Raw genomic sequence first — 72,089 nt, 5'->3', positions numbered from 1 at the left:
AGTCACTCTAGTATGCAGATTTTAAGTCCTTTGGTATAAGCTAATTTTTTCTTTGGCTGTGAAGAAGTTTTTTGTTTGAAACTATCCAATTTATTTATTCTTAATTTTACTTCTTGCACTTTAGGAGTCTTGTTGGAGAACTGGGTTCCTAAGCTGACATGATGAAGATTTGGGTCTACATATTCTTCTAATAGGAGCAGGGTCCTTGATCCACTTTGAATTTTGTGCAGGGTGAGAGACAGGGGTTCAATTTCATCTGGTACATATGGATTTCCAGTTTTCCCAGCACCATTTGTTGAAGAGGCTATCTTTTCTCCAATGTATGTTTACAGCACCTTTGAATAGTATGAGATAACTGCAGATGTATATTATCTTGAATGATAATGATTGTCTCTCGCATCTGCTAAGAATAAGAGCAATTTAATGTTATCTGTAGCATTCTTGTATGCATGGTAAATTTGGGGGAATGTTGGCCATACAGGAACAAAGTAAGCTAAGCTAATGATGTCAGTGCTTCTGTAGCCTAGCTTATAAAACCCCTCTCTTTGTGGTAACTGGCATGGATCAGAGCACTATGGAAATAGAAGTGCTTATCTAGTCAGCCTCCACTGGACAGAATGTCCTGAGGAATAGGCGGTTCTGTCTTTTGACAAGACCTACATGCATCATGAGCAAAGAAGCTGCACCTGTGCAACTGGTAGCCACTGAACGCTGTGGTGAAGCACCTGTCCAGACCATTGCCTCTGGACTTTCCCCATAAGCATTTTTTGGATTAGCCTAATCAGTTATCCCTCACCTTCAGGTGCCTTCACTGACCTCTCACAATGTATCTTTCTACTCAAGCATAACTAGGCTGTGGATGTTACAATAATGTCTAATTTCAGTGTGTGTGCATCCCAACAGGTAAAAACTCAACAAAGCATGTGTTATAATTGGGCTGCAAGATACCCACCAATTGTGCACTTGTCTAATTTCCTTCCAAATTATATTTGGGTTGATCTGTGTGACCAAATCACTGCAGTAGAAATGGTAGTATGGCATTTCTGAGGCTAGATCATAAAGATAAATTTCTTTCTTTCCTTCCTTCCTTCCTTCCTTCCTTCCTTCCTTCCTTCCTTCCTTCCTTCCTTCCTTCTTTCTTTCTTTCTTTCTTTCTTTCTTTCTTTCTTTCTTTCTTTCATTTGGTTGCCCATGATCAGTATCATGAACAGCCCTGTTGAAAGCACCATGTGTTAAGGAACTTAAGCCTGTTATGGACAGCCTGCAAGGATTGAAGTCTATTTCCAACAGCCATGCAATGGAGACTTCTTTGCAAGTATGTTCTCTACCACTAATCAAGCTTTCAGACAAGTTTACCCCAACTAAAGATGGCAACCTTATGATAAACTTTGAGCCATTTTAACCTTCTAAGCTGTTTGAAGATTCCTAACCCTCAGAAACTATTTGATATAACTGTTTATTCTTTTAAGCTGTTAAGTATTAGATTCATGTGTTATATAACAATAGGTAACAAATAATTATTTTGGTAACTGAAAGGGAGGTATTGTCATAAAGGGGAAAAAAAATCAACATTTTGTAGTGCTTTGACTTGACAGTAAAGAAAGCTATAGGGACTAGAAAGTCTGGAGGTTTCTGGTGAGTGCCTATAGAGAAATGAAAATATGTTACTAGAAACCAAAAGAAGTTGCTTTCTCTTTTAGTGCAGAAAACTTATCACTGCTGTTGTCATTCGTATTGTGGAAGGTAGAAAATGTGCTTAATGAATTGAGAGAACTCTCTAAAGTTATTGCTGGTCAGATTGTTGAAGATACTGCCTGGTTTCTTCCTACTAGTTATGATGTTAGAAGATAGGTATTGCAGTGGAAGGATTTTAAAAGTAAAGGGACCCAGAGCTTGTGGGTTTTGAGATATGACCTCTTCAAATGTCAAAAAAATTAATTTATTTTTTAAATTAATTTTTTAATTTATATATGATAGTGGAATGCATTACAATTCTTATTGCACATACAGAGCACTATTTTTCATATCTCTGGTTCCATAGAAAGTATATTCACACCAATTTGTGTCTTCATACATGTACTTTGGATAATAATGTCCATCACATTCCACCATCATTTCTAACCCCATAACCCCTCACTTCCTCTCCCACCCCTCTGCCCTATCTAGAATTCATCTATTCCTCCCATGCTCCCCCTCCCTATCAGCCTCCTTATATCAAAGAAAACATTCGGCATTGGCTAACTTCACTCAGCATTATCTTCTCCAACTCCATCCATTTACCTGCAAATGCCATGATTTTATTACCTTTTATTGCTGAGTTGTATTCCATTGTCTATAAATGCCACATTTTTTATCCATTCATCTATTGAAGGGCATCTAGGTTGGTTCTACAGTTTAACTATTGTGAATTATGCTGCTATACACATTGATGTGGCTTTGTCCCTGTAGTATGCTTTTTTTAAGTCCTTTGTGTATAGACCCAGGAGAGGGATAGCTGGGTCAAATGGTGGTTTTACTCCCAATTTTCCAAGAAATATCCATACTGATTTCCATATTGGCTGCACCAATTTGCAGCCCCACCAGCAGTGTATGAGTGTACTTTTCCCCCCACATTTTCGCCAACACTTATTGTTGTTTGTCTTCATAGTAACTACCATTCTGACTGGAGTGAGATGAAATCTTAGTGTAGTTTTGATTTGCATTTCTCTAACTGCTAGTGATGAAGAACATTTTTTTCATGTGTTTGTTAATTGATTATACATCATCTTCTGAGAAGTGTCTGTTCAGGTCCTTGGCCCATTTGTTGATTGGGTTATTTGTTTTTTAGGTGCTTAGCTTTTTGAGTTCTATATAATACCCTATAGATTAGTGCTCTATCTGATGCATGAGGGGTAAAGATTTGCTCCTAAGATGTAGGCTCTCTATTCACCTCACAGATTGTTTCTTTTGCTGAGAAGAAACTTTTTAGTTTGAGTTCATTCCATTTATTGATTCTTGATTTTAATTCTTGTGCTATAGGAGTCTTATTAAGGAAGCTGGGGCCTAATCCCACATGATGGAGATTAGGCCCTACTTTTTCTTCTATTAGACACAGGGTCTCTGGTTTTATTCTTAAGTCCTTGATCCATTTTGAGTTGAGTTTTGTACATGGTGAGAGATAGGGGTTTAATTTCATTCTGTTGCATATGGATTTCCAGTTTTCCCAGCACCATTTGTTGAAGAGGCTATCTTTTTAGCACCTTTGTCTAATATAAGATATTTTTAATTTTGTGGGTTAGTCTCTGTGACCTCTATTTCATACCATTGGTCTACCAGTCTGTTTTGGTGCCAATACCATGCTGTTTTTGTTACTATCGCTCTGTAATATAGTTTAAGGTCTGGCATAGTGATGCCGCCTGCTTCACTCTTCCTGCTAAGGATTGCTTTATCTATTCTGGGTATCTTATTTTTCCAGATGAATTTCATGACTGCTTTTTCTGCTTCTATGAGGAATGTCATTTGATCAGAATTGCATTAAATCTGTATATTGCTTTTGGTAGTCATTTTGATAATATTAATTCTGCCTATCCAAGAGCAAGGTAGGTATTTCCATCTTCTAAAGTCTTTTTTTTAAGAAGATGGAAAAAATTAATTTCTCAAAATTATGAAATACATTCTGAGTAAAGATCAAACCTAGGGTGCTCTTGGAGAAGCATGGGGTTTAATTTTAAAATTTACCACTAATGTCACAGAAAAAGCAATGGTGGTGTCTAACTCAGCCAGACAGAGGATTTATAAATGGTGTACTTTATAGATTGTCATGGTTAAACCATAGGGCTTGGAGGAAGCTTTACCGAATTGACCCTCAGATATCTCAGTTGAAGCTCCAGGGAAAGAAATTCAAAGATATTTATTTGTGTGGTTTCTGTGAATGGAGTGAATGCCAACAATAGAAGATCCTAAAATATTTTAAACATAATTATATCACTGAAATACAAGCATGAATACCTTGGACTGAAAGACACAAAGACAGAAAAACGAATTGCATATTACATACATGCATGCATACCTACATGTAGACACATTTTTGGTCTCCAAACATTTGCAAACAGCAAACACTAAGAAAAATATGAAGTCATAATAAATTTTTCATTAAAAATTAAGGCTAATTCAGAAAACAGAACCAAGTGTCTATATGGTGGAGCCAAGAATTATGGAGAGTTGTTATGGAGCAAAGAAGACTGAGTCCTAATCAGGTCAGTCCCAACATTTGCTATGGTAGATTTAGAATCACTATACATCAGTTACTTACTTTCTTTTTTTTTTTAAGTTTTATTGTTTTGCTTGCAAAGGAGAAACACAGGGGACTCCTGTCCCAAAGGTTGTGATTCTGCCCATCCACAAGATCAGGGGGCTTTTATTTTATTTTTTTTTAATATCTATTTTTTAGTGTAGATGGACACAATGCCTTTATTCTACTTTATTTATTTTATGTGGTGCTGAGGATCAAACCCAGGGCCTCGCATGTGCTAGGCAAGTGTTCTACCACTGAGCCACAATCCCAGCCCCATCAGTGACTTCTTTTGTGTCTCTTGTTTCTCTTTCCCTTTGGCACAAGAATATCTATAGAGTTTATTATTTTATATGTTGGGTAAATAGGGGTAAAAAATCTATTATTATTAGTTTAACAGATCTTCAGAGTGAGAGGAATTATACTCAGGACACCACATTGAAGGAAATATAATTGATGAATTTCACTCATTACTCATTACTTATTCACTCATTAAGGTCCAGTATTTTGTCAGGACTTAAGCTGATAGTGTAATGAGATTGGGAAGGGGCCCATGAGAGGTGCGAATTTTGTATGTTGGAAGAACATAAATTATTTGAGGTCAAAATTTGGACTCATACATAGCTTCTTAGATAGTACGTGTTATGATTTAGATCTTTGATGTCCACTGAGAAAACTCATGTTAGGCAATGAACTAATGTTCAGAAGTAAAATGATTAGATTATGAAGCTGCAACCTCAATGGTGGCTTAATTCATTTGAGTGGTTTATAATTTGGATTCTTCGTTGGTTAACTGTAGGCAGATGGGACATGGATGAAGGAATAGGTCACTGAGGACTATATCTCTCCATGGCCCCTTTTCTTTTTTATTTACTATGGTTTCTGACTGCACTGAGCTAAGCAGCTTTTCTCTGCCATAACTTTCCACCGTGATGTTTTGCCTCACCTCAGGCCCAGAGAATCATGGACTACACCTGTGAAACCATGAGTCCCAAAGAAACTTTCCTTCCTCTAAGTTGTTCTTGTAGATATTTTGGTCACAGTAATGCAAAGATGACTAACATAGTACTACTGACCCCTTCCTCTTGGAATTCAGATATTTTGAAATGATCAACCACATTGTGTTAGGATTGGTCAGTGTGATAAATAGATAAATGAGACAGCTGTCATAGTATGTCACTTCTGAGGATTGGCTGTGTAAGAGTGTGTCTTTTACCTTTCTCTTTTTCAGATTACTGTGTTCGGGAGAAGCCAGATACCATGTTAGGAGCAAAACTTCAGAGAAGTTCATGTTGCAAAGAACAGTGGCCTCCTATGAATATATAGTGAGGAACAGCCATGCACACGAGCCTTCTTCAGTCTCCTTAGCCAATGTTACCTCTTGAGATAACTACAACTCACACTAACTGCAACCTCATGAGAAATTTAGAGCCTGAGCCTCAGAAACTGTATGATATAAGGAACTACAATGGTGCAGTCTGTACATGACACTTATGAGAAACTGTGTAATGCAAAAATTGTGGTTTTAAGTGGATAAATTTGAATCTAATTTGTTATTAGATTCACTTTGGTAGAAATATCTCAAGGGATTTTCTACAAAGTAAAATGGTTTAAATACACACACACACACACACACACACACACACACACACACATACACACAGAATATATACTTTTCTAGCTAAGCAAGTATCCATAATTTTATAAACTTAAAATGAAGGTAATTCTCTATTACCAATGTATAGTACCCTAGTCAATAGCCTACACTTCACTAAGTGGAGGGTACTTAAGAGCCCAGTAGTAAGCTAGGATTATATCTCCTCCTCTAAGTTTTTATTGTTATAAATTCTACGAAATAAAAAGCAAATTATTCTGTGAAATTTAGGTTTTCCAAAGTTCTCAATAATATTATATAATCCAAAAATATCATCTGTTTTCCTTGAAAATATTCTTCCACGAGCCTCTACTCACCATCTGTTATTGGACTGGTATCCCCACTGTACCTGCTCCACAAATAATTGCATAGACTATTTTTTGTATTGATCTCTTTATCTACGCCAAATATTTCTTTGATCACAGTTTTCCTCTTTCTATATTTTTAATTGAGAGAGGACATACAGAAGGTATATCTATCTTAAATTTGCATTTAATTGTTTTAATTATGTTCACACTTGTATACAATGAAGAGAAAATAGTTTTGAATTTATGCAGTAAATAACACTGTGACTGTTACATAAAACAGAAATGACAGGAAATGAGAGGAGAAATAATAACATTAGTAAGAGGTGACTTCAGCATATCACTGGCAATATGAGGCCTAAAATATTGAAAAAAATGTCATTTTAAAGGTCTAAATAATAATATTCACTACTATATAATGATAATAGAGAATATACCTTCATTGTAAGTATATAAAATTATGGATACTTGCTTACCTAGAAAAGTATGTATTCTGTGTGTATGTGTGTGTGTGTGTGTGTGTGTGTGTACTAAAACCAACATTTTATTTTGTAGAAAATCCCTTGGGGTATTTCTACCAAAGTGAGGAAAGTGGCATGCCTGCCACTCCTCATTAATGTTGTCCTGGAAGGTTCAGCCAATTAACCAAGCTAGAAAAAATAGATAGGAGGATAAAAATGGAAAACAAACAAAAAAACTCTGTATTTGGACATTACATGATAATGTATTCACATAATCTCAATGCATCAAAGGTAAACCTAACTCTGATATTAATAATTTAGTAAGTTAGCAGGTCAATTTAATGAAATTAAGCTAGTGAAATTAGTATACAAAAATAAATAATATTTATTTACACAAACATTAACCAATTAGAAGACATAATGGATAAAATGCTTTACTTACAATAATAAGAAACAAGATAAAATATGTAAAAATTAACTTAAGACTATATGAAACTATTATAAAAAATTTAAAATTGTCCCAAAAGATGGAAAAATGGGTTTAAGAAGATAAAGCCATTTGTATTTTGTTAGGACCTCTTTTTAGCTAATTTATAAATTTGAAGTATTCCCAATAAAAATCCAGTGATGAATTTGATAGAACTGGACAAATTGACACAAATTCATGTAAAAAAAAATATAAGCACAAAGAATAAGTAGACTAAAAGAGTATAGCCAAAAGAAATAATTTAGATTGACTAATTATTAAAATATACCTTGCCCAACATGGTGGCACATACCTATAATCCCAGTGGCTTGGGAGACTGAGGCAGGAGAATCCTGAGTTTAAAGCCAGCCTCAGCAACTTAGTGAGGCCCTAAGCAACTCAGTGAGATTCTGTGTCCAAATAAAATATAAAAAAATGGTTGGGATGTGACTCAGTAGTTAAGCACCCCTGGATTCAATCCTTTTTACCAATAAACAAACAAATAAATAAGCCTCAAAACGTTAAATTAAAACAGTCTGGGTGCTAATGGCACAAAACTAAGAGACAGACCAAAGGAATAAAATTAAAATGACAGAAATAGTATCAATCACATACATAAATTTAGATTACAATGAAGCTGTTGCTTTCAAATCATGGCTTTTTTATGGATGTCATTGTTTAGACAATTGAATGGCCATTGATAGAAGGTTAAAATTAGATATATTCCTCACTCCATTTATATAAGAATAAACTCCAAATAAATCATAGATCTATACATAAAAAATTTAAAACTATGTAAGTATTAAAAAAAAGAAATGTATTTTTATGACCTAGGAAGAAGCTATTAAAAACAGATGCAATATACATACAGCTTGAAAACTATGTTTACTTTATCTTAATTTTCATGGCAAAAAGTAAATAAATAAAATTTTAAAACTTCAAAAGCAAAGTGAAAGTACATGACAAACTTGAAAACAAAGATAACCTCAAAACTAACATATATGCCACAGATAAAAGGGGAAATTTTCCATTTCTAACATACAAAAACTTCTTAAATTTTTGAAAAAGAAGAATAAAAATTCTCTAAAAAAAATGGATAGACAATATTTCAATTCACAAATTATATTAATGACCTTTGCTGGAAGTGTTGCTCAGTGGTAGAGAAATTGCCTATTATGCACAAGGCCCTGGATTTGATCCCCAGAGTTACAAAAAACAAAACCAAACATCCCTTAAACTTAAAAATAAAAATATTCAACTGAAATCATCATAAAATAAAAGGAACTAAAATACAAAGAAATTCAATTTCTCATCAGTCAAGAAAAATATTCAAGAGCTTGGCAACATGCTGATAGGAAAGCTAAATGTTATGCCCCAAGAAGGGAATTTTTGCTTTCTCTCACCTCTCTTGCTCTCACACACAAATCACTCATAACAAATTTATTTTATATTAAAATATTTTTTACTCCTTTAATCATTGTATAATCATATGGCATGGAAACATGTACATTCACACACACACACACCACTTCCAGTTCTTTAACTTTGACAGTCAGGAAAAAGTTATAAAGGTACTCTAGAGAAGCCCAACACCTTTTGAAATCTGATACATTTTCAAAGATTTGGAATTTATTTTTCATATATTTGTGATCTTTGAATCATAGTACCAGTACACATCAAGGAAAGAAAACTTCAGACTAATATCCCCCATGAACATAGACGCAAAAATTCTTAATAAAATACTGGCAAAAGGTAAAAAGAAAAAAAAACATATTAAAAAGATAGTTCACCATGATCAAATGGGGTTCATTCCAGAGATTCAAGATTGTCTTAACATACAAAAATCAGTAAAAATAATTCATCATCTGGGGCTAGGATGTGGCTCAAGCTGTATTGCGCTCGCCTGGCGTGCGTGCGGCCCGGGTTCGATCCTCAGCACCACATACAAACAAAGATGTTGTGTCCGCCGAAAACTAATAAATAAGTATTAAAAAAAAATTTAAAAAAAAAAATAATAATTCATCACATCAATAGATTTAAAGACCAGAACCACACAATTATCTCAATAGATGCAGAAAAGGCATCTGACAAAATTCAATATCCAGTCATGATCAAAACACTAGAAAAACTAGGGATAGTAGTAACATACCTCAACATTGTAAAAGATATATATGCTAAACCCAAGGCCAACATCATTCTAAATGAAGAAAAATTGAAAGCATTGCCTTTAAAAACTGGAAAAGACAAGGATGCTCTCCTATTCAACATAGTCCTTGAAACCCTAACCAGAGCAATTAGACAAAAAAAAAAGAAAGAAATTAAAGGGATATAGGAAAAAAGAGCTCAAACTATCCATATCTTCCAACATGATCTTATTTTTAGAAGACCCACAAAAAACTTCACCAAAAAGCTTCTTGAACTCATAAGTGAATTCAGCAAAGTAGCAAGATATGAAATTAACACCCATAAATCAATTACATTCCTGTACACCAATGACAAATCAGCTGAAAGAGAAATCAGGAAAACTATTTCGCTCACAATAGCTTCAAAAAAAAAAAAAATCTAACAAAATATGTGAAAGACCTCTACAGTGAAAATTGCAGAACACTAAAGAAATTGAAGAAGATATTAAAAAATGGAAAGACCTCCCATATACTTGGATAGGCAGAATTAACATTATCAAAATGGCCACACTACCAAAAGTGCTATACAGATTTAATGTCCTTTCCATTAAAAATTCCAATGATATTCTTCAAAGAAATAGAAAAAGAAGCCATGAAACTTATTTGGAAAAATAAGAGGTCCAGAATAGCCAAAACAATCCTTAGTGAGAAAATTAATGCAGAAAGCATCACAATACCAGACCTTAAATTATACTACAGAACCATAGTAACAAAAACAGCATGGTATTGGCACAAAAATAGAATTGAAGACTTGAAGATTGATGGAACACAATAGAAAAGACAGAGGCATACCCACATAAATACAGTTATCTCTTATTGGAAAGAGGCACCATAAACATACATTGTAGAAAGTATACCTTCTTCAACAAACGGTGCTGAGAAAACTAGAAATTCATATATAGTAGATTAAAATGAACCCCTATATCTCTCCCTGTACAAAACTCAACTCAAATTGGATCAAGGACCTTGGAATTAGATCAAAGACCTTGAAACTACTAGAAGAAAAGGTAGGCCCAAATCTTCATCATTTTGGTTCAGGAATAGACTTCTTCAACAAGACTCCTAAAGCACAATTTAAAAAAATCAAGAATCAATAGATGGGATGGAATCAAACTGAAAAGGTTTTTAACAACAAAGAAAACAATCAGAAATATAAACAGAGAGCCTACAGAATGGGAGAAAATCTTTACCACCTGCATCTCAGAGCATTAATCTCCAGGATACATGTGGAACTCAGAATACTTAACATTGAAAATAAAAACAACAAATAATTAATAAATAGGCAAAAGAGCTGAACAGGTACCTCACAGAAAAATAAATACAATCTAATGATAAATATATTAAAAATGTTCAGTATCTCTAGCAATTAGAGAAATTCAAATAAAACTACTCTAAGATTTCACCTCACCCCTGTCAAAATGGCAATCATTAAGAATACAGGAAGCAATAAATGTTGGCAAGGATGTGGGGGAAAAGGTACACTCATACATTGCTGGTGTGACTGCAAATTGGTGCAACCATTCTGGAAAGCAGTATGGAGATTCCTTAGAAAACTTGAAATGAAACCACCATTTGACTCAGTTATCCCACTCCTCAGCTTATACCAAAGGACTTAAAAAATAACATACTACTTTAAATTAAAACAGTCTGATGCAGCCACATCAATGTTCATAGCAGTTCAATTCACAAAAGCAGAACTATGAAATCAACATAGGTGCCCTTCAACAGATAAATGGATAAAGAAAATATGGCACATATACATAATGGAATATTACTCAGCCACAATGAAGTATGAAATTCTGCCATTTTCCAGTAAATGGATGAAACTGCAGAATATCATGCTAAGTGAAATAAGCCAATCCCTAAAACCAAAGGTCAAATGTTCTCTCTGATATGTGGATGCTAACCCATAACAGGGGAGGTTAGGAATGGGAAGTATAGAAGTTTATTGGATTAGTCATAGGGTAGTAAAGGGAGGGGAGGGAGGATGCGAATAGGAAATACAGTAGAATGAATCAGACATAACTTTCTTATGCTTATATATGAATACATGACCAGTGTAACTCCACATCATGAACAACCACAAGAAAGGGATCAAAATTGGAATGGGTTGCACTCCATGTATGTTTAATATGCCAACAAACACACTACTGTCATGTATATTTAAAAACAACAAATAAAATAAATGAGTTTTCAAGTTTTCACTATCCTAAAATTTAGTTTCTAGTTTTTCAGCCATTCTAGATGAGCCAATATATCTTAAAAACAGAAACAGAGCACATAACACTCTAAGACCATGAACAAGAACAACCAAAACAAGATCTTGATGCCACAATGAAATTTAATTGTTAAGGGAATAATATAAGGAAATAAGAACTTTCTCTAACCAATTAATTCAGGATTCTCAAAAAGTAATGTAAAAATAAATGTACAAATAACTCAAATATTATCAAACTTTTTAAATTTTTATTTTATTTTAATATGATATGATGGAATGTTTTGGCTCATACATGCAACATATCATGTTCAAATTAGTTCAAACACATCCTTGTCTTGGGACATGTTTCTTGTGTGTGTGTGTGTGTGTGTGTGTGTGTATGAAATTTCAAAATTCTTTTTTTCCATATTTTTGTTGAATAAGAACAGTGTTGTTATCTACATTTACTCCACTGTACAATACTACACAAGAACTTCTTACTCCTGTTTAGCTGTAACTTAGTACCAACTGATTGCCCTTTTCCCAGCCTCACCCTCCTTCCATTTTCCCAGCCCTCTGATCACCACCATTCCACTCTCAACTTCTAAGAGATCAACTGTTGTACATTCCACATGTGAGTAAGATTATGTAATATTTGTCCTGGCTTATTTCACTTAACATAATGATCTCCAGTTTCATCCACGTTGTCACAAATGAAAGGATTTCATTCTTTCTCTGCCTGAATAGTATTTCATGTGCCATATTTTCTCCACCCATTCATCAGTTGGTGACCAGTTAGATTGTTTCCATTTCTTAGTTACTGTGAATACTGCTGCAATGAACATGGAAATGCAGAAGCCTCCATGACATACAGATTTCCTTTCCTCTGGAATTATTTACCCAGTAGTGGGACGGTTGGATTATATAAGTGTTGCGACCCCTTGCCCGCAAGGAAGACGCAACTCAGGAATCTTCTCTCAGCAGTTTATTCAGGTCCCTTGATATTTCTTATTCTTTCTTCTTCTCTCCTTCCCGGATGCCCTCCCAGCCTTAATAAAGCATCCCAAGCCCCAATGCAAAGCTGCCGCGTGGAACTTTCTCACAGGGTGGTGAAAAATCATGTGCCAACTCTCTCAGATAAGGAGTTGTTTGTCACATACCACAGCGGAGCCAGCGCCATCTCGTAATGGCGACCATAGTCTGCAGAAACGCCAGAAGCGGCTCACCACATATAAGTAGTTATACTTTTAATTTTTAAGGAAGCTCCATAATGTTTTCTATCATGTTTGTGATATTTACTTCATTTTTATTAATTTTTAAATTTCTTTTAATTAGTTATACATGACAGTAAAATGCATTTATGCACTTTAATATATCATACATAGATGGGATATAACTTCTTATTTTTCTGAGTGCACATGTTGCAGACTCATATTGGTCGTGTAATCACATATATACATAAAGTAATAATGTCTGTTTTATTCTACTATCTTTCCTATCCTCACATCCCCTCCCCTCCATTCACTTCACTGCCCTCTACCTAATCTATTCTTCTCTAGTGCCCCCCACCTTATTATGAATTAGCATTCACATATTAGAGAAAACTTTCGGTCTTTAGTATTTGGGGATTGGCTTATTTCACTTACCATGATATTTTACAACTCCATCCATTTACTGGCAAATTACAAAATTTCACTCTTCTGTAAAGCTGATATTCCATTGAGAATATATACCACATTTTCTTTATCCATTCATCTATTGGAGGACACCTAGTTTGTTTCCATGGTTTAGCTATTATGAATTGAGCTGCTATAAACATTGACATGACTATATTACTGTATTATGCTGATTTTAAGTCCTTTGGGTATAAGATGAGGAGTGGGATAACTGGGTCAAATGGTGGTTCTATTCGCAGTTTTCTGAGGAATCTCCATACTACTTTCCATAGTGGTTGCACGAATTTGCAGTCCCACCAGCAAAGTATGAATGTACTTTTTCCCTACATCCTCGCCAACATTTATTGTTTCCTGTATTCTTGATGATTGCCATTCTGACTGGAGTGAGATGAAATCTTAGAGTAGTTTTGATTTGCATTTCTCTAATTGCTAGAGATATTAAACACTTTTTTACGTTTGTTTATTAATTGTATTTCTTCTTCTGTGAAGTGTCTGTTCAGTTCCTTAGCCCATTTTTTTTTTTTTGGTGTTAAGTTTTCTTTTTATGTAGTTCTTTATATATCCTAGAGATTAATGCTTTATTGGAGGTGCATGTGGTAAAGATTTTCTCCCAATCTGTTGGCCCTTTCCTCATGTTATTGATTGTTTCCTTTGTTGAGAAGAAGCTTTTTAATTTGAATCCCTCTCATTTATTTATTCTTGATTTTACTTCTTGCATTTTAGGAGTCTGTTAAGGAAGTCAGATCCTAGCTGACATGGTGAAGATTTGGGCCTATTTTTCTTTTATTGGGTGGAGGGTCTCTGTTCTAGCACCTAAGTCTTTGGTCCACATTGAGTTGGTTTTTATGCAGGGTGAGAGATAGAGGTTTAATTTCATTTTGCTACCTATGGATTTCCAGTTTTGCCAAAACCATTTGTTGAATAGGCTATATTTTCTCCAGTGAATGTTTTTGGCACCTTTGTCTAGGATGACATAACCGTGTTTATGTGGGTTTGTCTCTGTGTTCTCTATTCTGTACCATTGGTCTGCTGGGAGCCATTAGCCAAGTAGGTATGGCAATTTCCTTGCCAGCGTACCCCATGTTGCTGACATGTTGCAGCGACATTGAATGTAGGTGACCTTGCTCAAGGACCAAGGCAGATTAGGGTGTTCCCGGTTTTAAGATAATCGTGTTTAGGGCGTTCCCAGTTTAGGTTCCAGGTTTAAGGTTTAAGATTATTCCTGCTGGGAATAGGGCGTATCCTGCTGCCTGAGTTCCCCTTGAGTTCTCACGGGATTCAGACAGTATATTTTGGGAGACAGAAGCCCAGTGGAGGTGGATTTGGGCAGAGAACGTGGATTTCCCCAGAACGTGATTGTAGACGGCTGGTGTGAGTTCGGGAATAAAGAGTTGCTGTTTGAATCTACAAGCTGTGTGGTGGCTCGTGATTTTGTGCCCAGCCAGACTGCGGCATTTGGTGGCCCGTACGGGGAACTTCTGAAGCCTGGAGGTAAGTGAAATTGCTCGCCCCTGAGGAAGAGCGAAAGAATGGGTGACCAATTCAAAAAACAATGTGTTATTGTTTTGATTTATTTTGTTTTTGTTTCGAGCTGCCTGTTCTTAGAACTTTCTCAGGCAAACTGGGGAAAATGGTTGACTCAAGATTTGAAGTTGTTCGCCTCCGAGGAAGATAAATTGTTAGAGGAAGGAGGCGCCCCAGTGAGACCAAGAACAGTTAAGGCATATGTTGATACAATACAAAAATGTAGCCCATGGCTTTTTAAAGACGAGTTATTAAGTATATCAATGGGACCATCATGGTATCCTATAGAAGGATTTTTCTTCAAGAAAGAGATGGCTAGTTCTGTTTACTACAATTGTCTAAGATTTGGTTTTTACAGACATCTGATTAATTTACAAAGCTAAAGTGTTAAAATATCAACCACTAAATATGAAATCAAGTACTCTTTACTTATTAAGTTCCATAAGGTAATATATTTAAACATTATGTGTGTTTTCATAAATTGGTAAATGGAAAAAGGTTTAATATTGGTTTGGTCTGTGTCTTTGCTGAAACAAGGTTACTAAGAGTTCAGATTCTATCAGGTGTAATTTATATACAAAGAGTAGAAAAATTTTCAGTTGGGTTTCAATTATAGTATCATAGTATCATAAAAAACATGAAAGTCTTTCATCTTATTAAAGTGGAGTAATTTGTCTAAATCAGAAATTTTATAAGAGTTGTTTCAAAATGTAAATTTATAAAAAGGGTTAACAGTTAAAAAAGAGATAAAAAGATTCAAGATGTGGAAATATATTTTAATATAAAAGGTTAAAGGAAAAAGAAATGTTTCTAGATGAGATAATCTGTGTGGTAAAGTAAAAAGTTGTAAAATGCCATTTAAAAAGATTTTGAGGAAACTATACATACTTTAAAAGCTTGAGAAAGGAAGAAAGAAGAAAAAGGTATTTGTACATGGCAGATTGAGACAAAGCTTCTCAATGGAGTTTCAAAAAAAAAAAGCCTTTGGTTGAAGGGCAGCCATGTAAACTAACATTAAAGAGATATAAACAGAATCTAAGCCTCGTTTAAAAGAGTGAAGTTGTAGGTGGTGAAAAAGTACATTTAAAAGTACAGTATAAATGATAATTGGAAGGCTTTAAAAGGTTAAATTGAAGGTGGTTAAAATGCCTTCATGACGGAGGAAAGATTGCATCATTCAAAGCCTAGTTAATCGTAAAGACATTACTTAAAAAAAAAATGGGAAGATAATAGGATAAAATATACTTAGATAAAGAAGATTAAAAATTTGAAGTGAAAAACTTTAAAGAAAGAAGTATAGAAAGTTAAAAAGAAAAAAGATAAAAAAGATATAGGAAGATAGAAAAGATGTAGGAAGACAAGAATTTTAAACCCACAAAATAGGAAAAAAAAAAAACAACTAGGAGGAAAATAAGCAACTAAGGGTAAAAATACAAACCTTAGGGAAAAAAAACTAGAAGATAGAAATAAGATAGAAAATGGTTGAAAATGTCAAGTAAGGTATTACACAGATAAAAAATACAAAAAGCTAAGACAACTATTAGATACAGACATATACTTATTAAAGCAAAAAGAGGGAATTGGAAGGGGGTATATATCCCCCAAAGATAAACTTAAAATAACCCTTTTTACTCTAAACTTTTTAAATTTGGATTCACAAGGACTTAGTGCTGTGGAAAGGCATATGTATCCAAAAAATGTACATAAGCCTAAGGTACTTTGGAAAGATATTCTAACAGGACAATGGAAAGGTCCTGACCCAGTGATTGTCTGGAGTCGGGGTTTTGTTTGTGTGTTTCCACAGGAAGAACAGCAGCTGATTTGGATTCCAGAGAGATTAACTAAACAATTTCTACAGATCGAAAAGAAGATGATTTGACTCGAATCCATAACAGCTGATATCCAGAACTCCAGCTTGGCCATTCTTACATCTGCGACAGTGATTAACTAGTGATGCAATTTTTATTTCCTTGCCAGAGCACCCCATGTTAATTGTGGTAGTGCTGACATATCTTTGCTGATGGTGTCACCAGTGATACAATTTTTTCCCAAGGAGCCGTCAATTGGCTTGGTGTCGTGGCATTTCTGTATCCTCCTCCCTTCTGCTAGTGATGGTCTAAAATTTGGGGGCCAATGGCTATATGCTGGACCGGTAGTCAGTGACGGGTATGATCCAATTGCAGTGGTATCAACCTAAGACAGGAGGCTGACGCCTAAAGGTCAGTTTTCCGATGACGGGTAAGAACCATATGTTGAATTGGACAACCTACCAGGCACGGTCCTTAAGCCACATTAACCTCACTCCCCCAGTGGCACCAAGGCCAAATTTGGGGGCCAACAGAGGTGAGGCAAAGAACCTCACCCCCCCCCCACTGGTGCATAGACCTATCCACAAGTATGGCTGTATGCTGGACCGGTAGTCAGTGACGGGTATGATTCAATTGCAGTGGTATCAACCTAAGACAGGAGGCTGACGCCTAAAGGTCAGTTTTCCGATGACGGGTAAGAACCATATGTTGAATTGGACAACCTACCAGGCACGGTCCTTAAGCCACATTGCTTGTTGTTTAATTAATCAGAAGGGGGGAGATGCTGGGAGCCATTAGCCAAGTAGGTATGGCAATTTCCTTGCCAGCGTACCCCATGTTGCTGACATGTTGCAGCGACATTGAATGTAGGTGACCTTGCTCAAGGACCAAGGCAGATTAGGGTGTTCCCGGTTTTAAGATAATCGTGTTTAGGGCGTTCCCAGTTTAGGTTCCAGGTTTAAGGTTTAAGATTATTCCTGCTGGGAATAGGGCGTATCCTGCTGCCTGAGTTCCCCTTGAGTTCTCACGGGATTCAGACAGTATATTTTGGGAGACAGAAGCCCAGTGGAGGTGGATTTGGGCAGAGAACGTGGATTTGGGCAGAGAACGTGGATTTCCCCAGAACGTGATTGTAGACGGCTGATGTGAGTTCGGGAATAAAGAGTTGCTGTTTGAATCTACAAGCTGTGTGGTGGCTCGTGATTGTGTGCCCAGCCAGACTGCGGCATTGGTCCACAAGTGTATTTTGGTGCCAATACTATGCCATTTTTGTTACTATGGCTCTGTAGTATAGTTTAAGTTCTGGTATTGTGATGCCTCCTGCTTCACTTTTCTTGCTAAGAATTGCTTTAGCTATTCTGAGTCTCTCATTTTTCCAAATAAATTTTATGATTGCTTTTTCTGTTTCTATAAAGAAACAGGATTTTAATAGGAATCACATTAAATTTTAATAGGAATCGCATTAAATTTGTATAGCACTTTTGGCAGTATAGCCATTTTGACAATATTACTTCTGCCTATCCAGGAGTATAGAAGATCTTTCCGTCTTCTGAGGTTTTCTTCAATTTCTTTTTTTTTAGTGTTCTATAGTTTTTTTCATTCTAGACGTCTTTTACTTCTGTTGCTTGATTGATTCCCAGGTTTGTTTGTTTGTTTTTTTTTTTTTTTAGGCTATTATAAATGGAATAGTTTTCCTAATTTCTCTTTCAGTGGATTCATCACTGATGTATAGTAATGTGTTTGATTTATGGGTGTTGATTTTATATCCTGCTACTTGGCTGAATTCATTTATTAGTCCTAGAAGTTTTCTGGTGAAATTTTTTGGATCTTCTAGATGTAGAATCATGTCATTAGCAAATAGTGACAGTTTGAGTTCTTCTTTACCTATTTGTACACCTTTCATTTCTTTCTTTTATCTAATTTATCTGGCTATAGTTTCAAGGGTGATGTTGAATAGAAGTGGTGAAAGAGGACATCCTTGTCTTCTTCCAGTTTTTAGAGGAAATGCTTTCAATTTTTTCTCCATTTAGAATGATTTTGGCCTTGGGTTTAGCATATATAATTTTTACAATGTTGAAGTATATTTCTACTTTCCCTAATTTTTCTAGTGTTTTGAACATCAAGGTGTGCTGTATTTTGTCAATTTTTTTTTCTTCATCTATTGAGATGATCATATGATTCTTGTTTGTAAGTCTATTAATATGATGAATTACATTTATTAATTTCCATATGTTGAACCAACCCTGAATAACTGGGATGAACCCCACTTGATCATGGTGCACTTTAATATATTTTGTATGCAATTTGCCAGAATTTTATTGAGAATTTTTGCATCTATGTTCATCAGGGATATTGGTCTGAAGTTTTCTTTTCTTGATGTGTATTTGTCTTATTTTGGTATTAAGGTGAAACTAGCTTTATAGAATAAGTTTGGAAGGGTTCCCTACTTTTCTATTTCATGGTACACTTTGAGGAGTATTGGTATTAATTCTTCTTTAAAAGTCTTGTAGAACTTTGCAAAGAATTCATCTAATCTTGGGCTTTTCTTAGTTGGTAGACTTCTGATGGCATTTTCTATTCCATTACTGGAAATTGATCTGTTTAAATTGTGTATGACCACTTCATTAAGTTTGAGTAGGTCATGTCTCTAGAAATTTGTTGATGTCTTTGATATTTTCTATTTTGTTGGAATACAAATTTTCATAATAGTTTCTAATTATCTGCTTTATTTCAGATGTGTCTTTTGTGATATATTCTTCTTCATCTTGTATTTTAGTAATTTGCATTTTCTCTCTTTTTCTCTTTGTTAGCATGGCCAGGGGTTTGTCTATTTTATTTACTTTTTCAAAGAACCAAATTTTTGTTTTGTCAATTTTTTTAAATTGTTTATTTTGTTTTGATTTCATTTCTGATTTTAATTATTTCCTGTCTTCTACTGCTTTTAGTGCTGATTTGTTCTTCTTTTCTAGGAATTTGAGATGTAGTGTTAGGTAATTTATTTGTTGACTTTTTATTCTTTGAATGAATGCACTCAATGCAATAAACTTTCCCTTAGTACTGCCTTTAGTGCCCCAGAGATTTTAATATGTTTTATTTGTGTTCTCATTTACCTCTAAGAATTTTTTATTTCATCCTTGATTTTTCTAGTATCAATTCATCATTCAATATGCATTATTTAGTTTTCATTTGTTACAGTAGCTTATATTTTTTATTTTATTATTGATTTCTTATTTTATTCCATTGTGGTGTGATATAATATGGGGTATTATCTTTTTTTTTTTTTTTTTTTTGCATTTACTAAGAGTTGCTTTGTGGCATAAGATATGGTCTGTTTTGGAAAAGGAACCATGTGCTGCCAAGAAGAAAATACATTTGCTCATTGATGGATGAAATATTATATATATGTTTCCCCTATACATAATTTAATTAAATTAATAATTTAACTGTTAAATTATTATTATTATTATTAGTTAAATTATTGATTGTCTTATTTAGTTCTATAGTTTTCTTATTTAGTTTTTGTTTGGAAGATCTATCCAGTAGTGAAAGAGGTATGTTAAACTCACCCAATATTATTGTGTTGTGGTCTATTTGACTCTTGAAATTGAAGCAGGTTTGTTTGACATACATAGATGCTCTATTGTTTGGAGAATAAATATTTAAAATTGTTATGTCCTGCTTAAATATACTTCCCTTAAGAAGTATGAAATGTCCTTCATTGTCTCTTCTGATTAACTTTGGTTTGAAGTCTTTATCTGAGATGAGAATGGAACTTCTCTTGTTTACCCAATCCATATGAGTGATAAGTTTTTTCCCATCCTTTCACTTTCAGTCTGTGGATGTCTTTGCCCATGATATAAGTCTCTTGAAGACAGCATATTGCTGAGTCTTGCTTTTTGATCCAATCTGCCATTCTATGTCCTTTGATGAGTTTAGGCCATTAACATTCAAGATTATTATTGAGATATGATTTGTATTCCCTGGTCACTTTGATTTATTTCTTGTTTTTTATTTGTCTTAGTTTTCCCTGGTCACTTTGATTTATTTCTTGTTTTTTATTTGTCTTAGTTTCTCATTTGGTTGAATGTTCCTTTAGTGTAGATCCTTCCTTTGCTGGTTTTCACTTTATTTTTTCACTTCATCCTCATGGAATATTCTGTTGAAAATGCTCTGTAGTGTAGGCTTACTATGTGTTAATTCTTTTAATTTTTGTTTATCATGGAAGGTTTTAATTTCATCTTCAAATCTGAAACTTATAATTTTGCTGGATATAAAATTCTTGGTTGGCATCCATTCTCTTTCAGAGCTTGAAATATATTTTTCCAGGACCTCCTAACTTTGAGAGTCTGGGTTGAGAAATCAGTTGAGATCTGAATTGGTTTTCTCCTATACATAATTTAATTTTTTTTCTCTTACAGCCTTTAAGATTTTACCTTTATTCCATGTGTTAGTCATTCTCATTATAATGTGTCTTGGTGTGGGTCTGCTGTAATTTTGTACACTTGGGATCCTGTAAGCCTCTTGTATTTGATTTTCCATTCCATTCTTTAGGTTTGGGAAATTTTCTGCTATTATATCATTGAAAAAAAAAAATGTGCATTTCTTTGGTTTGTATCTCTGCTCCTTCATCTATTCTGATAACTCTTAAGTTTGGTATTTTCATGTTATTCCATAATTCTTGGATGTTCTGTTCATGGTTTCTTAACTTCTTCTCTGCATAAGCAACTCTACTTTCAAGAGTATATATTTTGACTTCATTATCTAAGGTTCTGTCTTCCAAGTGGTCTTGTCTGTTGGTGATGATTTCTATTGAATTTATACTTTGGTTTACTGATTCCTTCATTTTGAGGATTTTTGCTTTTTTTTTCCCCCATGATCTCTAACTCTTTATTGAAGTGGTTTTTCACTTCCTATATTTTTTTCTTTGACTTCACTCCTTATACTATCCTTTACTTCACATATAAATTTAACTATGTACAATCTGAACTTCTTCTTGGATATTTCTTCCACTGTGTTATCAGTGGCCTCTGTTGTTATAGCATCTTGGTTTATTTGAGGTGCTTTATTTCCTTGTTTTTTTTTTTCATATTGCTATTATGTTTTCCTATTTAGAAGTATGAATCTAAGGCAGAATAAATTCTACCTATAGTGTCCCTGATGGTTTCCAACGCTTTGCCTTTAATGGTGAGACCAATATCAACAACACCTAGTGTACATAATATAGCCTTAAATCTAATAGCTCCCACTAAGGCTTCTACTGCTTTCTCCATTAAACCAAAAGGATGAGTTTAATAACTATCTATGGTAAAAGCAGAAAATTTGTTAAAATGGTTTATAATTTCAAATGGTGGATGAGAGAACAGAGGTAGTGTAGTATGTGATAATATACTACCAAATATGGTAGAGATATTAGTAAATTGAAAAATAAAATAAATCTTCCTGGAAAGTCGAACTGTCTTTGTCAGTATTCAACAGTTTCTCAGCCTTATGACTGATGTCTCTCAGGATCACCAAACCCAGATCAACCCTCGCAAACCCAGTCTTTATCCACCAATCTGGGCTTCAAACCTCAGGCTCAGCCATACTGTACTCCCAAGATCTCAATGCTGCTCCTACTTGCAGAGAGAACACTAGGGATACACTCATGCAAAAGAGCAACCCTGAGATGCAACAGCAAGACAAGGGCCACCAGCACTCTCAGCAGGAAGACACCAGGCTCCTCCAAGCCTGCAGGTCCCGCTGGGGTCCCCAGACAGAGGCTCTTGTGGTGGCAAATCTGCTGGCACCTGGGCCCCAGGCCCTGGCTGGTGTTCCAAAACGTATGCAGTCACATGCAACCAAACCTGGAGCCTCCCCCAAAGCACTCCTCTAGGCATTGGTAACAGCGGTAGTCATTGGCAGCAGGCAGCAGGTCATTAGCAGTGGTTGCTGCAGCAGCAGTTGAAACTGCAGCTGTCCAGGCAATGCCACCAGGCCATCTCCGGGGTTCAGCAGCAGTATCGGCTTCAGTTGCATCTGGGTAAACAGTGTCTTCTGTGGCAGCAGAACCCAGAAAGAAGACCACCAGGCAACCTTAGGCTGGCAGCAGGGGAATCAGAGACAGAGCAATGGTGATATCAGTGCAGGCGGCAGTTGATTGACAGGAGACTTCCAGTTCAGCAGCAGTGACCATGGAGGTAGCATGGGAAGTAGTGTTGGAGGTAACCAAGGCCGTGCCCAGAGAAGAGACTGCAGCAGAGGCACCTCAGGGCCTGTAATATTTATTTTTAGTTAAGAAGAATGCATAAATTACCAGTGGTTTTATTGACTTTTTGCTGGTCTATTGGATTGCCAAGACACAATTTTTCAATCTTTATAAATTTTTTATATCCTGAATTTTTCATATTTAATATTATATATTAAAATATACTTGTACATTAAATCTATATCTCCCTTATGATTAATAGTGATGACATGTTTGGGGGCATTTGGGTATGTAATGCCTGTTAGATCTTTGGCAATTATTAACTTTTTAAATATGTATGTGTGTGTGTGTGTGTGTGTGTGTGTGTTTATACAAATATTAGAAATAATTGATTAAACAGATTCCAAACATTTTCTCTTATTCAGTAACTTTAGTTTTCAATATCCCTTGTGAACAAAATGTTGTCTTTCTATAAATAGAAAATGATCTTAATAAAAATCTAACTAATCAATCTTTTCATTATTACTGTTTTCTTTCTTCTTTTGGTCTTGATTAGAGTTTTCTTGTCACAAGATAGATCATTTGAATATTTTATGTTTTCTTTTGGAAGAGATTCTTTACAAGTTAATTTTTGTTTATTTATAGTATAAGGAATAAATATCAAAATCACTTTAGCTCTATCAAGCACTATTTATTGAAAAGTTCTTCATTTTACTCACTGAATTGCAATAATGTCTTTATCACAAATTTGGCAATATATGGGGCAGTAAAATTCTGTTTTTTTAATTATTATCCAATGGTATATCCTTGCACACTATTATACTTCCTTAAATAGTGTAGAATTAGAGTAAATCATGATACCTTACTTTATCCTTTTTCTTAATGAAATTGAAAAGAATGCATAAATTCTTTTTTAATTGCCTAATTATTTTACATATTTTAGGCCCATTATGTGTGTGTGTGTGTATTTGTGTATACTGTGACAAAATGATTTCTACACACACATACATCCAGACTATTTTTAATTGAAATTGCATAGAATAAATATGCCCATTAAAAGGGAACTAAAACCATAACAATACTGACTCTTCCAACCCATGAACTTGGAGTATCAGTGCAATTACTTATGTTGTCATTACTTTCTCACAGAAAATCTTTATTTCAGAAGAAATGTCTTGCAAAACTTTTGTTAGATTTTTTCCCTAGGCATTTGATAGTTTTTGATGTACTTCTTTATATCTTCATTTCCTAAATTTTGTCACTATTAATTGAAAAGTATTTATTGTTTTCAGCTTGTTGAGGTATAACTGATATACACTGAAGGACAAGTATAGTGGGTGCAATTTGATGTGTTTTGACATATACACGTACCATTAAATTACCTTCAAAATAATGAACACATACTTCTGCCCCCAAATTTTCTTGTGTCCTTTGTCTTTTATGAATGCTGGTTCCATGACAGTTCAGTATTAAAACCTTGCTTGTACTTCTTGGGCTCTGCCTTGCTCATGAGCCAGATAGCTGTTACTGTGAGTACTATAGATCACAATTCAATTCCCTAAGTCTGCTATGCTCTCTTAGCTTAATTTCACGTTTTATGCAGGTCATGAATTAACCAGGAATTATGCCTATTTTACACACAAAATTAAAATATCTTCTTCTACAGTTTTCTCTGTTCTAAGATTTACTCTGTTCTTTATAGCTGTAGGAAGATAGGTTTTGCTTAGAGTCTGGGAGGTCCAATCTCTTTTATTTTTCATACTGTGAATCCAGTGACACAAATCTTAGGCCTACTGATATTACCCCACAGTTCTCTGAGTCTATTCACTTTTTAAAAATATATTTCTAGGGGCTGGGGCTGTAGCTCAGGGGTAGACCACTTGCCTACCACTTGTGAGTCACGGGGTTCGATACTCAGCACCACAGAAAAATAAACAAAATAAAGGTATTGTGTCCATCTACAACTAATATATATATCATACATTATCTCCAGATTAGTTAATTTCTATTGTCCTATCCTCAAGTAACTTACTCGTTTCTCTAATATTTCCATCCTTCTATTGAGCTTCAGTGATTTTTCATATATCACTTGTATTTCAGTTATAAAATTTCTAGGCTCCAGAAATAACTATGTGTATAAATAAAAACAAAATTCATGAATAATCAAAAGATGGATCTCACAAATGTCAAATAAAATAAGCTACAGAGACATTATGTAGTATCTAGTTTCTCCAAGTAGAAGTAGAAAATCTGAGCATACTAATAATCATTGAGGAAATTAGAAAAGAAATCACAGCTTTAACGCTAAACAGTAAATGTGGCTCAGAAAGTTTTCCAGATGGGTTTTATTTAAACCTTAAAGAAAAATTTACTATTGTCTCCATGAACTATTATGCAGCCACTAAAAAAGATATGATGCTTCCAAGTTAGTTTCATCCAACTTACAAATCTTCACTACCCATACTTGATAATTAGGACACCCCAAATTAATAACTGATTCACTTATGAATAAAGAATCAAACACACAAATATCTGCTAATAAATTTCACATATGTCAAAATAATAATGCATCAGAATGAAAAAAAAATTTTATAGAAACTGAATGTTTCCCAGATTAGTAATTTAGAAACCTACTTGACTGAATGACACATCAACAAAGAAACATAGGATCCTATCATTTGTCATTAAAATTATTTGACAAAATTTGGTGAACATTTTCATGTGAATTCTAAAGACGAATAGAAAAAATTTTAACAAATTCTACTTGCACAAACTAAAATCAAATCTGTAGAAGACTAGAGAGAAATTTAAGGGCAATTTTGTTAAAAATCTTGAAAGTTAAGATGCTTAAATACCACCAATACCACTCAATATAATTTTGGAATTTCTATCTAATCAAGTGAGAACAGAAAATGTTATATCATCTATAATTAAAATAGGACCAATAAAATAAATTCCATGCTAACATATATAATTACAGCTTTAAGAAATCAGGTCTTGTAACAAATCTTTAGAATAAACAAGAAAAATTGATGTCTCCAATAGAAGAATCTACATATCATTATGATTTCTGTATTATTATTATAGTCACTTCTGGTAGAATGGTGACAATAGTCACACAATAAGCAGCAATGACTTTTTTAAAAAAGATATCAAATCTATTAAATGGAAAAAACTCACGAAGACCAAAAATTATACTTAATGACTATAAAACAAAATTTAAGTGGAAACATGAGTATATTATGATTTAGGGTGAGGAAATACATTATCATTGAAGAGTCACCCCTTCCAAAATTAATTTAAATTGGTTCCCATTTTCTAGCTGTTTATTTCTTCCTGAAGAATACACTAGATTATCCAAAGAACAGGTATGAAGACAGGAATTGATGTGAATATACTATGTATACAACCAGAGATATGAAAAACTGTACTCCATGTGTGTAATAAGAATTGTAATGCATTCTGCTGTCATATATAAATTTAAAAAAAAAAAGAATACACTAGAAGCTGAGGCTGTAGCTCAGTGGTAAAGTGCTTGCCTCACATGTACGAGGCACTGGGTTCAATCCTCAGCACCACATAAAAATAAATAAAGACACTGTATGTTCATCTACAACTAAATAAATATTTTTTTAAAAAATAGTATATTAGAAAGTTATATAAAAGATACGAGACTGAAAGGAGAATATTTTACTAGATACTAATGCTTTGTATGGATTCAAAGTAAAAAATAAAAAAGAACTCACTCTGGAAAGGGCAATCTATAGATAAACAGATAAGTGTTTAAGCAGAGAATCCAGAGAAGATTAAGCATATAGATAAAGAAATAACAAATGGCAAGTGTGATATTTACATTTCATATCAAAAAGATGTTATAATAAAATATAGTGCTAGAATAATTATTTACACAACTGAAAGAAAATAAAATATCAATAATACAAAATGTAAGTAAAAGAAATTTCATATAATTTAAAATTGAACTATATAGCCATAAAACTTTATAAAATAAATTTACAGGGGTATTCTGATAATCTTAAGATGCATTGAAAATAAAGGATCAGAGTATAATTTCTGTGGATTGGTACCCAGAATTATCCTGGAAGGAGTGATATTAAATTCCATGAAGATATTAAATGACAAAAGATATATATCAAAAGAACTATAATAGCCTGTGATAATATATGCACCTGTATTATATTTACATCTTGTTCTAACAAAACAGTTGGTGAAAAGAAAACAAATTCTTCTAATAGAAAAAAAGGGGGGAAGCAATTTGAATAGACACTTCATAGTTTTTATATGGTATTTCCTAATTACAAGATGGTATTTCCCCATCATCTCTATAAGACTAACTTTGTGTGTAGGAGCTTAAATTCTATTCAATATTCTAAAATTTAGGGAAAAAATATCACTTAGTATAAATGATTTTTTTTCAAAACTTTTCAATTTTTCAAGTGGCCAAAAGAAAAATTACAAAACAATACTAAAGTTGTGAACAATGGGATAAATCCATACAGTGGCAAAAGCTCATAACATACAGGTAACTGTTTCTGAGAAATGTGTATTATATATTAATATGTATTATATATGACTAATGACTTATTTATTGGGTAAATTATCTTTCAATATCTTCATTTCATGGAAACTTACTTTTGGGAAAGCTTGCATGTTACAAAATAATCATAAAGCTGAGGTAATACTAAGGAAAGCCAGGCATATTACCCATCAAGATGAAAAACATTAACTATCCTTGAACTGAAAGAGATCAAAAAATGACATCACAAACATTATTTTTAAGATTCTGACTCTATAACAATAATTGAAAGTAGGATGTTTATTTAAAAATATATTGCAGACAACCAAGAAATGGCAGTGGTGGAAGAAAACTACTGTCTTAATGAACAACATCTGTATTTCATTAAGTCTGAAAACCTAAGACTTGAATGAAGCATATTGGTTATTACTGAAGATGCAGTCGGTGTTTCTAAATAAGTAAAGGTCAGACCCTAGAGACATTTTCAGATGTAAGAACTTCCTCTGTGGTTGCATCCAGATAGCTCTCATTCTCACATTCCGAGCTCACCAATTAATATCTAATATAGGACAGACTGATAAAAACATTAGTTTGTGCATGTGTTGCTTTCCCTTTAAAGTTAGCTTTGAACTTCATACCAAGGATCAGGAAGAATTCCTAAATTCACACCGTTGTTCCAACAGGTAGACTCGCCTTCTTTCCTGGAACACACTCTGCAAAGATCCTGGCGTCTTCCTCTAAAAATCAGGTATTTATCATTTTTAAGATATAAATCTATTTTATTCAAGGTCTAGGATTTTTTAATTTTTCTGTAAAGTTGGGTTAAAATGAATTGAATCAATTAGACAAAAACATTTATGTATAAGAGTATGGATTTAGGTAAATGAAGTATCACCAGAAAGATGATAAACAAGAATAGACTTAATTATCTTGTACTTTCTTATAACAAAAACATTAGGAATAAGGCTATCAGAAAAAAAAATGGAAATAAACACAATACCTATATGGACACATACTTGAAGAAATTAAACAAACCCTAAAATTCTACTGGGAAACTTCAGAAAACACACTATTAGAAACACTCTTGAATACATCAAGTGGCCCTGGACAAGTTTTGTGTTTAAACATTCTTGAAGCTCCTTTAGAAACATCTTTAGATTTCTTTCTGAGGTATATTTAATATATAAATTATTCAGTTTGGTGTAAAAGTCAAGTTTTTGGGATCTAAAAGTGTGTAGGAGAACCTGAGAAGTTATTGTGGCCATAGTAATGTTATTAAAACATGGCTCCTGTACTGAGAGTTTAATAATTGTGAAGAAACAGCAACATCAGCAAAACAGAAGGTGATGAGGACTGGGTGGAAGAAAGTGGAACAAAGCAAGGAGAGGCGATGAGAAGAAAAGATGGCTTCTTACTGAAATATTTATGAATTTTTTTATAAAAGAGTTAGCAGCTTAGTTGAGATGCTGTCCCAAAATAAAAACAAAAAGGGGTGGGGATGTAGCTCAGTGTAAAGCACTTCTGGGTTAAATCAACAACAACAACAAAAATAGAGGTATAATTTAAGTCATATCTTAATTATCTGATGATGGAACAACATAGATAACACACACACACACACACACACACACACAATGATCTTTCCTGGAAGCATTAAGGTCTCTAACAATAGATCATAATGGAAGGGTAATGAAGCACATTTTGGAAGATAGAACTAGATGCTATGGGACAGAATTTCTGCAAAGAGCTTTCTCAGACATTTTAAAGGAAACTTTTCTTTTATTCACTATGAAGTAACTACTAAATAATTCCACATGTATTATCAATTTGTAAGTTTTGAGTTTTAAAATGTTTAATTTGAATTGCAGTCCCAAAATGATACACCATTAACAACTCATTTTCTAAATCTTTGTACACTTAAAAGATCATCTGTTCTAAAAGATTTTCTCCAATGTTTTTTTTTTTTTTTTTTGAGGGGGGTGGAGTGGGGGTGGTAAGCGGGGATTAAACTCGGGGTACTCAACCACCGAGTCACATCCCCAGTCCTATTTTGTATTTTATTTAGAAACAGGGTCTCACTGAGTTGCTTAGCATCTCGCTTTTGCTGAGGCTGCCTTTGAACTTGGAATTTTCCTACCTCAGCCTCCCAAGCCACTGGGATTACAGACATGAGTGCCTGGTGATTTTCTCCAATTTGAAAGAAACTATACACTGTGTCCTTTAGTGACTGATGGTGTTTCTGTGGTCCATGAATTTATAATAAAGATTTTTTTTGTTTCCTTCAATACATTTTTGTTTTTCAGAGATGAGAGCGGAAAGGGTGATTTACACTGAGTTGCAAATTCAGTCTCTCTCCCAGCTGCAGAGGAAACCTGAAATATCTGAAACCCCAGAAAATGCCTGTTGGGAGCATTCAGGTATATGGATTTCTCATACATTTTAAATTATTTTACTCTGCATTTAAAACAATGTCTGTGATATGTCTTTAATCCAGCACTGCAAATAAACAAACTTTTGCAAGCAAACATAACTATCATCTTTCTAGCCTTAAACTATTCTCTGAATAGGGATTTTGATTTTAAAAAATTATACAATGTCTACTATGACCTTAGCTATAGTTATTGAATAAAGACAGTTTAAGTAGGCAAATATATTTTATAAAAAGATTAAAAATATTTTATATAACATTCTTTTCAAGGTAATAGTCAAAAATAATTAATAATTTAAGAAGTGAAAATTAAATCTATCATATATCCTGTGAATTCATGATAATTTCTTTTAGTTTTGGAATTGTGCCTGCCATTATCAAGTATATAAAGCACATTTTTCACTCAACATTTTGCCATTATTGTTTCCTTTTACTACTACAGTTTCAATTTCATCTCTTAATAGTCGAATGTTTTTTTGCATTTGAAAAATAGCATCATTAGAAGTATTTGCTTTACCAATAAAAATTAAAAGGGAGTGTTCACTTTCATATTTTAACTGGCATAAATAGCACAGGGATAATGTACACTTTGTGCAACTAACTTTTGAATATGTGAATATTAAATTAATTCTTTAGGATAGATTCTCAATAATATCTAAATATGTAAACATGTAAATGTATGAACAATTTTCCTCAAGATGAGGCAACTGAAAACCTCTAACGGCCTCAATGACTGTGAATGAAAATGAACATTCTGCTGGTACAGATCATACAGTTGGTGTTCCGCATTTGATCTACAATAGAGTTAATAGTACAAACCATAGAAAATATGTTTTTAAATGTATTTTCCTTCTGATTATTAAAGTTTGATTGGTGTTTAAAATTTTAAAACCTTAGCTTATTTTTTTCTTCATCTGTTTTGCAACTCTATGTCTGCAAATCAGACTGACAAATAAATTATCTTAAAATAGAGATCAGTAATGCCACCAGTGTAGGGAGAAAATATCTTATGGTGGGGATGAGAAGGGAGGAAATGCTCATATTAATAATTGTAGTCTCCAACAAAATTACTTAAATACTTGTATGTACTGAATGGGTAGATTAAACCAAGTATAAAGAGTAAAAATACCACCTGGCTATGATTTTCCATTGCTTCCACTCCAAGAATCCAAAAAAGAAAGAAGCATAAAAAAGACCAGATTTCAAAGATCAATGATATCAAGTGCTATTCATGAAATCATCTGATAGATAGATCACTAAGTAATATTCTTAGTGACATGCTGGAGAGCAGTTCTCATAGTAGAAGGAATAGAATCCAAAAATGGAGATGATGAAGGAAACAAAGGGATGGAGAAATAGGAGTCAGTGAATTAAAACTATTATTTCAACAATTTCTAAAGACAGGTATTTGGGAGAGAGTCTGATAGCTAGAGAATGTAGGGAGAAAGGGAAGTTGGTTGCTTATTTTATTGTTTTAATTTGAATAATTTTTAAGTCATGAGAAGGAGTTACCTTAAATGGGAGGACTAGCCAATGTCCTGGTAAATGGAAAAAGATTTTCAGAATATAGCAAAGTATTCTATTATGTAATAGAAAATACTGGTATATTTGAACGTATCAAAGTTTATGTAACAAAATTTAAAAAAAAACAAGCAGAAGGAAAAAATATATAAGTAGATCTGCCAAGGGACAGATACATTGAATACTTGAAAGTCTCACCAAAATAACAAATATTTATAACATAAAAAGCCCCAATGTGGAAAGTATGCCAGCAGATAATTTATAGAAAAAAAGAAATACACAGTCACTAAGAAAAGGGTTCAAATTTAATTGCTGAAGAAAAGGTAAACTAAAACTGTAAATACAATAACTTCAAACTTGATTGTAACATCATAGGAAAAAACAGTTATCTGAATATTCAAAAAGAATTGTCAAATAAATTGTTGTATATTATGAGTAATTAATATTATGTAATCAACTTACAAATCCTTTTTCAAAATTTAATAATTTTTGAAAACATTGAAATATATTTCAAATATGTAAAACAGACATAGCAAAGGTAATAAAATAAAATGCTAGTGGCATGGTTTCTAAGTTGGATTCATTAGTAACTGGATTTATTTGTTTTTCATTATATCTCAAATTTTCAAATGTCAAAAAATTATTCCACATACCTTTACAGTATTTTATTTTAAAAGAAAAATCTTTTCATTTTTGTATCTGATATTAAAAATAATATTAAAATGAGGAAGCCCAGAACAGTTTCACATAATAAATTCACAGATGTGAAAATCATGCTATCACAAAAGACTGAGAAATCTCTTGGAATTCGACTGTGAAACAGTAAAAAACTGACTAAACATATAGAAGCTAGTATTGAGCAACTTCCTCACCTCTCTCTAATAGGTTTTTCTTCCCTGTTGTCTTCATGGAAATTAATTGTAGTGGTTCCATGGTTCATCTCCTTGGGCCTCCTTGCATCTGTTGGAATCTTAGCCACAAAGCGTAAGTCTGCATAATAGGGAAAATGCTGGCTTGCTCACTATTCATGGAAGGAGTCTCTTTAAAATAATCTATTTGTATTTTGATTTTATTTCCTGAGCACTAATTGTATTCCAGCTATGTTTTCTGTATTATAGGTTATTTTAAGAGCCATATCCAATTATTACCATGCCCTTATCTTGAACCATGCCTTTATCCTTAGATTCATTCATACTGTCTCATCTATCTGGATTATAGTTTCTTTTTTTCCCCAGCTGTTACTCTTTGTCTTACATTTAACTGCACACCAGGATTACTTCTGAGAAATCTTGTTCAGGGTTTTCTTAACCAGAATCAGTTCTTTAGCATTGGGTATGTAGTTCTGCAGTATATTGCTTTCCCATCATGCACGAGGTCCTTGGTTGGATCCTCGGCAGCATACCCACAAGCAAAAACAATTTTCAATAATCCGTACTCCCTGGGCATGGTGATACAAGCCTGAAATTCCAGCTACGTGGGAGAATTGGGGAGAAAGATCAAAAATTTTTGACTAATCTAGGCATTTTAACAAGACTGTCTCAAAATAAAAGTTAAAAAGGGCTGGGGTGTAGCTCAGTGGTAGAGCACTTACCTAGCATGCATGAGGCTCTGAATTCAAAACACATGCACGCATGCATACACACACACACAAATCTGTGCTGTTAATTAGCATGTTAATCTTCTTATGAAATTTGTACTATTTTTAAATTTGTGTATGCCTCTTCAATTTTAGTGTGCCATTAAATGATCATCAATAATGTATTAATATTAGTATTCCCATAACAAATGAAATGTTTTGTGCAAGAGCAAATTTATTTTAATTTAAAGGAGAGAAACCAAATTGATACTTAAATTTGTTCTTCAGTAGCAGAGAGATATTCAGGAAATCTCACCTCCAGCCAAGAAATAGAAACAGATCCGAAGGGGTTGATTTCAGGAAATCTGTGGAGTAAACAGTCATCAACAAATGCTCAAGGTAATTTAGCAATAAAATCATGAGTTTTCCAAGAATTAAAAAAATAACTCAGTGTGTATACATGTTTGCATGTAAAATAATTAATGCATATGTAAATGAATGAATGAATATACACATATGACATGGTGTTAGACATTTGGGAACATGTCCACTAATAATCTACTTACTTATGAAAGTTACTGAAAATGCTGACATAGTAACAACTGTGCTATCAGGATTATAGTGTCATAATCTATACCTTGACATTATTGAAATTAGGAAGAGAGCAATTTAAATTGAGTGAATATATTTTTCCACCTAATTTATATATTACTTATTTTATTCCATGTTAAGGCTCCTTTTTAAAGTTACAAGTGCATTGATGGAAGACGTTTAGACAATCTAATTTTTTTTTCTTTAGTTTGGAAATGTCGCCCTTGTGATGACAACTGGCACCAGCGTGGGAACAGCTGCTATTCTTTTTCTAAAAATTTGATTCCTTGGAGAGATTGTCAACTTCACTGTTCAACTTCACTTTCAAGTTTTCTTAAAGTAAATGCTGATGAAGAAATGGTAAAGACAATTATGCTTTTTAAATTTTAAATTCATCCCGAGAAACTTCTTAGTGTATAAACTCTCTCCTGAGATAACGGCATATGCGTGGGAACGGTAATGCCTACATCAGGTTTCACTATTTCTTAAATCTTTCCTCAAATCCTAGTATAAAGTCACTAGTCCAAAGCATTTGCACAGTCTTTATTCATGGTTGTCTGTCTCTCCTGCCTCCCAGGTTACCACTTACTTAGCTTCCAGCACTCCTACTTCCTCACTCACTTCTTCCATGTTTCCCAATAAATTCCTTAAAGTACAATTCAGTGTGCTCCAAATAGTTTTGCTCTTCTCTGCTTAACCCTGCATAACATTCTCTAATAAACGCCTGTTTATTTTTCTAGTTTACTATAGAATCACTGTGCCTTGAAAATCTTTTTTGTTTCTCTTACTTCTATAGCAGTTCTCAATAGCACTGCCATTTTATTCTGTATTGGTAGCAATTACTTACTTAATTACTTTTCTCTTTTATAAAGCTTTGGTAACAAGTTTATTTCCTAATTTATCATGCCAAATACTCAGCACAGTGCCAGATTATTAAAATGTCTCCATAATGGTCGTCTAATTAATAAATAAAGGGGGTTACTTGTTATCAGTGGGTAAACAAAAGTCCCAAATATATTACTATTTATTATAGTAATATAATTTCAGATAAAATGAAATGCTTAGTAATATAAAAAAAATTAATCTCCATACATGTAGCCAACCAAATTATCATACTTAATTTTTTTTTTTTTTTTTTTTTTGCTCTCATTCTATCCAGGATTTTGTTAAAAAATTGTCAAAGATGCAATGTTACATGCACCAACAAAAGTTCTGGATCAGTTTACACTATAATAGCAGCCAATTGAAATGGACTTGGCTGGATGGCTCAGCTTTTACCTTGAACCAGTGAGTATCTTCATGCATTAGTTGCAAAGGAACAATATTAATTAATTACCTAGGGTGCATATGATAAGATTAAATTCCATCGATCATGATTCCATAATTAACAAAAAGAAAAAAAGAGAGGCTATTGTAGAAACACAGGAACATAAAATTAGTAGTGTGCTTAACAAGTTTATTCAAATAACGTCACTTGGTCTTATGGCTTTCATATTTTATATAAATAAAATACTGATTAGGTTGTTTAATTTGTACAAGATTACAAAACTAATATGTATCAGAGATAAGTAAAACATAGAGGTAGATCTAATATCAATAGTTTAGAAAATCAACAAAGTTATAAAGATCCTTATAAATTAAAAGACTATATCTAATGAGATCTCAAGCTCTAAAAAAAGAGAATTTTCAGATATTTATGCAATATCTATCTTAAACTTTTAACTGAATGATAATTTTCTTTTACCAGCAGCATTTATAGTTAAGAAACACTCTAGCACTTAGTTCAGTTTCCAATATTTGTTTCCTAAATCCCCTCTATCATTATCAACTTCATCAGTATAGGGACAGGGGATAGGTGTAAAAATATTGAACCAGCTACTTATCTATACATAATAAAAATCATATTCTTTTCAGGAAATTCTTCTTAATGTACCTTGATTTTTAAGTAATTCTTCCCACTTTGTATGAAACCTTATTCTGACTCTTTCAACTTACACAAAGCCAAATTTGACTACACAAATGAACACCAATAGTGTTTAATGTATAGGCCAATGAGGACTGATATCCTTGTGTAAACCAGTTGATTTTCCAAGTATAGATAGTTCTTATTTCTCTAAGTCATAATGATTATATGTGTACTAAGGCACTTTGGGGAGGACTCTGAGGCCAAAACAATTTTCATCATACTATTGAAACATCACTTTGTCTTTTCAAATTCATTCTTTCATGAGAACAAGTTGGAATACTCCTGAAGCTCATGATATATTAAGTCACAGCAAACTAAATGCTGAAACACATTTAAGAAGAATTTAGTTGGTTCTTATGATTCTAGACAAAAGATTTGCAAACATATAATGTCAGTGTTCTCACTATTTTTTGTTTTAGAAGATAAAATTATTCTTATATTAACACAAAATAAATGTAGTTATTATTTTTATGTGTAAATAAGTGAATCTCTTAAAATTTGTCAGTTTTAATTTTTGATATTGCAAAAATGTATACATTATACTAAATAAACTTTTGAAAGTGTCACTGAATAATTTCAAGAGTTTAAAGGAGTCCTGAGAACAACATTTTGGGAACTTTTCTTATAATAGATATATTATTGATTTTCCTATCAAAATACTAACATACAGAATGTACTCAATTTGTTGTAGCATACCATTAATATAAATGTTTCACATTTGTCTAAGCACACATAGAGGATGATCAGAACTAAAGACATTTTTTATCATCCCGTTTCCATTAATTTGAAAGAAACAAATGTTCTCTAACCAAAACGTAGCAGCCTTTTTTTTCTCTCCAAGTTGTTGTACAATTTTTATTAGATCCTAGAATTTTAAAAATGGAACCTGAGACTTTTTGCTAGCTTTATCATTGCCTAAATAAGACAACAGCATTTTAGAATTCCCTACTTTGCCACCTCCTTCTTTAACTTTTGAATGGAATTAACATTCTTTGTAATTTATGTATTAATAAATATACCAAAGAAATTTGTTTCTATACAAATAAATGTCTTTATTTTTATTTAATAGAATTGATATTTGAAGTAAATTTAAATTTAGAATTGAAATTTCTTTTTCTTACAGGTTTCAGTTAAAGAGACCTGATAATGTTTACAATCAATGCAAATATATAAAAGACGGCCAGTTACTTGATGGAGATTGCAAAGAACGTGGTTATTGTATATGTAAGAAGACAGCACATGGAAATTAAATTTTTAAAATTATAAGAAAAAAAAAGACAAAAACTTTTCCAAGATGATTTTCATTTCATTTAAGAAAAATCTTTAATTTCCTGAAAATAAGCATCTTTAAGATATTGAACACCTTTCAATATAATTTGAAATAAATATAATACCAATTAAGTTTATACTTGTTAACTAAAAAGATTCAAATACCTTAGTATTAAAGAACATGAAGTCAAAAAGAGTAAGGATGAAATAAAGAAACTTTTAAAGTGCAGAAAAAAAAAAGGCCTCACAAAGCTCTGATGATTGAAGGTTTAAGTTCTTCAAATTTTCAAAAACTGTTCAAAATAAAAGTTAAGCCACTTTACATATCTTCATCATCTTTCCTCTGTTTCATCATAATGACCTACGACTAATTGGGGGATGAGAATAGATGTGACCTTCAAAGAGTGAGTTTTTCCACCAGTATAAAAAGTAAATGATTGGAAATATTTGTAAAGAACCAAGAAATTTTAAAACTTTTCTTGGTTCAAAAGTAGGCATGGAAAGTGAAAACAAGCAACCTTTAAGAAAATATCCTAAGGTATATTTTGACTTTTGAAATTATATTTGCATTTATAATCTTAAGAATGAAGTACTCTAATAAATAACCAATAAACAATAAATAACCAACAAAAAATAGCAAATTTTAAAATAACCTGAAACAAATGAACTCGACTATATGTTAAACTGGTGATACTATTTCACAGAGAAAAAAATTGACTTATGTAATTCTTCTAGGGATAGGAGAATTAACTACAGCATGAAAAAGCATTTTAACTAAACAAAGATGTAGCATTCATCATAAGCATACAACTTAACTTCAAAATATATATACAAAAAAATTTGAGAGAAGTACTAGGATAAATAGAAAAAAATCAATTTAATAAAAGATTTTAAAATATCTCTTTAAACTATTAAGAAAGAGGAAAAAAGTTCAAGAAATAAGATTTGAATGAGAAAATTAGCAATCTTTTCTATTAACATACAAAGAACAAATATTAAGTAATTAAAGAATACTATTTTTTTACAATCTAACATTTTTATTTATATATGATAGTGGAATGCATTAAAATTCTTATTACACATATAGAGCACATTTTTTTCATATCTCTGGTTGTATACACAGTATATTTACACCAATTCATGTCTTCATACATGTATGTTGGATAATAATGTCCAACACATTCCACCATTATTTATAACCCCCTGTTCCCTCCCTCCCCCTCCAACCCCTCTGCCTTATTTAGAGGTCATCTATTTCTCCCATGCTCCCTTTCCCTATCCCACTATGAATCAGCCTCCTTATATTAAAGAAAACATTTGGCATTTGGTTATTTGGAATTGGCTAACTTCCCTTAGCATTATCTTCTCTAACTCCATTTACCTGCAAATGCCATGATTTTATTCTCTTTTATTGCTGAATAATATTCCATTGTGTATATATGCCACATTTTTTTTATCCGTTCATCTATTGAAGGACATTGAGGTTGGTTCCACAGTTTAGCTATTGTGAATTGTGCTGCTATAAACATGGATGTGGCTGTGTTCCTGTAGTATGCTATTTTTAACTCCTTTGGGTATAAACCCAGGAAAAGGATAGCTGGGTCAAATGGTGGTTCCATTCCCAATTTTCCAAGAAATCTCCATACTGTTTTCAATAGGAGAGAACTCCAAATTTATTTTATGCCAGTGGGCCCAAAGGAAATCAGATTCCAAATTCTGAGCACCCATCACCAGTTTTTCACAACATTTATAGGCTGTCCAATGTCATAAATTTTCTGGTCTAAGCCAGTTGTGCAGGGGGTTTCAGGTGGGAAGCATAGAAAGTGATGGTGGGGGAGGGGCTGGCTCTTTTTACAAGGCCTTAGATAAATCTCTAGCCTTGGGTCCCAAGGCTCCAGAGGGACCTTGCACTTCAAAGGAAAATCTCAGAGGAAGTCATTTACAATCCTAAAGGTAGGAGTGGAGGGTGCTAATCAAATTCCCAGAAGATGAGCTGCCTAGAAACAGGAAGGGAACTCTTCCTTTCCAGGCACTAATTCTCAGGACCCTGTCCTGAGTTTGTTTTGCATCCAGGCTTGGGTTTGTTACCCATTACATTGTGGTTTTAACTACAGATGGCAAAATGCAAATGCAAGGATGAATAAATATAAAAACAGCCAGATGTGTTGCTTCGAGTTTATAATCCCAGTTACTCAGGAAAATGAGGCAGGGTGATCAAAAGTTTGAGAGCAGCCTGGGCAACTTAATGAGATCTTTCATCAAAATAAAAAAGGCAGAGAAGGTGAGGGGAAGTAGTTTAGTAGTTAAGCACTTGCCTAACGTGTGAGGCCCTGATTTTAACTCCCAGTACTGCAACAACAAAAATGCCCATGAAGAAGAAGAAGAAGAAGATGATGATGATAATTAAAAGTTGATCAAAACATAAACTTATAGATACTTAAGAATGAATAGAAAAAGAATTTAAATAAATAGGCCATATGTAACCTGTGAAATTATATCAATCAGACTAAACTCTATGTAATTTAAACCCCAGAAAGGAGAGAGAATAATAGTAATAATTTAAGAAATACTGTTAAAAATTTTTCCCATTTTATAAGGAACAAAATCTTATAACCAAAATGTTCAGCTAGTTCAGGATAAGTGATCTCTCTCTCTCTCTCTCTCTCTCTCACACACACACACACACACACACACACAAAACACACTACTAAATTAATCAAAGAAAAATGTAAATAAAAAGTGAAAACAAAAAATTTAAAAGCTGCCAGGGAGTAATATATTCCATGTTAGAGAAAAAAAATTATGGTGATTGACTTCAGAAACAAAGGAACAACAAATTTAACTTGATGAAAGAGACAAAAACAAATCAAAATAATTCTGCCAATTTATAATTTTATATCAAGTATGTCATTTTAATATATAGTTAAAAATTAAGTGAGGTCTTCTGGTTCCATCAAGTAGCATCACTCCAAAAAGTTTCTCAGCAACTAAAAGGTATGCACACCTTGAGCAAGCATAGGAAGACCCCCCACCAAGAGTGAAAAGAACAAAGCAGACTTCACAGGGGTTTCTGGATTTAATAAATAACACAGTGGTGTGTTCTCTAGGCACCCTTATTACTTCCCATATGGCTCAGACTTCTGAAATGCTCAGAAGTCTCCAACATAGAAGGGTCAAAAAAGAGCAAAACAAACAAACAAAAATCTCCAAAGAAGCTGGGCATGGTAGGGTTAAGGTGCTGAGGCAAGAGGATCACAAGTTCAAAGTCTCCCTAGCAACCTACCAAGGCCCTAAGCAACTTAGACTCCTGTCTCAAAATAAGAAATAAAAAGGGCTGGGGATGTTGCTCAGTGATAAATAACCCCTGGTTCAATTCCTGGTATGAAAAAGAAAAGTTCTCCAAAATACAGTACTGGCAACAGATCAAACTACAGAAATCTTTGGTGATTTCTGCCCTACTTTAGATAGATATGATCAGTGTTTTCACTGATGAGTCCTGCCTACTCACATGATGAAGTTTGAACATTAGAGGAGCATGTCAAGGCAAGTATATAAAGTAGGGTTTATTTAAAAAGGGGTAATATAGACTTCTTTCGGGAGGGAGAAGAGGACCATAGCTGGTATCCTGGTATCCCCAGAACCAAGGTATTCTGAACTTTTTATATGGCCTACTCTTCCTTTGTTCTCCTGCCCTCTTGCCCTTATCTTTTTCCTTCCTGCATACTTGAACAGGCCCAGGAATGCTCAGTGGGAGGACCAAAAGGTGGGAAATAGGTGGGCTGAAGAGGGAAGAGCAGGGTGGTACAGCCCAGGACACATTAATTAACAACCTTATGGATCCCTGAAGAGAGGGGCAACTCCTGTTACCGTCAACTGGCTGGAGCAGGGGCAAGTTCTTGATAAGGGTGGAGGAAGGGCTCTTAAGTAATTAACATTTCAATCCTTCAGGGGGCAGTCTCCAACTTCCCTTCATTCAAAGTTGGCTTTACTTGATCTGACCTGACTCGATTTACCTATCTATACTGACTGCCTGTCTAATTCTGGCTTCATCAGGACAAATATCACCTTCCAACACCCCCTACCCCCATGCTACCATTTCTGCAAAACTAAATGCAGAATTGTTTTTAGTCTCCACCTCAGCCCTCTTTGCTCACCAGCAATTGGAGCTCTAATTCCCCCTCCATAGTAATGTTAATGAGGTTGCTTGGGAAGCTGATCCTGAGCTACAGTCATATTCAGAAGCAAGAAGGCAACACAACACTGGGATGTAAACTTGCAACTCCCCAGAGAGCAATGAGCAGCACCATGAGTCAGTGCCCTATTTTTATTAGTCTTGTGTCAAGGGGACAGGGAGAAGCTGATTTCACACTCCAATTCGGAAGCAACCAAATGGTGAGGTCTGTGTCCCACTTCCACAGGAGAAGTAAGACAATATCAGAATAGCCAACAGGAGAAATAGACTTCTACCCCACCATCCATCTGCAGTGAGATGGTGTAAGTCAATGCCCTGATTTTCTGAAGATGCTGTCAGAGGGACACTGTGGGAAGGGGCAGCCAAGACTCCTGTCTCTCTGCTACAACATAGCAGGAAAACTGCATTAGGGGAAAAGGGGTTAGTTCATAGAGTCTTACAATTAAATATCCAAAATGTCTACAAAGCAATAGAAAATCACTCATTATGACAGCAACCTGGAAACCACAACATGAATGAGAAAAGACAACAATGTTGAGATAATTACAGTGAGAATTTTCATCTGACAAAGATTTTATGCAACATTATTTAAAAATACTTCTGTGAGTTAAAATTTGTTTTGAATTTGTAAACATCACAAAAGAAATATAAAAAAGAATTAATAAGTATTTCCAGTCTCCTTAATTTCTACTTACCAGGCACTTTTCCTGAGTTAATATTCTCATTAGGTATGTTATATATTTCTAGTATTTTTAACCTTACATTCAGAAAGCATATCTGTCTCTTTTGCTATAGTTTTTTTTTTTCAAAATCTTTCAAAGCTATTTTCTTTAATTTAAAAAAAAAATTTAGTTATCAATGCATATTTATTTATTTATTTATATACAGTGCTGAGAATTGAACCCAGTGACTCATGTATGCTACACAAGTACTCTACCACTGAGCCACTACTGCAGCCCCTATTTTCTTTAATTTATTATAAGCAAAAATCGTTTTCTATTAATGTTCAGCTCCAAAGGTAATTTTTTAAAACTGTAGAACTTTTAAAACTTTTCAACTTATTTGAAAATATTATCCCTCACAGAAAAATTGCATAAAATGCATTCTGAGATGCATTCAGTTTTAGCCTGATATATATTTTTCTTTGATATTATAATGTTAATAACATAGAAAAATATTAATAGACATTATAAATTTATATAAAAAGGAACTAAATGGAAATTATAAAAATAAATACAGTTACAACAATAAAACTCATTGGTTGGACTCAATAGTATAAGAAAGATAACATAGGAAGTAATCAGAGGATATACAAACAAAAATAATTTCAAGTCACATAGGAAAAGAGGAGCAGGCCCCCAATTGGGCTGAGGGAGCTGAAGCCCCCCCATCCCTCCCGAGATGTGGCATTTCTGAGGCTCATCCAAGGTCCAACCTAGCTCCTAGGCACTGGGAGTGATCTGGTTGAGGACAAAGGCCTCCTCTAGCTAGCAGGCCAGAGGAGACACAGATGAAACTCTCCCAAGGAATCCCTGAAGATCCTCCAGAATTGTCTGTACTTGCACCCCTGCAAGGCCTGTCCCTCAGCGCATAAGCTGAGCCTTTCTGGGCAGACCATCCTCTTGGTGCTGCAGATATGCAACTAGTTCATCTAGGTCCGTTGGCAGCTTCTTCCAGATGTGCTTTGGAAGGACTGTAAGGATCCTAATCAGTTCATCATTTTCTGCCTTAGTGGTAAGGCCTCAGAAGTGGCCCTGTCTGGTGAAAACAGCCCCTTGGTATTGGCCATATCTGTACCCCAACCAAAGTGCTCTCTTTGTGTGTTTCATGACATTCCACATAGGCTAGGGTGAAAAGCCAGCACCCCCTTCCCACAGGGGGAACTGAGGTCCCCCAAGTCCCTAGTGATCCCTGGTAGTACACTTGCCCTGCTGACCAGGACAGATGCTGGGAGTTCTGCAGGTGGATTCATCAACACACTACCACCCACACTCCCAGAGCAGGACAAGAAGGACTTCAGCAGTTCCCATCTGTTGGAAGAGGTGGCTGTGGGGAGCCATTCTCACACGTGACTGGGCAACTCCCGGTTTGGGTCTGAGGCACTCTGGCTAAACTGTGTCGGAGCTTTCCCAACCCTCTTCTGGTGCGAGAGCCTGTCCGTGTGGGGGTGTGACTTGACCACTGACCCTGGGGCCAATCACTGACCCTGACCTTGGAGTGCTGCCCCCCTCAACCTTCATTGGATGGAATTCTCCCCTAAATTTATTGTTCCCCAATAAAAGGCTACTCCCTGGCATGCTCTCTCTCTCTCTTCCTGCTAGCCCTGAGTAATCCCTGCTGCCCTACCGGGTAGTTCGAGGTGTGAGTCAGAGGGAGAGTTGTCTCAGACCTGGTCATAAAAAAAGGTAACTGAGTCTGTGTGTTTATTTCGATCTCACTAGCTAACTTTTATGCCAAGAACCTCTTTAATGAAACCAGTGCGCTGGTCACATGGTGGAATTTGGCACCCACGAGGGGGGGCATTCTAGATTAGCTAGATTGAGTGGGAACGCGCTATAAAGATAAAGATAAAGGAATTGGTGACAATTTAGAGTCACAAAAGTACCTGGAGATATTGAAGGAAAGAGACGTTAAATTAATTAAAATGAGAAATTCAACTTCTACGGATAAGGAAATGTATCTGACTATTTTAGACACTATAATTAATCAGAAAGGAAAACAGATAAAGAAGGCTCAGTTATTACAATTCTTAAAGATTGTAGGCGAATTTTGCCCTTGGTTTTGTGAACAAGAGTCCCCAAATTTACTTACTTGGGAGAAACTAGGAAGGAAGTTACAAAAAGTTTGTCTTTCTAATGAATTACCTGGAGGCATAGAAAATATTCAGAAAACTTGGACGGCTCTGGAAGTTTGTCTTTTTGAATATATGGGCCAGAGTTCATGGCCCCCTGAAGATCTATTAAAAGGCATTCAGAGAACTATTAGGTCTATTCAAATGGAAAATCCGCCTGAGGCTAAGTTAATACCCTTTCCCTTGAGCAGTTTAAAAACAAAGGCTCTAGGGGCTAAAGCGAAAGTTAGGAAAGTGACTTTAAACTTGCATGATCAGGCTAGCCCGCAGGGAGATTATAGAGAGGAAGGTCATAGAGAAGAAACCTCCACAGTCCTAGAAAGTCCTCCAGAAGAGGTAGACGATCTTCCTGGAGAAGAAAATCCGGAAGAGATTCTTAGAGAGGCACAGAGTCCTTCTCCACCACGTGGCTTAGAAGCCCAATTTCAAAATGGCGACAGCGCAGATTCTTCCCACAACTCGCAGTCCGAGGGAGAAGAATCAGACGTTGAAATTCAGGACTTACAGAGAAATTTTAACAGGCTGTGTTTAACACTGCCTGCCCAGGCTATTCAAATTCGGCCATTACCTGCTAAAAGGACAAAATTTAACAGGTACTCTGAATTAACAATGACTTTTCTTACCCCGTTCCAGCGAGGTATTAAGAAAGCACAGGAAGCCAGGGAAGATATTAGCGGTTTTCAACTTTTTCCAGTTTTTGAACAAGTTAATGAGCAAGATCAGAGAGTTAGGGTTCATGCTGTAATCCCATTTAAAACCATTAAGGAACTAAAAAGTGCATGTGAGACGTATGGTCCGAATACGCCTTTTGTACAGAGCCTGATAGATAATATTTGCTCACAGCCCCTCCCATCTAGTGATTGGATTTCGTTAGCTAGATCTTGTTTGAGTGGAGGAGATTTCTTACTTTGGCGTTCTTATTGGACTGATTTTTGTACTGAACAGGCAGAAAGAAATAGAAGACAGAATTTACAGACTCCAGTAGAAATGTTTTTAGGAACAGGTGAATTTGCTGATTTAGAAAGACAGTTAAATTATGAATTTGTAATATATGATCAAATAACTGATTGTGTGAAACATGCCTGGAAGCAGATAGTCTCAAAAGACCAATCCAATTTAGTTCTTACCAAAATCAGGCAGGGTGCGAATGAGCCGTACTCAGATTTCGTAGCCCGATTGTACCAGACCGCAAACAGGTCGATCGGGGACCCGGGGGCATGTGAGTTTATTGTTAAGCAATTGGCATTTGAAAATGCAAATAAATATTGTCAGGACGTTCTTAGGCCGCACCGTAAAAAGGGACAGTTTCTGAATTTATCCGCTTATTTTCTGAGATAGACTCTACCCATTTGCAGACAGTAGCCCTAGCTGTGGCACTGAAAGAAACGTTAAAGCCGCAAGAATTAGTAATGAAAGCCCCGCGGGAGATGCTATATTTGCGGGAAAAATAACCATTTTGTGCGCGCGGATGTCGCATACGCAATTTTAAGTTCAGGGCTCCATCTACTGGTGATAATAGATATTGCAGGACTCAATCCCACATGGTGAATCAAGATGGCGCGAATGAGCCCGCCTTCTTGTCATCATTTCCGCCTGGCCAGAACACAAACTTCCAGTCGGCCCTCCCCCAGCTGAGAATGAGGAAGTAGGTGATGGTCGCGCAATGTGACGTCATCGCATCAACCATGGGGGCCGCCATCTTTAATTTTACCGGAGCAGAACAAACAGTTTCCGTACAAACCCCTAATGATTTTCAAAAGCTATTAGGAGATATTAATTGGCTGAGGCCATCCTTAAAACTAACTACTTCTGAGTTAAGTCCTTTATTTCAGATATTACAAGGAAATCCTTCTCCAACCTCTCCACGTCAGCTAACCTTAGAAGCTAAAACAGCTTTAAAAAGAGTTGAGTGCGCAATTAAAAATGCACAGCTTACTAGAATTGATCCTAAAGAAATAGTGTATTTATTAATATTTCCAACTGAGCATACTCCAACAGGAGCCATATGGCAAAGATTAGGAGTTATTGAGTGGATTTATTTATCCCACTCCCCTCAAAAAACATTAATTCTTTTTCATGATTCCATAGCTCAATTAGTAATTAAGGGCAGAACTAGGATTTTACAATTAATTGGATCTGAGCCTGATGTCATAATTATTCCATTTTCTGTTCAACAGACTAATTGGCTTTTTCAAACTTCTAACTCATGGCAGATAGCTTTTGCTGATTTTCCTGGCCAGATAGATAGACATTACCCTCGTGATAAGATTATCCAATTTGCATCATTAACGTCACTTATTTTTCCAAAGATTGTACGTGCACATCCTATAGATGAAGTTTTATCGGTGTTCACTGATGGTTCAAGCTCAGGTAAAGCAGGTTTTTATAGTCATGTTCACACAGAGGTAATGCAAACTTCTTATACTTCTGCCCAAAGAGCAGAGCTTCAAGCTCAGATTTGTGCCTTAAATTACTTTTCAAATGAGCCTATTAATATTTATTCTGATAGCTTATATGCAGTCGGAGTTACCAAAAATATTGAAACTTCAGTTATTGGGTATACTTCATCACAAGAGTTATTTGAATTATTTCATAATTTACAGAAGGCATTGCTAATGCGAAAATACCCATGTTTCATAGGACACATACGAGCTCATACTAATCTTCCAGGACCTTTAGTTTCAGGTAATGACAAAATTGATAAATTAGTAACTTTTTGTCAACAGATGTCTTCATATGACTGTGCACTAGCTTCCCATTCCTTGCATCATCAAAATGCTTCTAGCTTACGTAAAAAATTTAATATTACCAGAGAACAAGCTCATCAAATTGTAAGCCAATGCCCTAAGTGTGTTATTCGCACTCCATCTCCACCATCAGGGGTAAATCCCCATGGATTAAAAACAAATCAAATATGACAAATGGATGTAACTCATATTCCTCAATTTGGTAAACAATGTTATGTGCATGTCATAGTGGACACTTATTCCAGATTTATTTTTGCCACAGCATGTACTAAGGAAAATACTCAACATGTAATTTCTCATTGCCTAGCAGCTTTTTCTGTGTTAGGGTGCCCTATGCAGATTAAAACATATAATGCTCCAGCTTACGTAAGTTCTTTTCAAAAATTTTGCCAAGAGTTTCAAATTAATCATAAAACAGGAATTCCTTATAACCCCCAAGGTCAAGCCATTGTGGAACAAGCTCATTTATCTATTAAGCTTCAATTACAAAAATTAAAGGGGGGGGAATAGGATTATGACTCCTCAAAATAGCCTCAATCATGCTTTGTTCGTTTTAAATTTTTTAAACTGTGACGCTGAAGGTCGCACTGCTGCTGAGAGGCAAATGTCTCCCTCAGTAACAGGCCCTTTAGGCAGAGTTTTGTGGAAAGATTTACAGACCGGTCAATGGAAAGGCCCAGGCCCAGTGCTTATGTGGGGCAGAGGTCATGCTTGTATCTTTCCAGAAGGTGCTTTTCGTCCTATTTGGATGCCTGAATCAGACATGGAAGAGATAGAACCCAATTCAAGCGACTGAAGATCGACCCAGAGGAGCCCCTATCCAAAAGGAAGAGACATCGGAAAAATGAAGAAAGACCAGATTGACCCAGCCGAAAAGCTGATTTCATGGGAAGACGTGAAGAAGCTAACAACACAGGCTTCCTGAATACTTTGACTCCTAGGAAAGAAGAGGACCCCAGTGATGATGGTAGCAACAGTAATTGCCCTGCTGGGCTGTCAGGTAAAGGGGAATCAGATAGACACTTACTGGACATATTTCCCAGATCCACCCCTGGTATACCCAGCTGTGTGGACTGGAGAATCTATTCCAGTATTTACTAATGACTCATTCATGATGGGAGGATTTACAGATACTCATATTACTCCCAATCATGTGACTAGATATAATTATTCTGGCTACAGTGCCCAATTATCTTTGTGTTGGTTCCACGATAAACATGCTGGCTGACTGAAAGTATCATTCGAGGAAAAGACAGCGATTGGTAGACCTAGACTGACAAATAATTCTATTTATGGAGACTTAAAACCTTATACTAGATCAGTAATTAAGATGGGACTTTCCCATAACAAGCCAGTCATTTCTGCAAAACCTCCACAGATACCCCACTGTCCAAATAGTTCTACAATTGAGATTGGCACCTTTCCTAGATGGATGGATTGTGTAAATACTTTTCCTGTACAACATAAGGTGTCTAAAGATAGTGGGTATATTTTAGACTGGTCTCCAAAAATTGATAAGAGACAATTACGAAGAAATTCTGCTATGACACCTGCAGGATTTGTTAGTAATATTTTGACTTATAGTGAAGGTGGTATTCAAAAGGATGTTTGGTGCTTAATTGCTGCCTCAGAATTCTTACATTTTACAGACAAGCCTTTACCAAAATTTGTTGGCAAGAACTGTAAGGAGGGATCTTGCTATGGCTTATGAGCCTGTGTCCAGTCTCCTTATGTTTTAATTATTGGAAATGTAAAAGTTAAATGGATAGATGACAGATATATTGTTACTTGTAACAAATGTAACCTAACCAATTGTATTACTAGGTATAATGGAGGAAAAGGAGTGCTGATACTTCATCAGCCCTCTTTTGTTTTATTACCTGCTAATATTTCAGAGCCATGGTATGCTGATACTGGTTTACAAGTCTTGCAGCAAATTCATGCCCAGCTAGCAAGACCTAAATGTGCTATTGGAGTTATAATTGTTGGTGTTTTGGTGCTAGTCTCTTTTATTGCCTCCACTGTCTCTGAATCTCTGACATTGTCTCAAAATATTCAGCATGCAAAGTTTCTTAATAATTTAGCTCAAAATACTTCCAAGGCTCTGCATAATCGAGTAAATATTGATGAAAGGATTGAGACTAAATTAAATGCCTTAGAGGCGACTGTTATAGACATAGGTAATGAACTTTCAGCCTTAAGATTTAAAGAAAGGCTTAAATGCCACGCAAATTATAAATATGTGTGTGTTACAGCTGCCAAGTACAATGCTCCTCTCTGGGATTGGGAGAAGGTTAAAAACCATTTGTTAGGTATTTGGCAAAATAGTAATAATAGCTTGGATATTCTGGAAATTCATCACCATATCCAAGACATTCAACGTAATAAAACTGATTTTTCGGATCCTTCTTTTTTGGCTAACCAAATATTAAAGGAGTTGAATGGATTCAACCCTGGAAATATTCTTAAACACTCAGCCTGGTACATTATTGGATTATTCTCTTTGATGTTAATTCTCTTTTGTGTTGTAATTATAGGATGGCGAGTCTTCGGAACAAGAATACAGAAACTCCAAAGAGTGAAACACTGCCTCATTTTTAAGAAAAGAAAGGAGGAATATGTGGGGAGCCATTCTCACACGTGACTGGGCAACTCCTGGTTTGGGTCTGAGGTGCTCTGGCTAAACTGTGTCGGAGCTTTCCCAACCCTCTCCTGGTGCGAGAGCCTGTCCTTGTAGGGGTATGACTTGACCACTGACCCTGGGGCCAATCACTGACCCTGACCTTGGAGTGCTGCCCCCCTCAACCTTCATTGGATGGAATTCTCCCCTAAATTTATTGTTCCCCAATAAAAGGCTACTCCCTGGCGTGCTCTCTCTCTCTCTCCTGCTAGCCCTGAGTAATCCCTGCTGCCCTACCGGGTAGTTCGAGGTGTAAGTCAGAGGGAGAGCCGTCTCGGACCTGGTCATAAAAAAAGGTAACTGAGTCTGTGTGTTTATTTCGATCTCACTAGCTAACTTTTATGCCAAGAACCTCTTTAATGAAACCAGTGCGCTGGTCACATGGTGGAAGGTGGCCATGCAGAGAGGTGCTGAGATGGAGCTTCAGAAGCAGCAGGACCTAGCACCAAGATCCTGCACACTCCTATGTCTTTTAGTTTCTGAGAACCCCAAGTAGGCCCAACAGGGGTGCTCAAGGAGATTCAAGCCATCTGTTCTGGGTTCAGGGTTCACTTCCCTTCTAGAGAGTTTTCTATGGATCACTGCCAAGCACAGGGTTCATCTCCTCTGTCCAAAGATCTTCAGCAGGAAAATGCAAGCTGGCATCACTGCATTGTGACAGGGATCTCTCTGCTGACTCTGTCTCCAGGCCACGTCAGTGATGAGACTAAGAGACCAAAGATAGGCATAGTGCTGCTGTTGCTTCTCCAGAGAATCCCTGGGATCTGTTGTTCCAGGCTGCTTTCCTAGGCTGGGCCCAGGAAACTTGCTAACTTCAGACCTATGTGGACCTGTTCTGGGTCCACAGTTCTCCTGAGTTGCGCCTCTTTCTGTCAAGCCAGAAGTGGACATTCCAAGTTCATAAGTGTGGGCAAAAGAGGGGCCTGGGACATGTAACAGCACCAACTTTTTTTCTAAACTGTTTTTTTTTTTCCTGTTTTTCTGTGGTTTACATTAATGGGGATAATTAGCCTTGGTGTGGGGAATGAGAATGCATTGCATGATGGTGGAGAATGTCTAATCTTCTGCTGGGAATGATCCATCTCTGCAATTGCAGATTGTTGTACAAGGGCAGAGTATTTTATTTGGAAACTAGCTAAATCTTTGCATAGTGAGAAATTCCAAATGGCTGTTTTGTTGTTCCTTTGATTTACCAAAAAGCAGCTTGGCACAGAAAAATGAACTTGGCATTGGCCCTGTTGCATCAAGCAAGTAAGGGTATAGCCAGAGCCAAGGGAGGGACCAACAGAACCTCACTAAACCTAGACATAGAGCAGAGAGAGATAATAAAACCAGAGAGATTTTTGTTTTTACTGTGTTGGGGTGGGGAGATGGTAAGCTACACTGAAATAATGGTCTTTTTTGTTATTGCTGATGATGTTATTTTACCCCTCTCCTCTATTTTTTTTTGAAGGCTTTGCCCTGCAACCTGAGTTTTAAAATTCTTTAGGAACTTAGGGCTGGAATATTAGAAACTTTTAGCATTTCCATGTGAAGAGCAGTGAGCTATCTGATGGTTAGGAAGCCCTTCCAGCTGCTAGAAGGAGCAGCTTTTCCCACAAAGGTGGTAGGAATCTGTCTCTGGAGGAAGCAGGGAATGGCGCCTGCAGTGGGGCTTGAAATGAGCTAAAAGCCCCTGCCTGAGTTTCCCTGAGTTTCACATCTGGTCTTCATCTGCTTCCCTCCCCCCACTTTGTATTTTGCCATTTCATTGCTGATAGTTTTTAATGACAGTATACTCCATTTTTATATATCTTAAGAAACACTAGGGAGGGGAGAGAATGGGAGGATAGGAAGGATAGTAAGAAAAATGAGAAATTATATCCCATCTGATTCAAATGAATGATATGTCAAGGTCATTGTACTGTCATGTGTAACTAATTAAAACAAATAAAAATTAATAATAAAAAAAGAAACACTAATCCCAGATTTTTATTAGCCAAAATATTTTTGTTTTAAATAACAATGTTATTGGGCCAAATAATAGGCCAGGAGCTCTGGCCTGTAGTTTCCTGAAATTGCCAGGTTGGGCATGAGGGGAAGTAGTTCCTGGGTGTTGACTAACTTGGGCATGACAAGGGCACATGCTTAGTGTTTTCTAGGAGGATCCCTGACACCCTCAGGGAGGCTCCCCTACCTCTTCTGAGTGACTTGGTTCATCCCTTGAGCGAGGGAATGGGTTACTTACAGAGAGGGAGTTTTTCCTTCTGTGGATGAGCAGGTTTCCTAGGTGCTCTGTTCTGCCTCCCTCTGACCTCCTATGCTACAGGCAATTGGGTGTCATCACCCTTATCAGGCCCAGGTGGGGAAGGTTCAATATGGCAATTTCAAGGTTAATTGAAGCTGCTGTGCTTCCCCCTCTTCCAATCCAGCAGTGTCTGTGGGTCCAGGTCTGACATAACTGTTGGAGCATGTGGAGGATGCCTGCAATAGGTGAGTCAGAGCATATTGGGCTGGAGTGGGATTTTCCCTTCCTACAGTGCACTGAACTGGGAATGAGCAAGGAGAGAGGAAGCCCTAGTGCTGAATTCTTTCTGCCATTCCCTGCTGTATAAAATGGGGCCTCTGAGGGTGGGGCAGCCTCTGCTTTGGTTTGGTTGTGAGATAAACCTGGAGGAGAAAGCACAAATTGTCCCCTGAAATTATTTGAGCAAAAACCTACTATAAATAACTTTGTTTTTGTCTTTTGTAAAATGAAGTTGTTTTGTTTTTTTGTTTATTTTTAAAACAAACAAAAAGAAATCTATACACAACTATCAGGATAGCTAATATAAAAATCAGTTGTAAGGGTCCAGCGAACGTCGGAGGAAGAGACCACCAAGAGACCGCGGCTCATGCAACAGCAAAAGGGGTTTATTGAGGATCCATTCCAGTGCACTGGGTCTCTGTGCTCACTCAAGAAAGGAGAGCAGCCCAGAGCCCAGAGCAGGGGTTGTGCAATGCTTAAGTACACTTTTTGGGGAGGGCAGGACTTTACATACATCACAGTCTCCTTTAACAAATCATCATACACTGCGGGAAAATCAAACAACTCCTAAACATGATTAGTTCATTCACTGGCGGGAACAGGTTGGGCGGGAGTGATAGGCCAGTTCTAAAGCGGGGTACACATTCAAACTGATTGGTTTAGGCCCTGCAATGTCTACGTGCAAGGTCACACAGAGGGTCCTAGGTTATCAAACAACCAGGCGATCAGGGGAAATATTTACTGGGCGGTTTCCAAGCATTGTCTTAACAGCTACAGGAATTTCAGGTTTTGCGTGTAGCCTAGGAACTTAACAATGCCTGGTCCTTTACATTTTAACTCAGGCCTTGCAGCTTAGAAACTTTACAATGCCCGGTCTTTTACATTTTAACTTTTACACTTTAACTTCAATTTCTTTTACCCTTACACAGTGATAATCAAAATTAATTAAAAACTACAGTATGAATATCCTATAATAAATTTCATTTATATGTAGATGTATGTATGTAATTTTAATGCACTAATTAAAATAATTGTAATAATAATAAATAATAATAAGAGGGAGATCAGTAGGAAGGTAGAACAAGGGAATCAGGGCGGGGAGAAGAGTACAAAGGGAAGGTCTTAGGGAATGAGATTGGTCAAATTATGGTCTGTGTATGTGCAAACATGGCATAATGAATCCCACTAATAAGTATAATTATAATGCACCAATAAAAACATTTAAAACACTACATTGTAGGCAAGGATATAAAATAGTACAGCCACTTTGGAAAACCCTGTTTTCTTAAAAACCAAGTCCACATGATTTAACAATTGCACTATTTGGCATCCCAGAGAAATGGAAACTTATGTTTACATAAAATGTGAACACAAATTTTCATAGGAAACTGGATAAAGGGAAAGTGGAACCTCTCTGTATTATTCCTTACAATTACATGTTAATCTATTTGGGGAGGATGGTTCCATGTGTGATGTCTTGGGTTCAGTCCTTAGAACCAAAAAGGAAAAGAAAGTTTTAAAAACAAGAATCATATTGAAGCCAGATTTAAAGATAGGTAGTCAGTGTAGTTAGGTAAATTGGGTCTAAAATATCGAGTAAAATCCAAAATGAAGGCCATGTTGAGAATGAAGTCCGGGAAAAGCAGAACAACTCTTGGAATGTTAATGTCTCCAAGGCCCAGAGCCCATCCCAAAGAAGTATTAATGAAACATCTCCCTGCAAACTTGAAGATGCTGACCCAAAAGTCCTTCCTGCCCAGATTACTCCTTTGGCCCACCTGTGCCCCACCCTTAACAGAATAAAGGACAGGAATGTGACAGGAAGGTGGGAAAGCTAAAAGAAGACCTTAGCTATACAAATTGGAGACAACCACCCTTCCACGGATTCCACCTCTTGGGTCCCCATTTCTTGGGTCCCCTTCTTCCTCCGGGAGAAGTCTTTTCTGCTGTCCTTTAATAAAGCCTCTACTTTCCACTCTAACCTTGCCTCGGTGTGCTTCTCTGGTGTTACACTTCAGCATTGGGGAAGCAAGGACTCATCACCGGTGAACAACGGTAACAATATTAGTGAAATCCGAATTGATTTATTTCCAGCAGTTGCACATTGTAAGAAGTGTTCAAGGTTGTTATTACTGGAGGATAAAATACCAGATGAGAGTCTGGGTCTGTTATGCTCAAGTTTGGGACCCCCAAAAGACCACCAGAGACCAAGATCGATGTAAGCAGCAAAGAGGTGTTTATTGCGAGCTAGCTTGGTCCTCCGCGTGCACACAGCAACTGGTGACGCTGAGAGGTCCCAAGCCCAGGGTTTACAGCAGTTTTATACACCCTTTGGGGAAGGCAGGGACCCCCACATACATCATAGCATCTCTTAGAAAATCATCACACACCGCGGGAGAATCATAAAACAACTCTAAAACATGATTAGCACATTCACTGGGGGGAACAAGTTGGGTAGGGATGATTGGTTAGTACAAGAGGGGGATTCATTTGAACTGATTGGTTTAAGCCACGAGGGGAGTAGTGCTAAACTACATGGTTTCCCAACATGTTATCAACCATCATAAACTACTGGGGGATCATCTGGCATCCCAGGTATTTTCCCTGTCTCATGCTGATTGGTGGTTGCTAGGGGGTTGCTATGGGTTCTCACCTAGCCTAACTGAGTCAGGGACACCTGGCACCACAGATCTCTCCTGTTATTTGTAGATAAACAACTCAGCAGGGTGGGTATGTGCCTAGGAGTGCTCTGTGGGTTTTTCCAAGGACAAGGGTCATGCCTCCTTCCTTGGACAGGCTTTGCTCTGAGGTAGAGGCCGGTTTCTCAGGTCCAGAGGAAAAAATTAGAGGTAGAATTATAGATGTATGATTAAATATAAAGGAATTTTTTCCAAATATCTTATGGTCCAACCAATGTCTTCGGCAAAAATAAGAGCAATTTATTTCAGTACTTGTATGTGAAAATCAACTATATCACAGTGTAACCAAAAGCCAAGTCCTTGTCCCCAATGCCAGTTAATGCCAATTTAATAATGAGGACATGGTTTTGAGAAAAAGGAAAAAGAAGTTTTATTGCTTTGCTTGCAAAGGAGAAACACAGGGGACTCTTGTCCCAAAGGCTGTGACTTTCCCCATCAGGTGGGTCAGGGGACTTTTAAAGGAACTCTTCAAGGGCTACATTCCAGGTGTGCTCTGGTATGGGATCCCAGAGCGACCTGAGGCTCTGTTAGGATTCACTTGTTAATTTGGGAGATATTCACTTTCCACATCCTCAGCAGGCATCTCCTTCCTGTAGTGGGTGTGTTCAAGAGCAATTAACTAGGGGAAGAAGAGGTAACACTGTCTCCCCAGTCTTGTTAGGGAGGGGGAGAGGGGAGAAGAGAGAAAAAAAATCATTTAAAAAAAATAATAAGCCTTAGAGCAATGAAGGCTATATTTAGAAGGTGAAGGGATCACTGTTAAAACAGTAGTGACATCAAAATAAATAGTAAGTGGGAGTGTAATGCCAGATTCGTGGGACCCCAATAGACCTCTAGGAGCTGAATCCTATGCAATCACACAAGAGTCTTTATTGCAAGCTCAAGCCTGGACTCACAACCATTTCCACTGCAGCAGTCCCAGGGAGTGAGTCCTGACCCTTAGTTCAGTAAGGATTTATAGGTTTTTGGGGGGATACTCTATTCATCACAACATCTCACAGCAAATCATTTCATACCGTGGGAAAGTCAAACAACTCTTAACATTAATTAGCACATTCACTGGCAGAACGAGTTGGGTAGGGGTGATTGGTTAGTACAATAGGGGGATATATTTGAACTGATTGGTTTAGGCCGTGAGGGTGTAGCGCTAAACTTGCAGGGTTACCTAATCATGTTATCAATCACCAAAACTACTGCAAGGGTCACCTGTCATTTCAGATATTTTCCCTGTCTCACTCTGGTTGGTTGTTGCTATGGTCTGACTTTAGGTCTTTGGTCTTGCATTGCTGAGTGGAGGCTATCTGATTTATTGATTTCATGATAGAAAACAAAATTCAAATGTATATTTATATAATGTTTATGCCCAACTTACTTTTAAAAAGAAGACACAGACTGAACTTAAAAAAATGAGGACTATTATCAGAGATGAAGAAGATATCATAATGATATTATGAAGAATTCATCAAGAAGACACAATGTTCCTAGATGACCACATCCAACTTCAAAACACTTGAAGCAAAATTTAACATAATAAAACAAAAGTAGAGACATGATCACAGATGAAGCTATTAATACTAATGATAAAATGAGCAGAAAAATAAAGTTATTTAAAATTAGAAGATAATATCAATCAAAGAAAAATAGTTTAAGTTTACATAATATTATTACATTAAGAAAAGGAATATTCAGCAGTGCGTGGTGGCACATGCCTGTAATTCCAGTGACCTGGGTGGCTGAGGAAGGAGGATCAAAGTTAGCCTCAGCAAAAGTGAGGCAGGCACTAAGCAACTCAGTAAGACCCTGTCTCTAAATAAAATACAAGCTAGGGCAGGGGATGTGGTTGAGTGGTTGAGTTCCCTTGAGTTCAATCTCCAGTACCCATTCTCCTCTCCAAGAAAAAAAAAAAAAAGAAAAGGAATATTTATTATTTCAAGTGATTATAAAGCAATTTGAAATGTAGAACATATGCTGGACCATATATTGTATTCAAATTAAATAGCAACCTGGCTTTGAAGAAGGAAAAAGTTCTCACAATTCTCCTGCTGAAGCAAATAGAAAAAAAATGGGTGACAGGTAAAATGCAGAACTACATTTGCAACTACATGAAAAGAAATACACAGTAAGTTTCACAAAGGTCTTAACTTTCTGCCTGGAGCCACAATCTGATCACCAGTCCTACAGAGGCATCAGAGACAGACATATGGAGGTCATTGATTTGAGAATACAAACATCAGAATGTAGGCCAAACAAGAACAGTGTTTCAGAATAAAAGAAGTTACACAGAAAAACAAAAATTAACAGCTCAAGATATGTGCATAGGATCTCTTGGAAATTTTGCTAAATATTTAAATCACACTTACATATGTTGAAAATATGAGGCTGGCCAAAGAATGACAATGGGCTGTAAATTGAACAATAGACATAGGTGGAGACTCCTTATTAGTTACTGAAACATTCAATAAATACTCCAGACTTACTAGGTATCACAGGTAGAGTAAAATCACAATCCAACAAACTAAAAAGCAACCCTTGAAAGAATCAAACTTGTCCATAGGTGATCTCTAATTTTCTGCCAGAACAAAGCCCAACAGTATTTCTTTTTTTTTTTTTTTTTAATTTTTTATTGTTGGTTGTTCAAAACATTACATAGTTCTTGATATATCATATTTCACACTTTGATTCAAGTGAGTTATGAGCTCCCATTTTTACCCCATATACAGATTGCAGAATCACATCAGTTACACATCCATTGATTTACATATTGCCATACTAGTGTCTGTTGTGTTCTGCTGCCTTTCCTATCCTCTACTATCCCCCCTCCCCTCCCCTCCCCTCCACTCCCCTCTTCTCTCTCTGCCCCCTCTACTGACATTCATTTGTCCCCCTTGTATTATTTTTCCCTTTCCCCTCATTTCCTCTTGTATGTACTTTTGTATAACTCTGAGGGTCTCCTTCCATTTCCATGCAATTTCCCTTCTCTCTCCCTTTCCCTCCCACCTCTCATCCCTGTTTAATGTTAATCTTCTTCTCATGCTCTTCGACCCTACTCTGTTCTTAGTTACTCTCCTTATATCAAAGAAGACATTTGGCATTTGTTTTTTAGGGATTGGATAGCTTCACTTGGGGGGGGGGGGGATTATGCTAAGCCCAACAGTATTTCAAGAAAACAAATTCAGACATTACCACAGTAATAGCCAGTGTCACCGATATTGGGTTGAAACTTTTAAACTTTTCTATTTGAAAATAGAAAAGTGTAATCGATAATGAGGGGAGGGTAAATAAAAATAAGTCCCAAATGACAGAGATAATAGAATTGATAGGAAAAAAAAACTTTGAAATAGCAAGTATGAATATACTCAAACATTTAAAGAAAAAGATGAGCCTAATAAAGTGAGAAATGGAAGATTTAGAAAATATCCAAATGAAATTCCTCCAAATGAGAAGTACATTGTTATCCCTGAGTGGGATTAACAATAAATTAGACATTGCTATGAGTTGGATATGTGGTGCCCCCAAAAGCTCATGTGTGAGACAATGCAAAAATGTTCAGAGGTGAAATGACTAGATTAGGAGAGCTGTAACATAATTGGCGAATTAATCCACTTGAATGGATTAATCCTACCTGCCTACAGTTGTCCCTGGAGGAAGAAGGTCATTGTGAGGCATGACTTTGGGAATTATATTTCTCTTACACCTTGCTTTCCCTCTCTCTGCTTCCTGGATGTCATGAATTGAGCAGCTTTCCCCTGCCATACCCTCCCACCATCTTGTCCTGCTTCACCTCAGGCCCAGAGCTACGGAATCAGCTGACCATAAACTGAACTTCTGAAATTGAGCTAAAATAAACTTTTCTTTTTCTGAAATGTTCTTGTCTAGTCATTGGTCATAGCAGCAAGAAGCTGATTAAAATAGACATGGTCAAAAGAAAAGAAAGAGAAACCAGGGAACTTCACAACAATAGGAACTGCTCAAAATGGAACACAGAAAAAAAAATGCTGACTAAAAATTAACATAGCTATAAGACACTGTTAAAGATGTGCATTTGGAGACTCCAAGAAAAAGAAGGTATATTTGGGTAGGAAAATATTTGAAGAGAGAATATGGCCACAATTTTCAAATTTGATGAATATTATCAAATCCACAGTTACAGATGTTGAATAAACTTTGAACAGCATAAAATGAAGAAAGAAAGCATGAAAAAATCATAACACAAGTTTCTGAAAAATCAGTATTCAGTGAAGCTGAAGAGAAAAGATATTGCACAGAGAAGAATAAAGGAAAGGATATCTGGAGACTTCACATCAGAAATTCACCAGACTTTCATTCAGGAACTATGCAAACCAAACATAACCTTGGAATTGTCATAACTGGGGATGTGGTGGGTAGGGGTTGCCAAGTTAGAACTTGTGAAAATAAAGAAAAAATAGAGACATTTCTTGAAAACAAAAGTTGAAAGAATTCATCAACAGCAGATCTTTTTTATAAAAAGAATTTCTTCTAAATTCTATTGTAGAACTTGACCCCAAACCAGAGAAAAAAGAAATAATAATAGAACTGATATACATGTTAATGAATATAAAGTTTATTTCCATTTTAACTTTTTAAAATAAAATCACCCTTTTAGGTAAAAAGTCATCAAAAGGATATGATAATTCCAAATGTTATGAATGTATTAGTAGAAGTTCAAAGTCTATGAAATGAAATTTGACAGAAGTAAAATGAAGGAAAAGATATATTGAGGGAAATTCTCTCTGTCATTGATAATATGAGCAGCAAATTATCAACAAAAATATTAAAGAACCCCATCAAACAATTTGTCCTCATCGACATTTATATAACACTCACCCAACAACAAAAGAATGCATAATTTTCCCATGCACACAAACTTTTATTGAGATAGAACATACTCTGGTACATAAAAGAGATCTCAATAAATTTAAAAGAATTCAAATCATACAAAATTTCTCTTACAGTAATAAAATTAAACTAGAAATAATAGCATGTGTGTGTGTGTGCGTGTGTGTGCATGGAAACACACAAGTGTATCTGTTTGTGTAGGAGCACTGAAAATGTATAATGAACAGCAGTTACCTACTCTAAGACTGTAAAGGCTTTGGGGTGAGGGCAATTAATTTATCATTGCATTTTTTATATCACTCTTATTTAAATGAACAAATATTTATAAATGTTTTCATAAATATCTTTACATTATCACACCTTGATCAATTTTTTCATATTTTTATTATATATTAAATTGATTACTTTTAAATCTTTTCATGCAAATATTTTATTTCCCCTTTCATTTATAATTTCTTATTCAGTGAAAAATATTAAATACAAACTAATTTTTCTCCTCTTAAGCTTATTTCCAGTGGTTGGCTTTCAAGAGTAGAATTATAAATAAAAGACAGTAAAAATTAAATACAATTTTCAAAGGTTGATCTACAAGTATTCAGTAATTGAACAGCATAACTTACTTCTATTTTAAAAATATTGCAATTGAGATTAATGAAATACTGGTATCTTAAACATTCAGATAAATTTTCCTCTTTCTTTTTATTCTCAATTGACTGATTAGTGACTTATTATCAAAATTATTATTAAATAATTAATAGTCTAAATTTCCTACATATTACAGAATTGGATTTTCTTTTTAAAAAATTTTTATTGGTTCTTTTTAGTTACATATGACTGTAGAATCCATTTTGATATAATTATATAAACTGGCATTTATGTTATTCTAATTAGGACCCCATTCTTGTGGATGTACACAATGGTATGATTCACTATGATGTATTCATATATGTATATAGAAAATTATGCCAGATTCATTACATTGTCTTTCTTTTCCCACTTCCTCCCTTCCCTTCATTCTCTTTGGTCTACTCTACTGAATTTCTATTCTTCTCCTCATTCCTTATTTTGGCTATCATCCACATACCAGAGAAAACATTCAAACGTCGGTTTTAGGGGGACTGGTTTATTTCACTTGATTTGACAGTCTCCAGGTCCATCCATTTACCAGCAAATGTCATAAAGTCATCCTTCTTTATGGCTGAGTAATATCCCATTGTGTATATATACCACATTTTACTTATTCATTCATCTGTTAAAGGGCACCAAATTTGGCTCCATAGCTTAACTATTATGAATTGTGATGTATTGATATGGTTGTATCACTGTAGTATGCTGATTTAAAATCCTTTGGATATATACTGAGAAATGGATAACTGGTCAAATGGTGGTGTTACTCCTAGTTTTCTGAGGAATCTACATACTGCTTTCCAGAGTTATTGCACCAATTTGCACTCCCACCAAAAATACATGAATGAGTGTACCCATTTTTCCACATCTTTGCCGACATTTATTATTATTGTATTGAGACATTCTGACTGGGGTGAGATGAAATATCAGTGTAATTTTAATTTGTATTTATCCAATTGCTAGAGGTGTTGAACATTTTTTCATGTATTTGATGAGCATTCTTTTAAAAAGTGTCTGTTTAGTTCCTTTGACCATTTATTGATTGGGTTATTTGTTTTTTGGTGTTGTTTGAGTTCTTTGTATATCCTGGAAATTAGTGCCCTAATGTGGTACAGTTGGCAAAGGTTTTCTCCCATTCTGAGGCTCCTTCTTCATGTTCTTGATTGTTTTCTTTTCTGTAACAAAGTGTTTTAATTTGATGCCATCCCATTTATTGATTTTTTATTTTACTTTTTGCACAAGTAACATAAGCAGTCTTGTTAAAATTTCTCAGCCAACATGTTGGTGTGTTGGGCCTACATTTTCTGATAGTAGTTGCGGGGTTTCCGGTCTAATGCCTAGGTCTTTGATCCACTTTGAGTTTTTTGCAGGATGAGATATAGAGATTAAATAATATTCTACTCTATATAATATTCTACTATAAGGGTTTCCACTTTTCCCAGCACCATTTGTTGAAAAGGCTACATTTTCTCCAATGTATGTTTTCTGTGCCTTTTTAAATATGAGATAACTGTATTTATGTAAGTTTGTCTCTCTTCTTCTATTCTATTCCATTGGTATTCATGTCTGTTTTTGTGACAATACCATGCTATTTTTGTTATTATGGTTCTATAGCATAATTTAAAAAATATTTTTAGTTATAGATGGACACAATACCTTTAGTTGTTTGTTTGTTTGTTTGTTTTGTGGTGCTGAGGATTGAACCTAGGGCCTTACACATGTGAGGCAAGTACTCTACCACTGAGTCACAACCCCAGTCCCTCTGTAGTATCATTTAAAGTCTGGTATTGTAATGCTATCTCACTAAGAAATTGTTTGTTTATCCTAAGTCTCTTATTTTTCCAAATAAATTTTATGACTACTTTTTCTATTTCTATGAAGAATGTCATTGGAATATTGATGGAAATTGCATTAAATCTGCATGGGACTTTTGGTAGTATGGCCATTTTGACAATATTAATTCTTTCTATCCAAGAACATGGGTGATCCTTCCATTTTCTAAGATTGTCAATTTCTTTCTTTACTGTTTTGTAGTATTCATTGTAGAGATCTTTTCTCTCTTTTCTTAGATTGATTCCCAACTATTTTATTTAATTTTTTTGAAGAGGCTATTGTGAATGGGATAGTTTTCCTAATTTGTCTTTCAGCTATTTCATTATTAGAATATAGGAATGCAATTGATTTATGAGTGTTAGTTTTGTATCCTGCTACTTTGCTGAATTCATTTATTAATTCTAAAATATTTCTGGTGAAGTTTTTTGGGGTCTTCTAAATATAGTATCGAGTCATTGACAAATAGGGATAGTTTTAGCTCTTCTTTTCCTATTTGTATCCTTTAAATTTCTTTCTTTTGCCTAATTGCTCTATCCAGAGCAAGGACTATGTTGAATAGAAACCATGAAAGTGGGCATCCCTCTATTTTTCCTGTTTGTAGAGGGAATGTCTTCTTTCTTTCTTTGTTTCCATTTAGAATTATGGTAACTTGGATTTGTTGTATATAGCTTTTATAATATTGAGATATGTCTCTTCTGTTTAATTTTTCTAGTGTTCTAAACTTAAATGGGTGCTATATCTTGTCAAATGCTTTTCTGCATATATTAAGATAATCATGTGATTCTTTTTAAGTCTAGTCCTACGGCAAACTTGCATCCCTGGGATGAACCCCACTTGATCATTTTGCACTATCTTTTTAATGTGTTTTTGTAAATGATTTGTCAGTATTTTATTAAGAATTTTTGCATCTATATTCATCAGGAATATTGGTCTGAAACATTCTTTTCTTGATGTATTTTTCTCTGGTTTTGGTATCAACGTGATATTATATTGATAGAATGAGTTGAAAGAATTCCTTTCTCTTATGTTTTGTGGAATAATTTGAGAAGGATTGGTATTAGTTCTTTAAGGCTCCAGTAGGTCTTAGCTGAGAATCTGTCTTGTCCTGGACTTTTCTTTGTTAGTAAGGCATTGAAGGCTGCTTTAATTTCACCACTTGATATTTTTATTACTAGATATATGCTCCTGGTTCAGTTAGGGTAGATCATATGTCCCTAGAAATTTGTGATGTCTTCAAGGTTTTCTAGCTTATTAGAATATAAATTTTTGGGCTGGGGATGTGGCTCAAGCGGTAGCGCGCTCGCCTGGCATACTTGCGGCCCGGGTTCAATCCTCAGCACCACATACAAACAAAGATGTTGTGTCCGCCAAGAACTAAAAAATAAATATTAAAAAATTCTCTCCCTCTCTCTCTCTCTCTCTAAAAAAGAAAAAAAAAAAAGACTCCACCTTTCCAATATGATTTCTCCCCAAACCTGTGGCAGCCTATACTTTAAAAAAAAAAAAAAAAGAATATAAATTTTCAAAATAGCTTCCAACAATTTTCTGTATTTCAGTAATGTCTGTTGTGATATTTCCTTTTTCATCACATATTTTAATAACTTGAGTTTATTCCTCTTTTGGTTAGCTTGGCTAAGGGTTTATCAATTTTTTTTATTCTTTCAAAGAACCAACTCTTGTCAGAATTGGATTTTCAAGATATATTTTACATTTATATCAACTATTTATATTTGTTTACACATTTTATTTTACTCTGCTTGTGTGCAATATTAAATTCAAAAATTAAACAGAAAGCTAAATATTTGAAGGTAAAGAATCAAATATGTTTCTTTTTTCAAATTTATTTTATTCTATTTTCAGCTCTAAAGTTATCTCCTCAATTGATTATATTATTCTTTATTATTAAGTTAGTTTTGTAATTCTAAAGATATTATTATTCTTTTTTTCCATATATTTCATCTCTGAATACATTGACTTTTACTTAATAGCTTAAAATACATTTATTTTCTCAAAAGTGATGAAGAAATGACCTCAGATTAATTAAAATCTTTTCAAGTGGTAAAAAAGTTTCAAAATTAATACAAAATTTGAATTAAACAAACACAATACTAGAATTTTCAAAATAGTTTAAATGTCACATAGAAAATTAAATCATTTTGAGAAATTAAACTTTATATGAATGTGAATAGTGAATTGATTAGCATTTTTTGTTTTTGTTCTCTATTAACTATGATTGCTAAGAATGACTTTGGAAATTGGTGGCAGTCCACTTTCACTAAATGCAGAGGTGCACGAACAAAAGTCATGCAGGCACCACCTACCAATGAAAAGCCTCACCTATCCCACAACTGAAAGATGTCAAAGAGATATCAAAGAAGTGCCTACAAAGAATACTAGAAATTAACAGTATAGTCATTTTCAAAACATTGAAAATAATTTAAAATATTTGAATAAAACAATTTAAAATATACATAGATTTTTTAATAATCAATGATGTTCTCAATTATGTTTGTATCCATGCAAGGACTGAGTGAAACTGGTGCAAATATGTTAAGTAGCTTCTGTAACTTAAGGAAGACCCATGAGAGGCCCTGCCCTGTCTAGGGATGACACAGAGATGAACTGGGCAGCAGCAAAACAGTTTCCTGTGTGACTGCAAACAGAGGACTCTTCCTCTTGCATTCTGAATTCACTTATCAGCCTCTCTCAAAGGACAGACATGTATTATTTGTATATTTCTCTTTTCTTATCTTCTTTCTTTGGGCTCTCTTGTTCAATACTAATGACCATCAAAATTCTTAAATTCAAACTTCTGTCATAAGAGTTAAGATCTGAGCCAGACTCAGTGGCCCATGCCTGTAATCCCAGTGGCCTGGGAGGCTGAGGCAGGAGGATTTCAAGTTCAAAGTCATCCTCAGCAATTTAGCGAGGCCCTAAGCAACTCAGTGAGATCCTGTCTCTAAATAAAATATAAAAAAAAAAGGTTTGTGGATATGGCTCAGTGGTAAAGTGCCCCCAGAGTTCAATCTCTGGTACCTCCCTAAAAAAAGAGTTAAGATCTGCTTATTTCTGGGATATATGTATGCTCTCTGCAAAGTTCAGATATTTTCTTCTAAAAACTGGTATTTGATACCCAGGCATTCATTCTATTTCTCAGAATTTATAGAATTCTGGGGGGAAATGATTTAGGGGAACTTAAGTGTTACATTCAGAGATTAACTGATATATCTACATATAGGCAAGTATATGTGTACATATATGTATACATATATAGTCTTACAGATTACATACACACATATATGCATGTAGTAGATTTTCAAGAAAACACACACATATGTAACTTAGAAGAAAAGGAAATAAAAAATAAAAGTGTGGGTAATCGAGTAGTGAAGGAGGACAGAGAAGAAAGGAGATAGGAAGGGTGGAAGGAATGAAAGATGCTAAGAGATAAAGTAGGTGAACACAGATAGTCTTAATAAGGTTATTCTAATTATTTGATTTAGTAATTTATTATCATCACTGTTCATTTTTTTTTCAAAATTTTTATTAGTTATTGATGGACCTTTATTTATTTATTTGTTTATATGTGGTACTGAGAATCGAACCCAGTGCCGCACACATGCTAGGCAAGTGCTCTACCACTGAGCCACAACCACAGCCCCACTGTTAAATTTTTGATACAGCATTTTGTGCCATGTAGAAATTGTTAAACATAAGATAAAAGTTTAATGAAAACAAAGAGATAAAAATTCAACTAGAGTAAAACACAATTAAATTCTCATAGAATGTGCCTTGTCTTTTGTGAAAAAACTTGGTACATTATCTACTAGCAAGGTAACAAAACAACAATAACAACAACAAAATCCTCACATTGATTTTTTTTTTAATTTTCTAAAATGTTTAATGAGAAAAAGTGATTTAACTCCTAAGCATTTTTTAGTACATAAAACATTAGGTTTAGAGATAAACTTATTTGTTTTTATACTGCATAATGGTAATGAATAATAATAGCAGTAGCAAAAAAATGAATAATATTAAGGGAATCCCAAAAAAGTGAGAAGATACTAATGAAACCAAAATAAGAGGAGATCATTAACAGAATGGTGACAAAGAATAATGAAATAAAGTGAAAGAGGAGATTGTTATTGAAGCAATTGGAAATTTTATTAAAGGAAATGGACTTTGACCAATTGAAAAAATTGAAATTATAGAAGGAAAATACACCAAAGAAGGAAGGTGGAGAGTGCTTATGATATATAGGAAAAGAATAAGGATGTTGAAGTTTGTTGGAGTATGGGAAAATGGAGACAGGTGGAAGTTGAAAAGAAAACTGTAAAGAAGGAAAGAGGAGGTTAAATTGTGGAGGACATGGAAGCCTCATTTCATTCTTCAGAGTTCAATAAAGCCATCTGATTATCTGTTGTTCATTTTCGTTTTTAATTATAACTGAATAACATTTATAAGTTTATAATTGTGAATAGACAATATTAAAGAAGCCAAAATAATAAAGCATACCAACTCAATAACAAAACAAATCTTCATATATTTTTTCATTCTTGAAATGTATTTGAATTTGTGTTTACCCTTACACCCTAACCACTAATTACTTGAGTTCATTCCCAACAATGTTTCAATCAACACCAATTTTATTTAATAATTACACCATTTTCTTTAATTGAAAATACATTTTGTGTTCATTTTCACTGTATCTTTGATCTTCTATAATGAGTGAAGTAAATGTAGCATTGTGGTTGTGGTTTAGACATATAGATATGTGTGTTTTCTGTACTTTCTTAAAGAACATAAAAAATACACATATATAAAAAATATATAATACGTAACATGTAGTATAAAATATATAAAAATATACTGAATATAAAAAATAAAAAGTATGTTATGCACACACAATTTTAATTTTTTTTAAAGAGAGAGAGAGAGAGAGAATTTTTTTTAACATTTATTTTTCAGTTTTTCGGAGGACACAACATCTTCCTTTGTATGTGGTGCTGAGGATCAAACCCTGAGCCGCATGCATGCCAGGCGAGCGTGTTACTGCTTGAGCCACATCCCCAGCCCCAATTTTAATTTTTAATGTTTATCTTTTATCAAACAAGAAAAATAAACAATTATGAGGACATAAAACTTTTTTTTCCTATGAAATGTCATTTGAACTACATTAGAAACACTAAATCAGTGCCTTTTGAGTGTGTGAAAGATTTGGGAAGTGAATTATGTCATTCACAATTTTCTGTCATTTTATATCAGTACTATGTAATAAAATATTTCAGAAATAGAAAAGTGAGATCATTTTGTTATTCTAACAGAGTTTCTGGTTTTCGAGGGATTATATTTTTCTTGTTTTCTTAAATACATTTGCTACCATAGTGTATTCAAACTGTATCTTTGTCAAGTATCACATATTTGTTTTGATACAATACTACAATGGTATCATTTTAATAGAACACAAATGATTCCATTAAATTTAGCCATCATCCTATCATTTGAAATTTGATTAATTCATATTTTCACTGGTGCTAATTTACATTTGTCAAATGTTTTAACTTAATATATAAAATGATTAGAAGTTCATTACATATTAACTTACGGATTCTATTTTGAGTTATATTAACTGGATAGTCATGACTTTGGCAAAATGCATTATTATTGTTAACCAGTATCTTCATTGTTCCCTTTCCAATTTTAAAAATTATAATTATTATGGTGATATTTATTACATATACCTTTACCATGTGATTAATGAGAAAATAAGTTAAGATTTGCTTAATATATTAACAATTAAAGGAAAACCTTTTAGCTGCAATTGACTCTAATGTATTCAAAATTTGTCTTTTCATTCCTGATGAAGAATTAATCTTACCATTATACAAAGCTCCCTTCAGATTTGTATGGGAAAATGTTATTAACAAAATTATTATTGGTGGGCGTGAGTATATGAATGTGTAAAAATGCCCTCCTTCACAATTATTCCTGTTTTTCCATATGCCAAAACAGAATGACTTAGAGTCATTATCCTGTCTTTTAAATTTGTTTTTATCAAACAGTATATTTTTGTTTTCTTCACAGTTTATAAAGTATTTTCTCATATGTAAATCAATAACAAAAGAACTGCACAAGGTCATTTTGTGTGTTTTTTTTCCTAGATAATCTACAAACATAAACAAAGAGTTATGATAATTAAATCCCATGTTCAGGATATTAGAATCTCTCATTGTCAGAATCCAGTCTACCTGGGAAATTAAAGCCTCTTTTCTCCTCAGAGTCCCTGGATGATTCTTGAATAACTAACTTTTCTAACAAAAAGCTAAATTAAACTTTCTGTCATTTCTAAATTTATTTTTCTTAAAATATGTTCCTCGATGTGTAGGTAACTCAGATACCTACAACTAAAGTATATATGAGGAGTGCTTCACTTGATTTTTGTGGAAATTAAAATCTATCATCTTTTTTAAAATTTTCAATCAGTGAAAACTTTTGATCACCAGGTTTCACTGTGTACAAAGCACAGGTCAAAGTTTATTGCAGCTATATGATGATGTGTTTATATATGTAAAGAAAAAAATCATGAAAGAGAAAATTTATTAAATGTGTTAAAAATATTTATTTTACTATCATTATAAAACTTATAATTTATATAATTTATATGTAAAATTTTTAAGTTACTAAAATATAGAAAATATGGAAATAATACTAAATATTTTTGTCACCAGAAATAGCATAAATAACACTTAGCCATATTTTTAAAAAATCATTTTACATAGATAAATACATAAGCACTTACATAGAAAACAATATATATTTTTTATCTTTAAGAATTTGTTCTAATTAGTTATACATGATATTAGAATGTATTTTGACAATATAGTACATATTAATTAAATAAAATTTCTTATTTCTTTTTGTAACAAAATGGAAGTTTATACTATAGTCCTTTTTGTGATATAAAATACAAATATTCATATATTCATGAATAGATATTAATGTACTTAAGTACATATTAAAATTAGCATGAATGCAGTTTTTTTTTTACTGACATATATTAGTCAAGGTTTTTATGTTGTTAAAAGCCTTTTTTTTTTTTTTAGCTTTGACTGTTTGCATCAATTTTATGTCCTTGATAAAAATCTATTTGTGGATTGAGGTTTTCATTTATCTTTTATCTCTATCACACATATAAATTATAAAATTCCATTCATGCCTATTATCTGTTTAGTTGGTGAATATTTTTATTGCTACTTGTAAGTTTTCACAATAGGTAAACCTTTCTATTTTTTTCTAGTTTTTTAAGCTACCACTTGAATTCATTTAGAAATATTTTATTGTGTGGTTTCAGGTGATGCTCTCTATTGATACTCTTCTCCCAAGTGGCTAAACAATTATCTTTTATTTTAAAAATAGTTTATTTTGTGGCTGGGGATGTGGCTCAAGCGGTAGCGTGCGTGCGGCCCGGGTTGGATCCTCAGCACCACATACAAACAAAGATGTTGTGTCCGCCGAAAACTAAAAAAAAAAAAAAAAAAAAAAAAAAAAAAATTAAAATTCTCTCTCTCTCTCTCTTTAAAAAAATATTTTATTAAAATAAATGGAAATGATATTCTTTAAATTTAAAAAATTTAAGTTTTATAGGAAAATATAAAGAAAGACTTGAAAGTCTTCTAGAGTACTAATATCTGGAGGGAACTTGTATTAACAAACACATTTATGGTATGTCTACACTAGAGTCAGCATTGTGGTTAAATATGCATTTTTCTATACCAAGCTACCTTATCTTGAATGTTAGTTTCCCCCATTACAAATTGTGTGATTTTGCTAGATATTTAACTTTTCTCTTCCTCAATTCATCACCTTTCTAAAAATGGCAATGTGAATATTGAGTAGTTCATTACACTGATTTGAGGGTTAGGAAAAAATTGAGCATTTAGCAATGACCTTCCTAATTCTGAGTCAAATACTGCAGTCAATTTTAGTCTTTATCTTACTTGATCTATCACTAGCATTTGACCGTGCTTACTTCTGGAACACTCCACTCTTGAGATATTCCTCCTGTTTTATGATCCTTCTTCTTAGTGTCCTTTGCTATTATCTTTGTGTTCCCTGATCTCTAAATATTGAGCTCTCTTTGAATTCACTCTTCTCTCTCATCTTTCATTTTTATATTTGCTCTCTAGTGATTCACCAGTCTCTGGGCTTTAAATATCATCAGCATGATAATGACTCAACATTTATATCTGTGCTGGATTTCTCCCTTGGAATTTAGATTAACTACTCCATATAATAATCAAATTTCCTTTTACATGTCAATAGAGATCTTAAACAATATCTCCCTACCTTATCTGGAATATCATCTTAAAAGCCCTGGTTTTCCCAATTTACATTGTTTGCGACGTCATGCTTTCAGTTATCCGTACTAAAGAAGTTAGAAACTCATCCTTGATAAGTATTTTTCTCTATGAATTTTCATCAACAAATCTATTAGTTCTTGCTTTAAATTGTGAGAATTTTACCACTTTCAACACCTTGACAACACCCTATTCTAAGTCGCAATTCTTTTCTTCCTATTATTCCATAGATACATGGACTGCCTTCCTTAAGGAATGGAATAGTTATGGAGAATGGGAGGATAAATTTAAAAATTTAGTAACCCATTTCATGAGGGAGATAATAAATTTGTTTCAATTGAGTAAATTCATATAATGTCATTAAAATTTCTTTCTTCACGTAAAACATCCACCTCTGAGGCAAGATTTTCTCTTAAAGATTAAAATGCCTACTTTAAGTTAGTTTCTTGCTTTTTGCCTGACTTTACTGACATATTATAAACTCCAAATCATATAAATCTAATCTGCCTTTTTTCCACCTTAAGTTTTTAAATTAAATTTAAATTAATTTTTAAAAATTTGTTCTAATTAGTTACACATGATCCACATTAATTTTTACGATGACTCCAAGTGTTTTGCCATCTTAGTAAAATGATGTGGCTAGTCAAATAGGAGCTAAAAATTTGAATCTGAGCTGGAGGTCCATGTAGAAGAGCACTCTAATACTAACTAAAAATTCTGGTATGACCACCACCTGCTGGAATGGCGAGTATGATTCTGCTTAGAGACAACCAGAAGTAGCAAAACAAAATGAAAAGAAGAAATTGGAAGAAAACCCAAATTTTATATATACATATATATATATATATATATATATATATATATATATATATATATATATAATTTCCAAGATTTCATTTCTAAATCATAGTCATCTTTCTTAAAATTGATTTTTCCCATTGTTCACTTTTTTTTACAGAACATATGTTTTTGTAAAAAGTTACACTTCGTCTATATCCCTAATTTGAGTGACATCTCATTGCTGAGACTCTTATGTCTCTATTTATATCCACAAAGCGTTATGTATTCTATAGCCCTCTACAGTGTTGGGGTGGAGGGCAAAGGGAAGAGTCACATGTTTATGTGTGCTCCCCATCATGATTGTCTAAATGCTTTGCAAAAATAGTGTTGATATGAAGACATGGATTCAGTCAGATGAGTACAGATTGGCTATGGATAATTTGTCAACGAATTCATTCTGACAAGTGAATTTACCTCATATTACTTGAGACACCAGAGAATGCAAATTCTATAAATTCAAACATGGGAAGTTCAGAAAGAAGGATATAGGTAGTACCCGGTTTTATAGCAAAGGCTTGGAAGGTCTAGAGGGTGGAAACATTAGTATGATCATAGTGATGGTCTTTTATCTGCTGTATTGAGTTTCCTGAAAAGTTCATGAAGTGAGTTATTCATCTCTGATATCTTGCTATTCCTGCATAGCATTTTCATTTTATTCACCTTATAAATTGTATACATTATGTTCATTCTGATTTCCCCCTTTCTTATTAGAGGCTTTAAAGTATCAAACATTACTAGTTCAAATTCCATGTCTAGAAATTATATATGGGCCATCTCTGTATCTGATTTTCAAGGCTTTCTCTTTTTAAGATGTGTCTCGCCGGGTGCTATCTATTGGTATGACAAGTGGGTTTTCTGTTCCTGCACCCCCACTCTGCAGCATTTGTCTTGTATCAGTGGTATCTTGCATGTGAAGCAATTTCCTGTCTCCCCGCCAGCTGCAATCATCCACTTTGTACCATTGCAGGATCTTGGGCATAAGTTGGTTTCCTGTCCCTCCTCTAAAAACAGATGGCTTTACTTATTGTCAGTCCGGGTTGTGGGCAGGTTGGTTTTCTACTTCTTCCCCTACTAACAGCTGACCTCTTCCTGAAATAAATGGGGTAGCAGTGGAGTGGGGGGCAGCAAAGTGGTGGCAGAGCTTTAGCATGTATTACTATTTCCCCCGTGACTGCTTATCTTTACTTGTGTCCTGGAATCAGGACCAGGTGGGTCTTATACCTGTCTCCCACGAGAAACCCATCACCAACTTTTACTCATGCAGGACCCAGAGTACAGGTCTGCTCC

General features: G+C 34.7%; 1 pseudogene; it reads left to right on the top strand.

Moving 5' to 3' along the window:
- Positions 1-22,188: 22,188 nt before the first annotated feature.
- Positions 22,189-49,579, top strand: LOC114082899 (homeobox protein TGIF2-like; annotated as a pseudogene).
- The last annotated feature ends 22,510 nt before the right edge of the window (positions 49,580-72,089 follow it).

Source organism: Marmota flaviventris, chromosome 3 (assembly GCF_047511675.1).
Source record: "Marmota flaviventris isolate mMarFla1 chromosome 3, mMarFla1.hap1, whole genome shotgun sequence".
Classification (NCBI taxonomy): Eukaryota; Metazoa; Chordata; class Mammalia; order Rodentia; family Sciuridae; genus Marmota; species Marmota flaviventris.
Note: the sequence above shows the minus strand (reverse complement) of the source record. Positions and strands in the feature narration are given on the sequence as shown.